The sequence below is a fragment of the Ovis aries genome, chromosome 11 (genome assembly GCF_016772045.2).
Source record: "Ovis aries strain OAR_USU_Benz2616 breed Rambouillet chromosome 11, ARS-UI_Ramb_v3.0, whole genome shotgun sequence".
In the NCBI taxonomy this organism is placed as follows: Eukaryota; Metazoa; Chordata; class Mammalia; order Artiodactyla; family Bovidae; genus Ovis; species Ovis aries.
Genome location: NC_056064.1, coordinates 33,735,869 through 33,805,593, shown reverse-complemented (window position 1 = coordinate 33,805,593; position 69,725 = coordinate 33,735,869). Strand labels below are relative to the sequence as shown.

At 48.3% G+C, this 69,725-nt stretch overlaps 2 protein-coding genes, 2 non-coding genes and 1 pseudogene across 9 annotated transcripts; 3 read left to right on the top strand and 2 right to left on the bottom strand.

Annotated features, from left to right (window-relative positions):
• Positions 1-11,011: 11,011 nt before the first annotated feature.
• On the bottom strand, positions 11,012-11,863 carry LOC101109285 (small integral membrane protein 15-like; annotated as a pseudogene).
• Positions 11,864-19,794: 7,931 nt separating this feature from the next.
• LOC101109027 (BCL2/adenovirus E1B 19 kDa protein-interacting protein 3-like) lies at positions 19,795-21,087 on the bottom strand. Its single transcript, XM_015098426.4, has one exon. The coding sequence runs from the start codon at positions 21,044-21,046 to the stop codon at positions 20,387-20,389; it is 660 nt and encodes a 219-aa protein (XP_014953912.2). The 5' UTR covers positions 21,047-21,087; the 3' UTR covers positions 19,795-20,386.
• A 3,979-nt stretch (positions 21,088-25,066) lies between these two features.
• On the top strand, positions 25,067-25,138 carry TRNAW-CCA (transfer RNA tryptophan (anticodon CCA)). Its single transcript has one exon. It is a non-coding gene; the product is annotated as a tRNA-Trp (tRNA).
• A 4,621-nt stretch (positions 25,139-29,759) lies between these two features.
• Positions 29,760-29,866, top strand: LOC114117140 (U6 spliceosomal RNA). Its single transcript, XR_003590924.1, has one exon. It is a non-coding gene; the product is annotated as a U6 spliceosomal RNA (small nuclear RNA).
• An 8,619-nt stretch (positions 29,867-38,485) lies between these two features.
• On the top strand, positions 38,486-67,835 carry SLC47A1 (solute carrier family 47 member 1). 6 transcript variants are annotated; one of them, XM_042255720.2, is made up of 18 exons: positions 38,486-39,034; positions 46,915-47,016; positions 48,554-48,622; positions 50,107-50,255; positions 51,450-51,492; positions 53,090-53,134; positions 56,003-56,100; positions 56,304-56,401; positions 56,508-56,621; positions 56,704-56,771; positions 57,611-57,719; positions 57,812-57,887; positions 61,278-61,344; positions 61,510-61,579; positions 61,804-61,936; positions 65,180-65,274; positions 66,276-66,354; positions 67,265-67,835. In XM_042255720.2, the coding sequence occupies exons 1-18, from the start codon at positions 38,501-38,503 to the stop codon at positions 67,272-67,274; spliced, it is 1,959 nt and encodes a 652-aa protein (XP_042111654.2). In that variant the 5' UTR covers positions 38,486-38,500; the 3' UTR covers positions 67,275-67,835. The 6 variants fall into 6 exon arrangements, 5 of the variants coding, with proteins under 5 accessions (XP_042111654.2, XP_042111655.2, XP_012041182.4 ...); XM_042255721.2 differs by having other exon boundaries at positions 67,220-67,332; XM_012185792.4 differs by lacking the exon at positions 61,278-61,344.
• Positions 67,836-69,725: the final 1,890 nt, after the last annotated feature.

The window sequence follows — 69,725 nt, the reverse complement described above, 5'->3', positions numbered from 1 at the left end:
CTTTGGCATAGTCAACAAAGCAGAAATAAATGTTTTTCTGGAACTCTCTTGCTTTTTCCATGATCCCGTGGATGTTGGCAATTTGATCTCTGGTTCCTCTGCCTTTTCTAAAACCACCTTGAACATCTGGAAGTTCACGGTTCACATATTGTTGAAGCCTGGCTTGGAGAATTTTAAGCATTACTTTACTAGCGTGTGAGAAGAGTGCAATTGTGAGGTAGTTTGAGCATTCTTTGGCATTGCCTTTCTTTGGGATTGGAATGAAAACTGACCTTTTCCAGTCCTGTGGCCACTGCTGAGTTTTCCAAAGTTGCTGGCATATTGAGTGCAGCACTTTCACAGCATCATCTTTCAGGATTTGAAATAGCTCAACTGGAATTCCATCACCTCCACTAGCTTTGTTTGTAGTGATGCTTTCTAAGGCCCACTTGACTTCACATTCCAGGATGTTTGGCTCTAGATGAGTGATCACACCATCATGATTATCCGGGTCATGAAGATCTTTTTTTGTACAGTTCTGTGTATTCTTGCCACCTCTTCTTAATATCTTCTGCTTCTGTTAGGTCCATACCATTTCTGTCCTTTATCGAGCCCATCTTCGCATGAAATGTTCCCTTGGTATCTCTAATTTTCTTGAAGAGATCTCTAGTCTTTCCCATTCTGTTCTTTTCCTCTATCTCTTTGCATTGATCGCTGAGGAAGGCTTTCTTCTCTCTTCTTGCTAGTCTCTGGAACTCTGCATTCAGATGCTTAAATCTTTCCTTTTCTCCTTTGCTTTTTGCTTCTCTTCTTTTCACAGCTATTTGTAAGGCCTCCCCAGACAGCCATTTTGCTTTTTTGCATTTCTTTTCCATGAGGATGGTCTTGATCCCTGTCTCCTGTACAATGTCACGAACCTCATTCCATAGTTCATCAGGCACTCTATCTATCAGATCTAGACCCTTAAATCTATTTCTCACTTCCACTGTATAATCATAAGGGATTTTATTTAGGTCATACCTGAATGGTCTAGCGGTTTTCCCTACTTTCTTCAATTTAAGTCTGAATTTGGCAATAAGGAGTTCATGATCTGAGCCACAGTCAGCTCCTGGTCTTGTTTTTGCTGACTGTATAGAGCTTCTTCATCTTTGGCTGCAAAGAATATAATCAGTCTGATTTCGGTGTTGACCATCTGGTGATGTCCATGTGTAGAGTCTTCTCTTGTGTTGTTGGAAGAGGGTGTTTGTTATGACCAGTGCATTTTCTTGGCAAAACTCTATATAGTTGCTGCGACGGCCAGCACACTAAGCGCAAGCGGCTGCAACGGCCGAGAGGAGCTACTCCACGTCCGAGGTCAGGGGCAGCGGCCGAGAGTGCCAGGTTGCGACGGCGCAGGAATGGCCGAGAGGAGCCACCCCGTGTCCGAGGCCAGGGGTGGCGGCCGGGAAGAGCAACCCACGTCCAAGGAGCGGTGGCTGCACTGGCGCAGGAGGGCCTAGAGGAGCTATCCCACGTTGAAGGTCAGGAAGGGAGGCGGTGAGGAGATATCCTTCGTCCAAGGTAAGGAGCAGCGGCTGCGCTTTGCTGGAGCAGCCGTGAAGAGATACCCCACGCCCAAGGTAAGAGAAACCCAAGGAAATTAATTATCTATTTTTCGCTGTGCTGGGTCTTCATTGCTGCGCTCGTTCTCTAGTTGCAGTCAGCAGCGGCTCCTCTTCGTTACAGTGCGCGGGCTTCTCATTGTGGCGGCTTCTCTTGCTGTGGCTACCCAGCTCTAGGAGCACAGGCTCAGAAGTTGTGGCCCACGGGCTTAGTTGCCCTGTGGCATGTGGGATCTTCCGAGACCAAGAATCTAACCCATGTCCCCTGCATTGGCAGGTGGATTCCTCACCACTGGACCACCAGAGAAGTCCCTAGTTATATTTCTAGATAACAATGAGCAACCCAAAAAGGAAATTAAGAGAACAACTGCACGTAAAATAGCATCCACATGAAAGAGATGGGGTCAATCTAGAAAGTGTAATACTCATATTGTAAAAAGTATGAACATTGTCGAAAGAATTTAAGTTCAGTTCAGTTGTTCAGTAGTGTCCGATTCTTTTGCAACCCCACGGACTGCAGCATGCCAGGCTTCCCTGTCCATCACCAACTACCGGAGCTTGCTCAGACTCATGTCCATCAAGTTGGTGATGCCATCTATCCATATCATCCTCTGTCATCCCCGTCTCCTTCTGCCTTCAATCTTTCCTAGCATCAGGGTCTTTTCAAATGAGTCAGTTCTTTGCATCAGGTGGCCAAAGGATTGGAGTTTCAGCTTCAGCATCAGTCCTTCCAATGAATATTCAGGGTTGATTTCCTTTAGGATTGACTGGTTTGGTCTCCTTGCAGTCCAAGAGACTTTCAAGAGTCTTCTCCAGCACCACAGTTCAAAAGCATCACTTCTTTGGCACTCAGCTTTCTTTATAGTGCAACTCTCATATCCATACACGACTACTGGAAAAACCATAGCCTCGACTAGATGGACCTTTGTCAGCAAAGTAATGTCTCTGCCTTTTTTTTTTTTTTTCCAGCATTTAATATATTTGACTTTATTGCTTTCCATTTTATGAAAATTAATTACAGTTCACATTCTGACACTGAAATTAAAGAGTAAGTACTAAATCTTGTACATAACAATAGGGAATTAAGAGAACATTCTTTACTATCAGAATAATGCGGGACTTGTTTTTCTTTTCTTTTTTTTTTTTGTATATAACAATTCCAGCTATCTATCTATTTATTTATTTTTAGTTTTTTAATTTTAAAATCTTTAATTCTTACATGCGTTCCCAAACATGAACCCCCTCCCACCTCCCTCCCCATAACATCTCTCTGGGTCATCCCCATGCACCAGCCCCAAGCATGCTGTATCCTGTGTCAGACATAGACTGGCGATTCAATTCTTACATGATAGTATACATGTTAGAATGCCATTCTCCCAAATCATCCCACCCTCTCCCTCTCCCTCTGAGTCCAAAAGTCCGTTATACACATCTGTGTCTTTTTTCCTGTCTTGCATACAGGGTCGTCATTGCCATCTTTCTTAATTCCATATATATGTGTTAGTATACTGTATTGGTGTTTTTTTTCTGGCTTACTTCACTCTGTATAATCGGCTCCAATTTCATCCATCTCATCAGAACTGATTCAAATGAATTCTTTTTAACGGCTGAGTAATACTCCATTGTGTATATGTACCACAGCTTTCTTATCCATTCATCTGCTGGTAGACATCTAGGTTGTTTCCATGTCCTGGCTATTATAAACAGTGCTGCGATGAACATTGGGGTACATGTGTCTCTTTCAATTCTGGTTTCCTCGGTGTGTATGCCCAGCAGTGGGATTGCTGGGTCATAAGGTAGTTCTATTTGCAATTTTTTAAGGAATCTCCACACCGTTCTCCATAGTGGCTGTACTAGTTTGCATTCCCACCAACAGTGTAGGAGGGTTCCCTTTTCTCCACACCCTCTCCAGCATTTATTGCTTGCAGATTTTTGGATCACAGCCATTCTGACTGGTGTGAAGTGGTACCTCATTGTGGTTTTGATTTGCATTTCTCTAATAATGAGTGATGTTGAGCATCTTTTCATGTGTTTGTTAGCCATCCATATGTCTTCTTTGGAGAAATGTCTATTTAGTTCTTTGGCCCATTTTTTGATTGGGTCGTTTATTTTTCTGGAATTGAGCTGCATATGTTGCTTGTATATTTTTGAGATTAGTTGTTTGTCAGTTGCTTCATTTGCTATTATTTTCTCCCATTCAGAAGGCTGTCTTTTCACCTTGCTTATATTTCCCTTTGTTGTGCAGAAGCTTTTAATTTTAATTAGATCCCATTTGTTTATTTTTGCTTTCATTTCCAGAATTGTCTCTGCTTTTTAATATACTGTCTAGGTTGGTCATAACTTCTCTTCCAAGGAGCAAGCGTCTTTTAATTTCATGGCTGCAGTCACCATCCGCAGTGATTTTGGAGCCCCCCAAAATAAAGTCTGTCACTGTTTCCATTATTCTCCCATCTATTTGCCATGAAGTGACGAGACCAGATACCATGTTCTTAGTTTTCTGAATGTTGAGTTTTAAGCCAACTTTTTCACTCTCCTCTTTCACTTTCATCAAGAGGCTCTTTAGTTTCTCTTCACTTTCTGCCATAAGGGTGGTGTCATCTGTGTATCTAAGGTTATCGATATTTCTCCTGGCAATCTTGATTCCACCTTGTGCTTCATCCAACCCAGCATTTCTCATGATGTACTCTGCATAGAAGTTAAATAAGCAGGGTGACAATATACAGCCTTGACGTACTCCTTTCCCGATTTGGAACCAGTCCATTTTTCCATGTCCAGTTCTAACTGTTGCTTCTTGACCTGCACACAGGTTTCTCAGGAGGCCAGTAGGTAGTCTGGTATTCTCATCTCTAAGAATTTTCCAGTTTGTTGTCATCCACACAGTCAGAGTCTTTGGTGTAGTCAATAAAGCAGAAGTAGATGTTTTTGGGGAACTCTTACTTTTTTGATGATCCAACGGATGTTGGCAATTTGATCTCTGGTTCCTCCACCTTTTCTAAATCCAGCTTGAACATCTGGAAGTTCATGGTTCACGTACTGTTGAAGCCTGGCTTGGAGAATTTTAAGCATTACTTTACTAGCGTGTGGGAAGAGTGCAATTGTGAGGTAGTTTGAGCATTCTTTGGCATTGCCTTTCTTTGCGATTGGAATGAAAACTGACCTTTTCCAGTCCTGTGGCCACTGCTGAGTTTTCCAAAGTTGCTGGCATATTGAGTGCAGCACTTTCACAGCATCATCTTTAGGATTGAAATAGCTCAACTGGAATTCCATCACCTCCACTAGCTTTGTTCATAGTGATGCTTCCTGAGGCCCACTTGACTTCGCATTCCAGGATGTCCGGCTCTAGGTGAGTGATCACACCATCATGGTTATCTGGGTCTTTAAGATCTTTTTTGTATAGTTCTTCTGTGTATTCTTGCCACCTCATCTTAATGTCTTCTGCTTCTGTTAGGTCCATACCATTTCTGTCCTTTATTATGCCCATCTTTGCTGAAATGTTCCCTTGGTATCTCTAATTTTCTTGAAGAGATCTCTAGTCTTTCCCATTCTATTGTTTTCCTCTATTTGCGTTGATCACTGAGGAAGATTTTCTTATCTCTCCTTGTTATTCTTCTGAGCTCTGCATTCAGATGGGTATATCTTTCCTTTTCTCCTTTGCCTTTTGCTTCTCTTCTTTTCTCAACTATTTGTAAGGCCTCCTCTGACAGCCATTTTGCCTTTGGCATTTCTTTTTCTTGGGGATGGTCTTGATCTTGCCTCCTGTACAATGTCAAGAATCTCCATCCATAGTTCTTCAGGCACTCTATCTATCGGATCTCATCCGTTGAATCTATTTGTCGCTTCCACTGTATAATTGTAAGGGATTTGATTTAGGTCATACCTGAATGGTCTAGTGATTTTCCCTGCTTTCTTCAATTTATGTCTGAATTTTGCAATAAGGAGTTCATGATCTGAGCCATAGTCAGCTCCCAGTCTTGTTTTTGCTGACTGTATAGAGCTTCTCCATCTTTGGCGGCAAGGAATATCATCAATCTGATTTCAGTATTGACTGTCTGGTGATGTCCATGTGTAGAGTCTTCTCTTGTGTTGTTGGAAGGGAGTGTTTGGTATGATCAGTGCATTCTCTTGGGAAAACTCTATCAGCCTTGAAGGAGTCTTTTGGGCCTAGAAAAGAAAACAACAGTTTCAAAGGCCCTTGCTGAATCATCTAACTTCAGAGAAAACAAAACAGAATTTTAGGTTGCGTCTATCTGGGACTTATCACCCCCTAGCCAGAAACCTTCCACCCCCTACACCTGCACAGAAGACTTATCACCCCCTGCCCAACTACAAATGCCATCTCAACTAAAGAATATCCAAAACATCCCACCTGATTAATGTTTCCCTTATTGCTTCCACAAACCTTCCTATAAATATGGAGCCTCCCTGATCCCTCTCCACACTCAGCCTGGTCGTTAGGCCAACTGTCGCCCCTCCTTGTCTGAATAAAGGCAACCTAAAAGCCTCTTGATGAAAGTGAAAGAGGAGAGTGAAAAAGTTGGCTTAAAGCTCAACATTCTGAAAACAAAGATCATGGCAGCTGGTCCCATCACTTCATGGGAAATAGATGGGGAAACAGTGGAAACAGTGTCAGACTTTATTTTGGGGGGCTCCAAAATCACTGCAGATGGTGACTGCAGCCATGAAATTAAAAGACGCTTACTCCTTGGAAGAAAAGCTATGACCAACCTAGATAGCATATTCAAAAGCAGAGACATTACTTTGCCGACTAAGGTCTGTTTGGTCAAGGCTATGGTTTTTCCAGTAGTCATGTATGGATATGAGAGTTGGACTGTGAAGAAGGCTGAGCGCCGAAGAATTGATGCTTTTGAGCTGTGGTGTTGGAGAAGACTCTTGAGAGTCCCTTGGACTGCAAGGAGATCCAACCAGTCCATTCTGAAGGAGATCAGCTTTGGGTATTCTTTGGAAGGAATGATGCTAAAGCTGAAAAGTCCAGTACTTAGGCCACCTCATGCGAAGAGTTGACTCATTGGAAAAGACTCTGATGCTGAGAGGGATTGGGGGCAGGAGCAGAAGGGGACGACAGAGGATGAGATGGCTGGATGGCATCACTGACTTGATGGACGTGAGTCTGAGTGAACTCCGGGAGTTGGTGATGGACAGGGAGGCCCGGCATGCTGAGATTCATGGGGTCACAAAGAGTCAGACACGACTGAGTGACTGAACTGAACTTCTATTGAGGTCATCTTTCCTCTTTCTGCCTCGCCCGAACTATACCTTACAAGCCTTTGCCTTGCTCCATTTTGTACTTAGGCCAAATTTGCTTGTTATTCCAGGTATCTCTTGACTTCCTACTTTTGCATTCCAGGCCCCTATAATGAAAATGACATCTTTATTGGGTGTTAGTTCTAGAAGGTCTCTACAAGACCTTCATACATACCTTCTACAAGGTCTTCATACAACTGTTCAACTTCAGTTTCTTTAGCATTACTGGTTGGGGCATAGACTTGGATTACTGTGATAGTGAATGGTTTGCCTTGGAAACGAACAGAGATCATTCTATTGTTTTTGAGATTGTATCCAAGTACTGCATTTCGGACTCTTTTGTTGACTATGAGGGCTACTCCATTTCTTCTAAGGGATTCTTGCCCACAATAGTAGATATAATGGCCATCTGAGTTAAATGCACCCATTCCAGTCCATTTAGTTCGCTGATTCCTAAAATGTCAATGTTCGCTCTTGCCATCTCCTATCTGACCACTTCCAATTTACCTTGATTCATGGACCTAACATTCCAGGTTCCTATGCAATATTGTTCTTTATAGCATCAGACTTTACTTCCATCACCAGTCACATCCACAACTGGGAATTTGAAGAATTTAAATTTAAAAGAATTTAAAGACCTAAATAAATGAAAAGACATCCTGTGTCCATGGATTGGAATGTTTAATATTGTTAAGATGATGTTATTCCCTGGGGACTTACTGATTCAAGACCATCTCTCTCAAAACCCTATCAGCATTTTCGTGCAAAAATGGAAAATCTGACCCTAAAATTTATACAGATTACTGTTTTCCAGAATTACAGGGCTCAGATTGTCCCTACTGCCAACATGTGCTCAACTGACACAGACACTCGGGGAGGGGGAGCTACTTGTGTAGGGTTATGAAAGCAAGGGGTATGCAGTATAAGATACTCCTCCATCTCGCCAAAAATAAAAAAAAGGAGAACATGTACAAGAAGAGCCAGGTGATGGATATGCAATGTGAGGGACAATGTGGATCTGCTTGCCGGCAAATCTGGTGAAAATTATAAAAGCACAATCGCTAAAGCCTCTAGATGGGGTTGCAGAGAGTTGGAAAACACTGAGACAACTCAGCACGCATTGGAGACGTTCAAGCCCGAGGGTGCTCTCGGGGGTGGAGGATGTGGTGAAAGGCAGTTGGAGGGAGGTTGGTGGGATCACTGGGCACACAAGCTAACTGCAGCCTGGTTGGTTTGCCCCAAAACTGGGAAGGGAGAGAGCTGGGAGGAGACCACTTGGGGTGATAACACGTCTCAAACCCTGAGCCCTACAGATATCTCTTCAAATGAGTGGGAACTTGATGGGTTCGGGCTGTGGGGCAAGTTACACCCCCAGGGGACTGCTGCAAACAATGGAGGGAACAGCATGTAATTAGTGAGGTTTAACAGCTGAATGTACTCAGGGAAAGAGACAGAGAGAGCCCTGCCAAAACCAGTGTCATTCCAAGGTGAGCACCACACATCCAAGGCTGTGCCCTCAAGGACCTTCCATGCTCAACACTGCAAGGATGCAAAGAGACTCTACTGAAATGATCCAACCAGTCACTAAACAAATAAAAAAGAAGTGATAACAGACCCCAGGGAGAGGACCAGTACCCGGAGTTGCTGTCATGTATTATCCAGAATGTCAGGGTCCAACAGAAGAATTATGAGACATGCAAAGAAGGTGGAAAGTATGACCCATTCACCAGGACAGAAGCGGGGTGGGGGGCGGGGGGGGGGGGCGGGGGTGGGGGCGAAGCAGGCACAAACTGACAGTGAGTGAGACCAGATGTTGGTTTTCACAGACCAAGCCTTCAGAGTAGCCATTATAAATACATTCAGTAAGTCAAGGAAGATGTGATGATGGTGCTGCATTCAACAGAGGATAAAAACAAAGAGACTGAAATTGTTTTCAAAAACGAATCAAATGGATATTCTGGAATTGAAAGGACAATAGCTGAAATAAAAGAAAAAATTAACTAGGGGAGCTTGGCAGTATATTTGAACTGACAGAAGAAAGAATCTGTGAACTTGAGGATAGGTCCATAGAGATTTCATGATTTGGTCCCTTCTGGTTTGAAATGTTTCTGCTGAGAAATCTGCTAATCATCTGATGGGAGCTCCCTTGAATAGGACAGGCCGCTTTTCTCTTACTGCTTACAGGATTCTCTCTTTTCCTTTTGACAGTTTGATTAAAATGTGTCTCAGTGTGGGCCCTTATCCTAGTTGGAGTCCTTTGAGCTTCTTAAATTTGGATGCTCCTTCTGTTCCTCAGAGCTTGGCCATCATATCTTCCATTAAGTTTTCTCTCCCTTTCTCTCTCTGTCTCCTCACTCTGGAAATCTCAATGTCTGTACTGTCAACTTGAAGTGTTCTATAGGTTCCTACGGCTTTCTTCACTTTTCCTCATTCTTTCTTCGTTTTGTTCCTCCAACTCAGTGGTTGCGAATGACTTGTCTTTGAGTTTCCTGGTTCTTTCTTTTGCTTGACCCAGGTGGCTAGTGAACCCCTCTAGTGAATTTTTAAATTCAGTTATTGTATTTACAATTCAGAATTTGTTCAGTTCTTTTTTTGTAATAGTTTCTTTCTTGATACTCATTTTGCTCATCATTTTCCTGATTTTGTTTAGTTGTCTATCTGTGTTCTCCTGTAGATCATTAAACTTCTTTAACACAATTATTTTGACTTATTTGACAAGTAATTCAGAGATCTCCCTTTTTTCTTTTTTTTGGTTTGGTTTCTGGACATTGATCTTGTTCCTTTGATTGGGGCATCTTTCCTTGTTTGTTCATGTGTCTTGTGATTGTTTGCTGAATTTTTAAAGTATCAAATTTATTTCAATATCTAGTTTCATTTTTAAATTAAAGCTATTGGACAATTTTTTGCAATTTAAAATTTATTAATAGAGGTGAAGAAAACATTAATAAGCTATTAATTATTGACAACAAATAAAATTATCAACCATGTATTTTAAAAAGCCATGTTAAAGAGTAAAAAGTTTCAATTACACTATTTAACTGAAGGAAATATCCTTTTACCTCTTTATTTCTAGTTATAACATTCTCATTTTGACATAATTTACCCCTTTTTCACCCAATTAATACAATGCAAACAAAATTTTTCCAAATGTTAAGAGTTTCTTTACCATTTACAACATATGACATAACTGTAACTCTTTAAAAGTTCCTTAAAAGAAAGTTGAAATTTTAATTTTTACTGTGAACCTGTCTGATCAAAAATTAAAGACATCACTACCACATGAATTAAAACAAAGAATGGAATAAAAACAAAAGTGGTTTCTATATAATCAGCAAATTATCTGATAAGACATTTTAACTACTTCACATTTCTACTTAGCACAAGTGAGAATAAACTGGTTCTAAGGTATATTACAATGTTTGGTATTTCCACTCTTAAGCTTTAAATCATAGTGTTACTCTACTCAAGTCATTGCTAAGAAAATGGCAGTGTTCATAAGTACAAAAATTATTATATCCAGTAGGTGGTATTCTACACAGTCAAGATAACAGGAAAATTCTTTATAAAATTAGATTTTTTAAAATGCAGAATATCTGGTAATTGTCAGTATCTCAAAAGCTAAAATGAGAAAAATACAGAAAATAGAGAAGTACTCATTGAATAATATTATTTTGCTTTGAGGAAACCAGAAATTATTCTATTCCAAGAAATAAGTAATAATGATAAGAGATGTAATTAATACACCATATATCTTTTAAGCCAAAGCACATTTTTATGCTCAGAACAACTTTGATTTCTACATTCTTAATCTCCTTTGTCCAGAACAGGACCCTATTTTCGGCCATTATTTGAATAGAGTTCATAAACTAAAGCCACTTTTCTTCACAGGATGTTTTCATTTTAGTATTCATATGTAAGCTGCAAAAAGGCAAATGAAAGTACTAAGAATTTGTAGCATAATAAATGCCAATTTACAGTCTGTCAACAGACTTCTATTCTGAACCTGAAAAGTTGCCACAGTACAGGTGAGAACTACATGATTCTTCCATAGACTCAGACTTCGTTTAGTAATACTGTCATAAGATCCGAAAGGAAACCTTAATGGGTCCTTTCAAGGATGCATAATTTTCCGAATAGTTTTTCTCTGGATGCACAGCCTGTTCATTCTTTCAATACTTTTTTAGTCATTCAGCTTTTGCGATATTTTCTTGATGTTTTTGTTTCTTCTTTTGCTCCTTCTCCCTGGCCTCAATCATCTTGGCCAATTTCGAAGACAGCACAGCGCTTGCTCAGAAAAGATGGAGTCAGAGCCAAAATAACTAAGGAAGCCATATGGGTCCTTTGCAGCCCATTCCACAGCATACTCAGCCCAAGCCTTTAAGTCAAACATCTTCGTGGAAGCCTTATGCTTGAGTAGTGATCTCTGATTTTGTCCAGGGATTATCAGCCAGTCACAATTTCAGATGACCTTTGGTTGGCTGTCTTCTTTAACTCTACCAATACACTTCTGAGAGAAGGCTTAAATTCTACATACTCCTGTGCACCTCAATTTTGGACCCCAAGTACAAGCACCCTACATAGTTTAAGGAATAAATATTATTCTTCTTCCTTCAGAAAAGGATCCACCAGGCTTGCTCTCCCGACCAGACCCACGTGGCTCCTGAAGCTAAGGACAGCTCAACAGCAACCCACACTTTCACTTCCTTATGTTTTCCTCTAGCTCACCCTTCCTCCCCCGCGGGCGCAGCGGGGTGCGAACAGCCTGTGGTCCCGGGAATCAGGGGTCGCCCCCACCACACCGTGGGCCACTGGCCCCGTGGCCACCTTCACTGAGCACTGCCGCCCGCCTCCCCTTCATCTCACAGGGGACACTGGGTTCGGACCCCCACTCCCGACGTATTTGCTGAATTTTATGCTTTGAGAAAAGTCACCTCTCCCAGGCTTTCTACAAGGGAATGCACTCACCAATCAGCACAGCTAGAGACTCTGGTGTCTCTGAAACCTTTTGTGGGCCTGCCTGCAACTTCTTCCACGTGACTTCCCAATTAGGTTTGCTGGGTTCTTCTCCAGGAGCACGTAGGCCTTTGCTCCCTCTAGTGTGCCTCTGTGGGACTGCATGTTCCCTGGCTCTCTGTTCCCCCGCAACCCTTAGGCATCTGAAGTATGCCAGCTGTCCATTAGCTCCCCAGAGCCTGGGAGATAGATACCAGTCCTCAGAATGCTGGCTGGATTCATGCTCTGCTCTTCTCTCTCCCTCCTGGGGGTGCTACTCAGTCAGGCATGTCCTCCTGATCGCACCAAGCTGCCCTGGCCTCCGTGTGCTGCACCATGGGCCCCGCTGGTGCTAGTGCTGCTGAAAACTGCCCTCATTCCTTCTAGCTTTCGGCAACCTCCAGACCCCCAAACTGCGTTAGTTCCGTTAGCCCTGGAGTCAGGAGAGACAGACACCAGTCCCTCGAGTAGCCCTCTAAAAGCCTGGAGTGTTGGTCCACGTCTTATGTTCTCTTCCCCAACACCCTGGGACAAGCCGCGCCAGCCAGTGGGTGGGCAGTCACAGAGGAAATGAAAGGCTCTTCTTACACTTCTCCGTGGAGCTGTTGTTGACTCTGCATTTGCCTGGGGGACTACAGCTTCTTGGAAATGGCACCCCCACTCCAGTCTCCTAGCCTGGAGAGTCCTGTGGATGAAGGAGCTTAGTGGGCTACAGTCCAAAGAGTCGTACAGAGTCAGACACATCAACTAAGCACAGCACTGCAACTTATTAGCTGGTTTCTGAGGTTCTCCTAAAGGTATTTTGGTGTTTCTAGGGTTAATTTGGTGTCTCTGTTGGGGATGAGGGCTGAGCCTTCCTATTCTGCCATCTTGCTGCCATCACCCTGAGTCTTCTGTTCATTACCAAGAGATCACATGAGGTGTCAAGACGTATAGAGCATGTCAGTCACTCAGTTGTGGCTGGCTTTTTGCGACTCCATGGACAGTAGTCCACCAAGCTCCTCTGTCTGTGTAATTCTCCAGGCAAGAATACTGGAGTGGGTAACCATTCCCTTCTCCAGGGGATCTTCCTGACCCAGGGATTGATCCCGCATCTCCTGCATTGCAGGCGGACATTTTACCATCACCACCAGGGAAGCCCAGGATGTATAGAGTCCAGTTGTCTAAAAGGTGCTTAACACAGACTTTGAATGAGTGACACAGACCAGACAAAGACCCCATCTCCTTTAACTAGTAAGGAAACTAAAGATCAGGAATGCCCAAAGTCCAAGGCCACCTGCAAGCAAGAGATGAGTCTGCAGTGGGTTGAATAGTGTCACCCAAAAAGGCACGCCCACCATAAACCTCAGTTGCGACCTTATTTGGAAATAATAGGGTCTTTGCAGACATAATCCAGTTAAGGGTCTCAAGATCGTCCTGGATTTAAAGTAGGTCACAGTTCCCTTGACTGAAGTCCTCCTAAGAGGAAGGAGGGGGAAACCGGAGACAGGGATACAGAATTGAAGATGTCTCATGAAGACAGAGGTAGCTACAGGCCAAGGACTGCCAGCAGCCCCAGCAGCCAGGAAAGAGGCATGAAACACATGCTCCCCCAGAGCTTCCTAGAGAACTAACCCTGCTGCCACCTTGGCTTCAGACCACTGGCCTCCAGGCCGGGAGAGAATAAATTTCTGGCGTTTTAAGCCCCCAGTTTGTAGTTCTTCATTCCAGCAGCCCTAGGGATCTAATATAGGATCTAACTTCCCACTCAGAGTTGTGACTTCTATTCCCGATCCCACCATAGATCTTGAGAAGGGAGTTGGGTCTGTTAAAACAAACAAACAAACAAACAAAAAAAACTACAGGTCCCAAAATGGAGTCACCTGCACACAAATACTTACTATCTAAACTAACTGCACTCGCAGTGTCTCCCATGAATGTGACCTTTAACCAGTCAGCTGGAATTAGGTATCTGCATGATGGAACCCCCCCCTCAAAAGAAGGTGACCCTGCTTAAAGCAATCCACTCTTAGAAACTGTCTTTTTTTCCTAGTCCCCTTTTGCCTGTAAAAGCCTTCATTCTGTACAGCTCCTTGAATCTTTTTCTCATGTGCTGGATGAAATGCTGCCTGATTCAAGAATCTCTGAATAGAGACTTTTCTGGTGGTTCCCTAAGACTGTGCTTCCACTGTAGGGGTCACGGGTTCAATTCCTGGTCAGGGAACTAAGATCCCACCTGCCTCGCAGTGTGGCCAACAAATAAATAATAAAAAAAGAATTGGATTAAATCATGAAAAAAACTGACAGAGCACAGGTATGTTCAGAGTACTTTATTGGTTCCTATGCTAACCTCACAGTAGCCCTGAGTGAGGCTCCCACTGTCGGTCCTCTTTATACCTAGAGGTGAGAGTGAGGGAGTTTAAGACACATCCTAGACCCACGCGAGGGCCAGTGACAGGTAGGGACTCCACCCAGGCAGCCCAGCTCGAAAGCCATTCGATTACACTCTCAGAATGTGGGCAGTAGCCGTCCTCCAGCTCAGTGACTTCAGATGGACTGTGGAGGGAAGGAGCAGCAGGTCAGTCCTGGGGCGTCAGGAAACCTTGCTGTGACTAGCATCTCTCCCAGCTCACTACTCAGACAGACCCCTTCGTGGACTTCCCGCTGGGAACACAGAGAAGGTTAGGGTCCTCAGGGACAACATTTGCAATTCTCATCCAGTCTTAATTACTCGGCGGGTACGGTGTTCACTCTCCTCTGGGAGCTGTGAGGGGCAGACTCCCAGAATCCACACTCGCAGCCAATTAGACCTGACCCGGACGCACAGCGCCTCATTTTCTGTGCCCTCAGATTCCCCTCCCAGCTTTCCTCTTAAGCCAGCTCATCTGCGTCGTCGGGCAACTGGCTTCGATATGGTCTACGATGAAGTGAACAATAAACTGGAGACATCGCCGTACAGGACACACGCGGACTCCTGGGGATCGAGCCGGGAGGGGGCAGGGAAGGTTGGCGGACTTCCGGGATGATCACTGGGTGCATGACGTCACCGCACCCCATCCAGGCGTTCGCGGAGCCGCCTCGGGATTGGCTGCCGGCAGGTGCGGCGGGCGCTAGAGGCCGAGCTCATCGCCTAAGTGCGCCCTCCTTGCGGTCGAGGGTCTTGCGCCTGGGGGTTGAGACCCGGCCTCGCCCACCTCCCACCGCCCGCCAGGCCTGGGCGTGGCCTGCGAGTCCTGCGGATCCACCTGCGCCTCGGAACCTTCTGCCGCCTCCCTCCCGGGGAGCGGGACGGGGGTGAGGCCCAGAGGAGCGTTGCCCTCGGCTGGGCTGGGCTGGGCGGCGTAGGCACAAAGAGGACACTGATGGCCCGCGGGACCGCGCTACAGCCTGGGGACAAATTGAGCCTGGAGCGCACTGAGCCTCTGGAAACACCCATAAAGAGACTGAGTTAAGAGTGTAGGAACTAGGTGGTCCAGTGGTTAAAAATCCACTTTCCAGTGCAGCGGGTGCGTGTTCCATCCCTAACCCTAACCCCTACCCCTAGCCCGGGGAACTAGATACCCCATACTGTGGGGCAGCTCACCCTGTGCGCTGCAACTCCTGGGCTGTGCCCCATAGTGGGGAGAAGCCGGAGTGCCACTACTGAGACCGGATGCCGCCAAAAATAAATATTTTAAAATATAGAGTTTAGAACTCTCAGCTCCCAAAGGTGTGGAGAGTGCAGTTCTTTTGCGAGGAACCCTGGGGTTGGGTTACTGGTGTTTTTTCTGGAGTAGGTTGAGGCCCTTGGTCCTGGGCTGGAATTTTTGGAAGCATTTTGGGAGCCTACAGTTATTCCTGTTTTATTCTTAGGAACATTTCCCTTCAGATAGAGAAGCTATAGATAGACTGAACAACAGATTAAACATTCAAAAATATCTCTGTAAAAATGGCAAAGTCCTTATACTGTGACAATATGAATGGAAGCCCAAAGCAGAAAAATATTTCTGGGAAAGTTAAAAAATAGCACAAGGCTCCTCCAGGGGAGTTATTTCACATGAGAAAGAATGGAAGAAAATGCAGAAAGACTTGCTAACCTGTATCCTTCAGTCCTGCAGTACTTGTAACTGCTCAGCAGTGAGATGGAAGAGCCTGTAGACAGTGACAGACAGAGGCATCAGTGTTTTTTGGATGGGCACCTTAACAGGTCAGAGGCAAAGGTCCGGGAGCAACACCCCACTGAGTACAGGGGAGGGCAAGCAGGTCGTGGCAGCGGTCTTCACTGGAGGGGGCTGCTCTCAGTTGTAGGGAGCATGATGTTAGAAGCCCCCTTGGTCAACAGGGGGACTTCCACACAGCTCTGGGTTAGCAACAGTCATGAAGGCTGATGTCTCCTGATGATGACCAAACATACTGGAGCCATTCTGGTCCTTTGGCTAGAACAAATTTTAGCTGGGGGTCAGGCTGATCACTGGAGAAGGCAATGGCAACCCACTCCAGTATTCTTGCCTGGAGAATCCCATGGACAGCAGAACCTGGCAAGCTACAGTCCAAGGGGTTGCAAAGAGTCAGACACGACTGAGAGACTAACACACACACAGCCTGATCATGCTGGCGATTCCTTATTAAACTTGCAGATTAAGACGGGGATGCAGGGACTTCCCTGGCAGTCCAGTTGTTAAGAATGCAGGGGACTCAGGTGCAATCTGTGGTCAGGGACCTAAGAGCCCACATGCCACGAAGCAGCTAAGCCCATGAGCCACAGCTAGAGTCCCTGTGTGAAATGAAGAGCCTGTATGCTGCAACTAAGACCTGAGCAGATAAATGAATAAATAGTAAAAAAAAAAAAAAAAAAAAAGGAAGCAATCTTTTGCATAGCATAAGGGTGAGGCAGGGCCAGTGGGGCATGGGATGTACCAAGAGCAAGAGAGCAGCCATTTATGGGGACCGACAGACCATACAATCATAGGAAAAGGCAGAGTTCCATGAAGAATTCAGGTTGTGAAGACTAAATGAGGTGACATATAAAATACCTACTGGGACCTCCCTGGTGCTCCAGGGGTTAAGATTTCACCTTTGAAACGCAGGGTATGAGGGTTGAATCTCTGGTCCCAAAACTAGGATCCACGTTGCCACAGGGCAGCTAAGTCCATGTTCCGCAAAGAGAGAAGCCGAGCAGCCACAATAAAGACCCAATGCAGCCAAAGAGTGAAATGTGTACCACGGTGCCAGGGACGTGGTAGGTCCTCAGAAAAGTGATAAAATTGCAAAGATCTGAGTTTCCAGATGACTCAGAGTAGGTTTATGAATCATTTTGTGATGATGATTCCCCGATTTACATATCCGTCAGATAATACAAGGTCACACTGGCTATCCTGGGGACCCAAACAGGGTGATTTGGTTGGACTCCACTAATCCCTAATCAGAGAAGAACAATACATTTTTGAGAGGGAGAGAAATAACACAAGAATGTAAGGTGGAATAGGGGCTGTGAGGTACCCATTTTCCAGCTTACATGACTCTGAGTAAGTACGGACAGCAGGCTTGCTTACTGCTTGTGCTTGGAGAGAGCCCAGCATTAGGTTAAATCACATCTCACTCCATAGCCCTGGGCAGTCCTGACAGCCCCATGGTTATGAACTCTGACATGTCCATGGAAGCCTAATAGACACTCTAAGAATCAGGAAACAGGGATGTCCTGGTGGTCCTGTAGGTTGACTCTGAGCTCCCAATACAGGGGGTGGGATGAACAGATTCGATCTCTGGTCAGGAAACTAGATACCCCCCTGCTGCAACTAAAAAAAATTTTTTTAGAAACATATTGTGCTCTTTGGAGCTCGTTTTCAAAGCATTACTTGGCTTACAATCCTCTTACTCCGGTTATATCACAGTTTAGATTGAGGCATGTTGCAACACATGGACTGTAGCCCGCCAGGCTCCTCTGTCCATGGGATTTTCCAGGGAAGAATACTGGGAGTGGGTTGCCATTTCCTCCTCCAGGGAATCTTCCAGACCCAGGGATGGAACGTGCATCTCCTCTGTTTCCTGCATTGGTAGGCAGGTTCTTTACCACTAAGCCCTCTGGGAAGCTCTTAGAATTGAGGAGTCCATGGCAAAGAAAAGTTGGGTGATTTGTCTGGTGTCACACAGATAGTGGCAAAGACAGGACTGGTACGCTTGCCACCTCCTTGGTAGAGGGAACCTTCCACAGTAATGTTCTTTGTCTAAGTTTAAACCCATATTTAAATCCTGATGAATAGGGACAGGCTCTTCCTTTTGTCATTCTTTCATGTTGGAAGACAGGGGTTTTAGTTCCCAGGGGATGGCACTGTCTCCATTTGACTGTTGATGGAATTTCAGTGCCCTGTCTATCATCAAGGCCTCTCTGTGTGTGCAGCACACAGCTGCATCTGGTGAGTGACAGCCGGAGGGTCTTTGATTTAGTAAAATGCCAAGGCTCTCTCTAGGCTGGGGACTTCTCTGGTAATCCAGTGGCTAAGACTCTGCCCTCCCAATGCAGGGGACCCTGTGTTTGATCCCTGGTTGGGGAACTAGATCCCACATTCCACAACCAAGACCGATGCAGCCAAATAAACAAACAAATATATATTTTTAAAAAGGAAAAGAAGGGCTTCCCTGGTGGCTCGGTGGCAAAGAATCCACCTTGCAAGGCAGGAGACACAGGTTCAGTCCCTGGTCCAGGATCCATAACTGCTGAGCCCTAGAGCGTGTAGTCCATGGCAAGAGAAACCCCTACAATGAGAAGCCCATGCACCACAACTAGAGAGCAGCCCCCACTTGCTTCAACTAGAGAAAAGTCCAGGCAGCAATGAAGACCCAGCACAGACAAAAATAAATAAATTAATTACTGAAAAAGTTTTTTTTAATAGTAATAGAAGATTGACGGTCCCAAGTGCCGCAACTAAGACCAAATAAATTTAAAAAAAAAAAATCTCCAGGCTGAAGAACATCTCCAGAAACAAGTACAGTCAACACTGTCACATGGGGCAAAGTTGAGAAAGTCACACTTATTGTCACATGGAGTAACTGGACAGTACCCTCATCCTCGCTAGCTGCACCCACAGCTGATGACCGTAGATGGAACTTTCTGCTTTCAGCTCTCCGTCTCCAAGGTAAAGGACATCCACACTGCCCCAGTCTCCCCTGACCACAAACAAGCATGGCAACCTTTCTCATTAGCTCAGTGAAGACATTCTAGCCCTGACAGATCAGCCAGACTTACTTGGGTTTATACCAAACCACATCCTCAGCAAAACCAAAACCTAAGAGGGTCACAGAAGCTTTAAAAGGAAAAGACAGGCAGGGAGGTGCAGACTGGTTTCAACTATAATCCTCTTGAATTTTCCTGTGTTGAAGGAGGGCTTTTTTTTTTTTTTTTTTTTTTTCCTAATCAAGGTTTTCAAGGCACAGAGCAAAGAAGGAAAACCTGGCATAATACAAAATTGTCATGAAAATAGAAATGCCTGAAATTCAAGACTCTGTCGACACAAATAATAACCAGAGTATAACAGGAATGACAAGAGTTTTATTTGAGTCAAACAGACTGTAGCCTGGAGACAGCCTCGGAGGAGCTGCTTCGGAGCAGCGTGGTTTTCAGCTCAGTTTTATATCTTGTCAGAACAAAGGACATCAAACAAGTCTGGGGTACATTCCTTCAAGGTTTCAAAAAGCAGATGAGCCAATATACAGCGAGTCAGAATGGCCTTGGTGCCTGGGAAGGGAGTCTTACCACGGAAGGAGAAACCAACACTGGCGTCGCAGGCGGGGAGTCTTTTAATATTTATATATTTTAAACATGGACATTCTTTGCTTCTGGTCTGTGAACGTGTTAATGATCAAAGCAGATGTACAATGTACATTTGATAGGCTCCAAACAGGCTGTTCTGGTTAGCATCAAATTCAAGTTAACTCCTGTATAAACCAGAATGACTTTCTCATACCTCAGTATGTGAAAACTTCTTCCATTATCCCCAAATCTGCATTTTTTTTTTTTTTGGTTTAAAATAACTTTTTATTGCCCAGGATATTTTTTTTTCCTTGTGTTATAGTTTGTCTGTTTTATTTGTTTTTGTTTTCTTTTTTCATAACTATAAATTCAAGCTTAGGGAAGCTTGCCTTTGTCTTGAAAAACAAAACAACAAAGCTTTCGTATCATTTGCAACCTGGTCTCATTTGAAGAGACAGGTGGGTTATCTTGTAAGAGTAAGATTTATACCACGAATGGTGCAGGTCTAGGTCTGGTGGTACTGAGAGAAGACAATGGCATTCTTGACAAAATTACAATCTGCTGGTGGCGTTTGCGGAAAAGAAGCCCTTGCAAATTTCTAAACAACAGTAAACTCTTATTAGGAAATTCTAAAGTGTTTTACAGGCCAAAAAGGGAATGAGGGTATTAGTAAAATGCCTCAACAGAGTTGGAATAAAATACTGGATTTGAGAGTTACTGGAACTTGGATACGTAAAAAGAGGGTGTAGGTTGGGTCATGCTTACAATGGTCTCAAGTTCAAATAAACTACTGTGACAAGACACCACTTCACAAGTCACACGCTGGCCCAGGGACTCTTCTCCTCCCTTAGTAGGTGCTGGCAGAAGGTGTGCTCAGTCGTTTTCCAATGTAGATGCCTAGCCCCAAAGCCAAAACATGGGAGAGGAAGAGAGATGGAATGAACACCTTGAGAAACTCTGCGGAGAAGATCCCCCCTTTCTTCATGGCGCCACTTTTCCTCATGCTTAAGGAAACGGAACGCTTAGGGTGCCTGAAGTGGAACTCCTTGGGTGGAATGTTTTCAGGTCTACTGGACCAGTCGGACACCCAGTCTACGCTTTTCTTCAGAGCGTCCACTTCTTTCTCTCCTTCTGCAACTTCTTCTTCTGACTGAGAGCTATGGTCCTTGCTGGTGTGCATTTCCACATCAAACATGATCTGCCCATCTTCTTGTGGGGAAGGGCTGTCGCAATGAGAACTGCCTCTTGAACTGCTCTGTCCGGATTCATGCTGTGCGTCCAAAAGAATCTTCTCCATGTCCCCATTGTGAATGGAGGATGAGGAGGGTACGTGCTCTAGCCCCCCATTCTTCCCATTGCCATTATCATTGCCATTGCTGCTGTTCATGGGGAGCTCCACCCAGGAACTGTTGAGGCCGGCAGGCGGTGGCAGAGACTGTTCGCCTTCCTCACAGTTATTGTTGTTGTTGTGCGGGGGCGGCGGCTGTTCTACTAAGTGAGACGACATTGTCTGGCGGCTGGAAGAGCTGCAGCCCCGCAGCAAAGACCGTCTCCCAAATCTGCATTTTTAAAACTTTAATTTTTCTTTTTTTTTTTTAACCTCTGTGCCACGGCCGGAGGCATCCCTCTCCCATCATGGGATGTAGTGGCTTTTCTTCTCAATTAATCAGGAGGCCACAGCTTGGAGGAGTCCTGTCCTTGGCCTGGGCCTCCAGATTACCCAACATTGGTTTCTAATATATCTAATGAAAAAATGCTTTAAGTTGTTGTTTTTTTTTTTTTTTTTTTACCATTGTAAAAGCCTTTCTTGAATTTGTTACAACATTGCTTCTGTTGTTTTATGTTTTGGTTTGTTTGGCTGCAAGGCATGTGGGATCTTATCTCCTGGACCAGGGATCGAAGCTGCACCGCTGTTAGGAGAATTAAGATTGAAGCCTTGTTCAGGTTTCAGAGACAAAGAAAGCAGAGCAGGCCTCTGACTTGTCCCTAATCTGCCTGGATGCCACCCTGGCTACGTGCCTGCCTGCACTTGCACCGACTTTTACCAGCCAGCTGGGCGGCATCATAGATAAGATAGGGAGTGAGTCTTGGAATTCTCCTGAGCCCTGGAGATCCAACCAGTCTCCTGGGCCTGGAGACTGTCAATGCTCATAAGATAAAACAGACAGCATTAACATGAAACCAGAGCTGAAGTTTGCTCACAGATTGATGGCTATATCAGTCTGTGGCCTGGGATTTTAAGCAGGAATCTCAGAACTGAAGTTTTGAAGTCTCACCCACAAAGTGGACTCACTGCCTGGGACATTTTCCCAGTTCAGACTCCGGACTTGCTGTGACACGGGATTTCCCAGTGCTGTTTAAGTCTGGATGTTGGTTACAACCCAGTCTAATGATGTATCCTCCGCTGTTTCTATTTCTCTTTTAATGTTAATATATTGAAAGTAAGCTAGATAATTCTCTAATAAATACTGGTATTGTTCATTTGTTTGCAACAAGTGATTAATTTTGTTAACAAATCCTTTGAACCTGAGATGAAAGTTAAAACTTTTGGCAGAACAACACTCTGCATTAGAAGGCAAAGTTTAACCACTGGGTTGCCAGAGAAGTCCTTGTAATGAACAATGAAATGTCCCATCCCTGCATTCTTCCTCCATAACAGTTACCCCTGGAGTCTCAATACAATGTCTCTTTATTCAGGGAGCTCATAAACACAAGCACTTGCCAAGGCCAGCCCCTGTGCTCACTCCCTTGGAAATTAGACTGAGCTGTGGATCTTGGGTTTCACTGTCACCAACACAGCTCTGATGAGAACAATCTGGACAGTGCATCTTTGCATACATCCTTAACTGGTTCTTTAGTATCTATTCCTATTCTCTAGAAGAGCAGATGTTTGGACAGAAGCATTTTTAAAACATGTGCCACATTACAACCCAAACAGCTATTTCATGTTCTTTTCCAGTCCTGAGTGAGAATATCTATTTCCCCACACACCTTTGTTACTGATGGTAGTTATCCTTTTTTTTTTATATTTTATTGGACATTGACTGTTTTGTCATTTTGAAAATTTCTATATTTTGCAGGAGTTTTTTGTTGTTCTCGTTCTCTTTTTTTTTTTTTTTTTGGCATAATGGAGTTTAGTTTTAAAACCGCACTGGCCTGTAGGGGCCTACGAACAGCGCAATCACACTTAAGGTTTGCGTCAACATCCCAGGAGGAGGGGCCCGGGCCTGAGTATCCAGAACTCTGAGCTGGGTTTCAAGAATGTATCTGACTTTTCCTTGTATTAAGGCATTCTTTCCAGGAGATTCTGGGCCCTCGACATCCGTGGGAAAGGCACTGGCTCCTCCTCACAGTGACCTTGCTGTTCGGCCAGGGCTGGAGGCTTGCGGGGAGGAGGGACGCGAGGGAGTGACCAGCCCGAAGCTGCGACCAGATCTCGTTCACTCCCTCCGCTCTCTTGGCTCCCCATTCCCCCACCACCCCCAGCAGGGTACACTTCACCCCTGGGCCATCAAAATTGATAAGGAGGTGACTCGGGGCTCTGGCTCCCTGGCATCTGGACATGGAACCAGCAATGGTGCTGCGGGCTGGCAGGCCCTTTTCCTGGAAGATCGGGGACAGAGGCTCCAATCTCTGATGCCCTGATGGCCTTGGGTCCACCCCAAATGCTCCCAATGTCATACGTGGCCACAAATACAAAGACTGCCGCAATCCCTTTCCATTGACAAGTAGAAGCTCCGGTGGTCTCACCTGCTCCCTCCAACCCACACTGCCCCCCCACCCCCCAGCCCCAGCTTTACCCGAGAGTACCAGACACAGTTTTCCTTCTTCCCACAAAGGCTTCCCTCTCTCCTTCTCTAAAGAATGCCAGGACCTTCGGATGTCCTAGTTATTGAATTAACTGATACCTCTTGTTCTTAATCAGGCCAGGAGAGCGCTCTTTCTTACTTCTACCTTTTTAACTTAGGAGCATGTTTACTCATTTATTAAATAGTTTTGCCTTTCTTATCCAATAAAAAGGAAAAAGTACTGTTCAAAAGCAGGGACTCAGGATTCCCATGAAGTGATCAGTGAGCCCTTTAAATTACGATACATCGTGTGCTAAGTCGCTTCAGTCATGTTCTACTTTGTGCAACTCTATGGGCTGTAGCCTGCCAGGCTCCTCTGTCCATCCGATTCTCCAGGCAAGAATATTGGAGTGGGTAGCCATTTCCTCCTGCAGCGGATCTTCCTGACCCAGGGATTGAACCCTCATTTCTGGCATCACCTGAATTGGCAGAGGATTCTTTACCATTAGTGCCACCTGGGAAGCCCTGCCCTAAAATTAGGCTAGGAAATGTATTAACATATGGGGACAATATAGTGACAAGTGAGAATATAAAAAAAAAACAACCCGTTATGTACAGTATAATCTCATCTCAAAAATGCACTGGAAGAAGGATGCTTAGGTCTTTCTCTGTCTGGGAGCCAGATACACATTATCACTTTGTGAAAATTCACGGTTGCTTTTCTGGGTGTGTGTTAGTTGCTCAGTCTTGTCGAACACTTTGCGACCCTTTCGACTGTAGCCTATCAGGCTCCTCTGTCCAAGGGATTTTTCAGGCGAGAATACTGGAGTGGGTTGCCATTTCCTTCTCCAGGGGATCTTCCGGATTGAACCTGTGTCTCTTGCATTGCAGGCGGATTCTTTACCCACTCCTCCAGCAGGGAAGCCCTTCTGGGTGTATACGACCCATTACTTGAAAGTTCAATAACGGATTTGGGAAGTAGAGGTAGCTGATAAAAAATCTGCAAAACAAAAAAACAACAACAACAACAAAAAACCAAACACAAACCCCAATCAATATCTCTGGGTGGTGGATGGTCAGAGATTCCAATTTTCTTCCAGGCACTGTTCTGATTTTCCTCAAAGACAAAGTTTACTTCTATGGTTTAGAAACAATAATTATATATCAACTATGTTGTTTAACTGTTAAGTCGTGTCCAACTCTTTCGTGACCCCATGGACTTGTATCCCGCCAGGCTCCTTTGGCCATGAGATTTCCCAGGCAAGAATACCGGAGCAGGTTGCCCCGTCCTCCTCCAGGGGATTTTCCCCAGCCAGGGATCGAACCTCGGTCTCCTGCGTTGGGAAGCGGGTTCTTGACCACTAAGCCACCAGGAAAACTCTAAAACCAATTGTACTTCAATTAAAAATTGACAAATGCAATGAACTAACTTGCAAAGTAAAAATAATAGTAAAGTCGTTGCGTTTTCAAGCTCGTTTATCAAGTTCTGACTCTTCAGGCTACCCACCCGCTTTCTTTCCTTGGAGTCGGGCGGGGGGCTTCTCTGAAAGGAGTCCCGCCCTCCAGAAATCCGCTCCGCCCCGCACTAGCTCGCGGCACCGCTTCCCTGGGACGCGCATGCGCATGGACTCGGCTCCGCCCTCCGAATCGGGGCGGGATGAATGAAGCGCCAGCGTTCTGCCGCGCGGCGGCGCAGCCTCGCCGAGGCCTTTAGCTCCCGGGCAGCTCCTGTTTTCTGTGACCTCGTGGCGCAATGGTAGCGCGTCTGACTCCAGATCAGAAGGTTGCGTGTTCAAGTCACGTCGGGGTCAGATCGGCTTTTTTCCTCCCAAAGTACAGGGGCAGCAGAAGGAGTGGAGTCGAGTCCCATCACAAGAGATTTGATCTTGCGCAGGTGTATTATCCCGCCCGCCCTGACGGCTCGTGGGGCCTTTTTCTTCTCGTCGCGAAGACAGAGCTGATGCTCACGGTCCCTCCCGGGACCTGCCATGGGCTGTGTGCCGGGCCTCTTGAGTCAGCCCCTCCCGCCCGACTCACGTCTCCCCTCCAGGTGTCCCCGCGGATTCCGCAGGTGTCTGACCCCTCGGCGGGCTCGGCTGGAAGGTCCAGTCAGCAGGTCTGATGGCCTTGGAACCCGCGGCGGGGGCTGCTCGTGCTCCCACCACGCCCCCCTCTTAATCCCCCCGCCCCGGACCTGGGGACTGACGGCCGAGCTCTGCGCAGCTCCGATGCCCGGAGATGCCCGGGCAGGTGGAGCCCGGCTTCCACGCAGGTGCTGGGACCCGCTAGCGGGTGGCAAGCACGATCCTGAGAGAGACCAGGACTGACCCTGCCCTGGAGTGGGCAGAAGGGCCAGCCATAAAGAGCCAGCGTTTCAAATCTCAAATGACGAATAAATCCCCAGGATTAGATCTGTGCCTGCAGACGGGTGGAGAGGTGCAGGGCCTGAGGAACTGTAGGCTCAGGCAGCTCAGGGTGGCTGTTCTCTTACTCTCTGTCCATCCGCTGCTGGACCAGGGCCCACTTCCCCTACACCCTGCGCTCAGGACTGACCTTCCTGCCTAGTGGTCCCAGGACCCAGTTTATCACAGGGGCAGTGAGGGGCTGCCCTCTGCTGGTCTCCCTGGTAACTCATGAGCCCACCTGAGGTCAGTTTCCCCTATAACTGCAGTCTCCCCTTCCGGGGGAGAAGGCAGCCGTCCTGTCCACCTCTCTGTCCACCTGTCCACCTCTCTGTCCACTGCACACGGTGTGCTGTAGCTCCAGGACTTTCTTCAGAGGCATAAGTTCCTCTATGTTCAATCATCCATGTCGCTGTTGCTGACTCTGGCTCTCTCTTCTGCCTTGAAACTAGGCAAGCACAAGGCTGGTAGTGCAGGCCACCAGGAGCACATCCGTACAAGCCCAGACATCACAAGTGGAAAGGAAAAACATGTCAAGGGGTTCTTCGCAGGAGACAATGAGGGACCAAGGGAGTACTGGGGAGATTTCCCTGTGCCTTTTGTGCACCTGGTTGGAAGAATTGAGAGATTAGATCCAAAGGGAGTAGCCCTTACTTTTGTGAATAACAATGTAAAAAGACTCCTCTGGGTTCCTGAAAACAGAATAAAACCCACAGGATCCATACTTCACCTACAGCTGTTTAGTTTCCCTTACTCTCATGACCAGAAAAGAAAGGAACGTGGAAAGACAGACACAGAATGACCTGGTCGCAGGAGCTAATAATCTATGGACATTACCAGAAAACACGGTGAAGGTGATTCTCAAAAATGGCTTTTTATACCACTTTGAATAACTCTTCTTGCGTATTGTCAGTGAAATTTATGTATGTTTTTACTGTACAGTTTGAGTACAGGAGATTTACATGAAACAAAAGGAATTAATAGATTTTAATTAACTTTAATAGAATTAGTATGACCTTCTAAATGTTAATATCAAATATATGCAGCGATATTGTATTTATTTTGTTTAAAATTTTTTCATAAATGAAAAACAACATCAGAAAATGAATTACTAAGTAAAAGAAAAAATTTTTTCTCTCTGGAAAAATAAAGCAAGTTGCACAAAAACTTTAAACACACAAAATATGTAGACACATACTCTGCATGTTAACATGTAGGACTGTGGGTGGGAGACACACCAACTCTGGGAGAGCTGTAACCACTGGCTTGTCCTGAGTTGGCAACAGGGACAATAGTTGGAAAAGCTGCCAGTTACTGATCAGAGGTGGGGTGTTTGAGACCCACTGTTACAGGGGTTGTTTAGCTTCCAGGTTTTTATAGGAGATGACAGGCTGCCTTCCTAGGCTGGTCACTGTCGATAAGGGTTTGGTTTCCTGGGCGTGCTGCTGCCCACTGTGAATTGGGCTCTATTTTTATACTGGTTTGGCTATCATCCATGTGTATATTCAGGCTCTCAGAGGTTGTTTATTCCCCAGCTGTCTCCCTGCAGGGTCCCTGGAAACCTTGGCCTGGACAAACGTCCATGGTTCCTGTGGAGTGACCCTGCCACGGGCCCTCTCTGTCCCCAAGTGCTGGGACCCACGCCTTCCCTCAGGTCTGCACGCCCAGGGTGGACAAGGCACCCCATCCCTCCCAACCTCAGGTGACTGTGCTGTTCAGGACTCTGGGGCTGGGGCTCCTGGGGAGGATGAGTCCCTGGAGGCTGCCGCTGCTGGACTCAGGAGACTGGCACTCTCTGAAGGACTCTGGATGCACCCTGGCATCCCTGGCTGCAGGAGATGCAATGGTGTTGGGCATCAGAACCTGCCTCCCAGTAAGTAGGCTGAGCATAAGTCGTGCGAGTCTGTGTGCCTGAGGCCAAACAAACTAAAATGGAGGCATTTGGAGCAGAGAAAGGTTTATTGCAGGATTGAGCAAGGGGGATGGGTGGCTTGTGTCATCCTCAAACGCCGAACTCCCTGAAGGGTTTCGGCAAACATCTTAAAAATATATTCATTTATTTAGCAGTACCACGTCTTAGTGGCAGCACGCAGGACCTGCAGAATCTGCTCTGCGGTATGCGTGATCTTAAGTTGCAGCTGTAGCATGGGGGATCTAGTTCTCTGACCAGGAAATGAACCAAGGCCCCCTGCATTGGGAGCATGGAGACTTAGCCACTGGACCACTAGGGAAGTCCCAGGAAAGCATTTAGAAAGGCCAGGGGAAGGAGGGCATTCCCAGGGTCTGTGGTCAGCTCGTTTGCAATTCTCTGATTGGTTGATGGTGAGGTCACAAGGTGGGGTCACTGGGGTTCACAGTATCAGTCCTTAGTCCCTGTAGGTCTGGGGCAATTAATCATGTGTGAGTTTCTCCCATTTGGTGGTGGTTTTTAACATCTGCAAACTCAGGAAGTATTCCTGAGATGTTGTAATCTGGGAACTTCACAGAGGAACTATAGCAGAGGAGGAGGGGATCTGTTCTGGGAAGGCCCCGCAAGGTCTCAGCAGCACAAACCAAGGTCTTCGACCTGCTTCCTCTTTCCTCCCCATGCCCACTTGAACTTGAAACTCATTACCCCAATCTTCAGGTGTCAGTGCCACTCCCCACCTTGTGAGGGGCAGCCTGGCTCAAGGGGTGACCTTAGTCCTGGGGGACATGACCAGGACAGAGGGCTTCCTGCGACCCAGCTCACTAGAGCTGCCCTTTGCGGAGACAACTCTAGAAAGCTGAAAGAAACAGCATGAGGTCTGCCGACTCTGTGCTCCAGGGAACACACATTCTCCAGGGGACACACTGAACTGACAGCGGTGGAGAAGGGAGATGAAAGCAGCCGAGGAAAACCTGGACATACCTTCAAGTGTTCTGAGCAGACGGCAGAAGGAGATCTCATTTGTACAAAACACATCCTGCTCCACAAGGCTGGAGAAGAACACACCAGATTGTCAGCATTGCTTCTCTAGGGTGGTGAGATATTTGTCTGCATTTTCTCACTTTTCATCAACAGTGAAGAATCTGGAATCCAGTATGCCCATCTGGAGCCTGGCCCTGCCTCAGTATGACCTGGACAATTACTGTCACCTCTCAGCACTTGGTACAGGCAGTAAAGAATCTGCCTGCAATGCAAAAGAAGTGAGACTCGGGTTCAATCCCTGGGTTGGGAAGATCCCTTGGAGGAGGAAACGGCTACCCAATCCAGTATTCTTGCCTGGAGAATTCCATGGGCAGAGGAGCCTGGCAGGCCACAGGCCATGGGGTCACAAAGAGTTGGACACCACTAAGCAACTAACACACACACACACTCAGTGCCTATGTCCTTGTCTGTAAAGTGGGAGCCACCAGGGTTCCTGGCTCAGAGGACAAACGAGAGAACTGAGGGGGTGGATTTACACAGGGCGCTTCAGACACTACAGACCCTCCTGCTGTGATCAGAATGACTTTTCTAAGGTTATTGCTATTTCCAAGGCCAAACCCCCTTCTCAGTAAAAGAGGATTGCATCAGCGGAACCACAGCGTGTCCTGCCTCCCCTCTGACCCAGACACTCTGTGCACTATGTGCTGGGACAAGGCTCTGCAAAACCCTACCAAGATCCCCTACTTGGGCCTGCCAACTGGCCCCCAGGTCGGGGTTCCGACCACAGGTGGGAACCAAGCAAGGAGGAAGCTGGACTGCAGCGGCCAGCAGAGGGCGCCAGAGGAGAACCCAGCCGAAGAGGGCCGTTAACCGCGAGCATCTTTTTCCCTCCAGCGAAGCGAATGCGGAGCCTTCTTGTTTGAGCGCCTCTGGGAGAATTTCTGGAAAGCGATGTGACCCTCGTCTGTTTTCAAGTAGTCATCTAACACTTTCACCATTATGTAATCGTTGCAGGGGTTGGCATATTGTAAATAGTAACGTGTTAAAATAAAGGGCTACATCATTATTTTAACTATAACCCAGGAAATATTAATACCGCCAGGATTTGATACTAGGATGAATTTAAAAATATAAGAACAAGTGCTCGCTTCGGCAGCACATATACTAAAGTTGGAACGATACAGAGAAGATTAGCATGGCCCCTGCGCAAGGATGACACGCAAATTCGTGAAGCGTTCCATATTTTTAAGACAGCCTTCTGAATGGGAGAAAATAATAGCAAATGAAGCAACTGACAAACAACTAATCTCAAAAATATACAAGCAACTTATGCAGCTCAACTCCAGAAAAATAAACGACCCTATCAAAAAATGGGCCAAAGAACTAAATAGACATTTCTCCAAAGAAGACATACGGATGGCTAACAAACACATGAAAAGATGCTCAACATCACTCATTATTAGAGAAATGCAAATCAAAACCACAATGAGGTACCACTTCACACCAGTCAGAATGGCTGCGATCCAAAAATCTGCAAGCAATAAATGCTGGAGAGGGTGTGGAGAAAAGGGAACCCTCCTACACTGTTGGTGGGAATGCAAACTAGTACAGCCACTATGGAGAACAGTGTGGAGATTCCTTAAAAATTGCAAATAGAACTACCTTATGACCCAGCAATCCCACTTCTGGGCATACACACCGAGGAAACCAGAATTGAAAGAGACACATGTACCCCAATGTTCATCGCAGCACTGTTTATAATAGCCAGGACATGGAAACAATCTAGATGTCCATCAGCAGATGAATGGATAAGAAAGCTGTGGTACATATACACAATGGAGTACTACTCAGCTGTTAAAAAGAATTCATTTGAATCAGTTCTGATGAGATGGATGAATCTGGAGCCGATTATACAGAGTGAAGTAAGCCAGAAAGAAAAACACCAATACAGTATACTAACACATATATATGGAATTTAGGAAGATGGCAATGACGACCCTGTATGCAAGACAGGGAAAGAGACACAGATGTGTATAACGGTCTTTTGGACTCAGAGGGAGAGGGAGAGGGTGGGATGATTTGGGAGAATGACATTCTAACATGTATACTATCATGTGAATTGAATTGCCAGTCTATGTCTGACGCAGGATGCAGCATGCTTGGGGCTGGTGCATGGGGATGACCCAGAAGGATGTTATGGGGAGGGAAGTGGGAGGGGGTGTCATGTTTGGGAATGCATGTAAGAATTAAAGTTTTTAAAATTTAAAAAATAAAAACTAAAAACTAAAAAAAAAAAAAAGAAATAATATCCAAAAAATATATATATATATAAGAACAAGCTCTTCTTTGTTAGACAGTTTGCATGTTTCCTCTTTCTCTTTGTATTTTCAGTCCCCTCCTGCCATAAATTTATAATAACATGATATACTTTAAAAAGTATGCTTCTCTCTACAAAGATGCAAATATAAATTATAAAACATAATTTCATAAAATTAAATGTGTTGGACTTCCCTGGTGGTCCATTGGTTAAGACTCCACACTTCCAATTCAGGGACTGTGCGTTTAATCCGTGGTTAGGGAATTAAGATCCTGTGGGCCGCACAGCAAGGCTGAAAAACAAAAAAAATAAAATATCTTATTTCCTGAGATCTTAGAGATCTGAAGTGTTCATTTTTCTTTGAAACTGAATCAACACTATAATAATGTTAGCATAGTACTGATACAAACTGTACAAGTATGAGTTTTGATAGTAAAATTTGAAATGATCAAATTGCCTCTTTAAACAAATCTTAAATTTTATACCAGAGTATAGCTGATTCACAAAGTTGTGTTAACGAATTGTCTCTTTGTTTGGCACTTCAGAAGTGTTTACACGCTGGGATGGCATCTCTAGGGAAGAGCTGGCTGGGTGAGAAGCGGCTTTTTCTTGACGAAAGACTCTGTCAGGGAGAAAAATGATTTCCTCTGCCCTTCTAGGTTCTTCTGGCTGGTCTAAGAGAGACAGAGTAACAGGAGAAAATCAAGTACAGTTTAATGTTGAAACCATTTCCCTCAGATAGGGACTTGAACTTGGCCAAAACCCAGTCTTCCAACCAAGATCACAGACCTGGTTTTAGGACCTAATGAAGCTCAGGTCCTTGATGTCTCATCGCAGAAAGCATTCAGTGAGAGACAAAATGATAGATAACAAGTGGATTTATTTAGAGAATCACACTCCACAGACAGAGTGTGGGCTGTGTCAGAGGGTGAGTACGGCCTGGAGATGTCATGTGGTGAGCTTTCAAGGCCTGGGTGGTTTCACAGGCTAAACCACAGGCTAATGAGGGGAAGATTATTCCAGTTGTTCTGGGGAAGGGGCAGAGATTTCCAGGGATTGGGCTACCACTCACTTTTTGTTTTTGTTTTTTTTCCCAAGTTCTTCACTATTCTGTTTTTAAAAAAAATACATTTATTTATTTTAATTGGAGGATACTTGGCAATATTGTGATTGTTTTTGCCATGCATCAACACGAACCGGCCATAGGTATATATGTGCCCCCCAATCCTGAATCCCCCTCCCGCCTTCCTTTCTACTCTATCCCTCTAGGTTGTCCCAGAGCTTTGGGTCCCCTGCTTCATACATAGTCTTTTTGATCTTTGATGGTTGACTTTAGAACTCTCATGGTGCCTCTGGGTGTGTCATTTAGCTTGCTGATGTGTTACAGTTAGCAAATACTGAGGATCAAGGTCTAGGCCTCTGAGTCACCTAGGTCATGCCCCGATCCTTCCCTCCTGTTTCAATATCAGGGACTTCCTGGGGGTCCAGTAGCTAGGACTTTGGGTTCCCAATGGAGGGGGCCTGGGTTCCATTCCTTGTCAGGGAACTAGATCCCACATGCCACAACTAAGACCCAGCACAACCAAATAAATAAATAGGACACAATGGACACTCATTAAGGCCCATCCAGCATTAACACTCTAGTCTTCTCTTCAGCCTTATTACTCTGCGTGTGGTCCTCAAACCTGCAGCAGAGACTGCCTGGGAGGAGAAATGCAAGACCCAGACCCCACCCCAGCGCCACTGACCCCTTGTTCATCATTCAGGTGTGTTTGACTCTGTGACTCCAGGGACTGCAACACGTCAGGCTTCCCTGTCCTTCACTGTCTCATGGAGTTTGTTGCTCAGACTCATGTCCATCGATTCGATGATGCCATCCAGTCATCTCATTCTGTCACCTACTTCTCCTCCTGCCCTCAGTCTTTCCCAGCGTCAGGGTCTTTTCCAATGCGCCAGCTCTTCGCATCAGGTAGCCAAAGTAGTAGAGCTTCAGCTTCAGTAACAGTCCTTCCAATGAATATTCGGGACCGATTTCCTTTAGGGTTGACTGGTTTGATCTCCTTGCTGTCCAAGGGACTCGCAGGAGCCTTCTTCAGCACCACAGTTTGAAAGCACTGATTCTTCAGCGCTCAGCCTTCTTTATGATCCAACTCTCACATCTGTACATGTGAGATGCTTTTAAAAACATCTCCGGGTGATCTGCAGATGCTCTCCTACATAAATTTGAGGCTCCTCAGAGGGAAGAATGAAACAACCCACATGAATATAAATACATACATTTTATAGTCTCGAGGGGCTAGGATGCTCCCTGGCAGTGGAGAAACGACGTCTTCATTTCTGAGCCATTTCTCCCATCTGACTCCATGGAATTTCTGCAAGTTCAGTGTTTTGTTCCTAGAAACAACAGATACCCACAACCCATTTTCTGGGTGACAGGTGAGCAGATGAGCAGAGTTGGATAGTCCTATCACCTCATCACCTGATGTAAAATTATGAGCTTTTATTCCACCTTCTCTGGAACCAGGCAGAAGTAACTTGCAGACTCCTCCTCTGCCACTCATTAGCCACTTAGCCCTGGGCAAGTTACTCAGCTGACAGACTCGGTGAACTAACCCCCTGAAGAAACAGATTAGTAACCCGTCCAGGGTGGTTTCGAGGATTATGAACTCCCAGAGGAAAGCACTTGCCAGAGTCCTGGATTAAGGTGGGGGTTGGTGATGTGATGGAAAGAGTGTTGTTACATAAGATCACAGGCAGTGATATAACGTGCTTATGGCCGTTGTATTAGTCAGCTTGGGCTGCCATTACAAAATACATCAAAGACAGAGTGTCTTAAACAACAGAAATTACCTTTGTCACAGTTCTGGAGGCTGGAATTCGCAGAGAAGGTGCCAGCTGACCCAGTTCCCGGTGAGGATTCTCTTCCTGGCGTGTGGACAGCCGCCATTTTGCTATGTCCTCGAAGGGCCTTTCTCGGTTGTGCGTGGGTCCGGAGATCTCTCTTCCCCTGTTAGAGCCACCACTCTCGTCAAGTTCCACCCTCGTGACCTCATGACATGTTAATTACCTCCAGATTACCTCCTCTCCTGGAGCTTCTCTGGTGGTTCAGATGGTAAAGAATCTGCCTGCAATGTGGGAGACTCGGGTTCAGTTCTTGCATTGGGAAGATCCCCTGGAGAAGGAAATGGCAACCCACTCCAGTATTGCCTTGAGAATCCCATGGACAGAGGAGCCTGGTGGGCTACAGTCCACGGGGTCACAAAGAGTCGGATACAACTGAAGCAACTTGGCACGGCATATTTCATGTTAAGATTCTTGTTATGAATTTTTTTAATGTATGTATTTATTTTTAGCTGCACTGCATCCTTGTTGCTGCATGCGGGCTTTCTCTAGTTTCAGTGAGCAGGGGCTGCTCTCTAGTTGCAGTGCATGGGATTCTCATCGCAGCGGCTTCTCTTGTTGTAGAGCACAGCTTTCAGTGGGTGTGGCTCGAGGGCTCTGTGGCACAGGGGTTCAGTTGCTTCTCGGGCACATGGAAGCTTCCCAGACCAGGGACTGAACCTGTGTCCCATGCATTGGCTGGCAGATTCTTAACCTCTGGACCAGCAGGGAAGCCTTCAGGCATTGTTTCTGAAGCTCTGCCACAGAACAACTGAAGCGACTTAGCACGCATGAGCACACAGCACGGAAATGCCTGTGCTCTGGCCAGAGAGCCTTTCACTTTGATTCTTTTAATCCCAGTGGATGAAAAATGGAAGACACCAAGACAGAGACAGGTAAACAGTTTTGTAGGCATGTTATTCCCTATGAAATGTAACCCACAGAAGACGGGTGAAAGCTACAAGGGTAGCTTCGCAAGTAGACAACTTCAAAGTGTTCCCCAAATCCCCCACCACTACTCAGTGGTTTTACCTGCTGTCAGAGGTGAATCTTTGGAGGGTGTTTTCTAGCTATTGGCTCTAGCAGTGGTCAGGGGGTGCTATGGGTCTGTGTAAACAATAACTTCCGGGAGCTGAATTGCTATGGATATATTATTACTAACCAAAGTCCATACTTAACTCAGATTCCTTAGTTCTTGCTTAAGGTCCCTTTTCTGTCCCAGGGTCCCACTCAAGCACCATGGCACGTTCTGCCCTCATTTACCTTAGGCTCCTCTTGACTGTGACAGTTTATCAGAATGTTCTTGTTTGGGTTGATGTTGACAGATTTGAAGAGTGCTTATCAGTTATTTTCGTAGAATATTTCTCCATTGGGATTTGCCTGATGTTTTTCAGATGATTAGACTGGAGGGTTATGGTTTTGGGGAGGAAGACCACAGAGATAAAGTGCCATTTTCATTACATCCTATTAAGATGCCCTCCTCCCCCAAAATCCCTGTCCCCCGGAACCTCAGGATGTGACCTGATTTGGAAATAGGGTCTTTGCAGATGTGATGAGGTTAAGATGAGGTCACATGGGTTAGGGTGGGCTCTGATCCAGGGACTGGTGTCCTTTAAGGAGAGAAAACAGACACAGAGGCAGAGGTTGGAATTATGCTGCCAGGGGCCAAGAGATGCCAACAACTCCCAGAAGCCAGGAGAGAGCCCTGGAGCAGATGCTCCCTGAGCCCCAGAGAAGGAACCAGTCCTGTCAGCTCCTGCATTTTAGACTTCTGGCCTTCAGCACTATGAGAGAAAATACTGCTGTTGGTTTAAGCCACCAGTTACAGCACCCCTAGGTACATACTTAAGTACATACTATGAGCCTGATTTATCACTGTTGATGTTAACCTTGGTCATGGGGCTGAGGTCATTTTTGCCAGGTTTCTCTGCTATAAAGTCACTATCTCCCCCTCCACACACACACCCTTCCATGGTGTGCTCTTTGGAAGGAAGTCCCTGTACACAGTACCATTGTACTTTATTTAAAAAAATTAACTGATTAATTAATTTTGGGCTGCCCCGGGTCTTTGTTGCTGCGTGTGGACTACTCTCTAGTTGTGGCTCCCTAGCTCGGTAGCTGTGGTGAGTGGGCTCGGTTGCTCCACTGCATGTGGAAACGTCCCAGACAAGGGATTGAACCTGTGTCTCCTGCGTTGGCAGGAGGATTCTTAACCAATGGACCACCAGGGAATTCCCCACAGCCCTTTAAAGAGTTGGGAATGCTCCATGTCATAGGAGGGTTTATTTGAAGGCTCTTGAGAGTCCTTTGGACAGCAAGGAGATCAAACCAGTCCATCCTAAAGGAAATCAACTCTGAATATTCATTGGAAGGACTGATGCTGAAGCTGAAGCTCCAATACTTTGACCACCTGATGTGAAGAACTGAGTCATTGGAAAAGACCCTGATGCTGGGAAAGATTGAAGGCAGGAGGTGAAGGGGATGACAGAGGATGAGATGGTTGGATGGTATCACCGACTCAATGGACATGAGTTTGAGCAAGGTCCAGGAGATGGTGACGGTCTGGGAAGCCTGGCGTGCTGCAGTCCATGGGGTCACAAAGAGTCGGACACAACTGAGCAACTAAACAACAACAATCATGAAAGAGCCGTTTCTCCGTCCAGTATTCTCATATATGTTATTACCAACCTAAAGGACTGATCATATCTGTTGAAGGACTTAAGTGTAGCAACCTTTAAAATTCCTTTAATTAATCCTATTAGCTTTATCCCCATGTAATTCCTTTGGACCATCTGGAATTATAACCATGAACGATGCTTTGATCTCTTCTCAATAGTTATACATCACATTTCTGTTTCATGACTTCTAACGTTGACCGGGATACCAGAAGACTATTAAAGAGCTGGGCTTGGAGATCTAGCATACATCCTAGCATTTTTGTCTGGTGGGACCCTCCATGTAACTCTGGTGGGACTCTTGCCAGTGACAGACAGCACCCAACCTTTCTGGTGCAGAGTTGAGCCGAAGGTTTTGGGTCCAGCCAAACAAGACCCTATTTCCCTGGCCAGGGTGGCAAAGGCGGGCAGGAAACCTAAACAGGGCCAACCAATTTTCTCCGTTTTTAGTTTGTTTGGTACCGAAGAGAGGTGGGGAGGGTCTTATTATCTGGATCACAAGGTAGGAAAGATGGGAATGAGGATTGGGGGAGGCTACCCTCCTGAACAAGCAAAAAGGGGCTGCCTACAGAGAAAGATGAGGCTGAGTAGTGAAGAGCAAATAGTAGGGAGGGGACTTCCATAGTGGTCCAGGTTAAGAATCTGCCTTCCAGTGCAAGGGACTTAGGTTTGATCCCTGGTGGGGGAACTAAGATACCGCATGCCACTGCCGGGCAACTAAGCCGAGCGCTGCAACTAGAGAGAAGCCTGCACACCGCGATGAAAGACTCATGGAACTAAGATCCCACATGCCTCAATGAAGGCAAGACTCCACGCACCCAATAAAATAAAATAAAATAAATTAATTTTTTAAATGGTTAAGATAAGAGGGCGGGAAGACAGATGCGGAGGCAGAACACTCATGACCTTGTAAATCCCTGAAGCCAGACTTCCAACTGTGTGACCCTCTCAGGATTTATGTTTTCCTTTTTGTAAAGTTGGGCCTATTAAAACAGAATGAACTTTGACTGTTACTGAAATCACTCTTGTTTTGGTGGCTAACTTTTCTTAGGCCATTACCCTGTACCAACCAGGCTGAGAGCACTTAGTCCATCTCATTTTTTTAAAAAAAGATACTTTTGGCCACCTGACTTGAGGGATGTTAGTTCCGCAGGGGAGGACTAAACCCTTGTCACTGGCAGTGAAAGTGCAGAGTTCCAACCACTGGACCATACCATCTCATTTAATCCTCACCACAAAGGGCGGTTGTAGATATGGTTTCGAGTTCACAGATGGGAAAACTGAGGCTCTGAGGGACCAGCAAGTTGCTGGTGCTCTCCCCATAGACCCTGGTGGTGTCTCCGGAGCCCAGGTTTGCTGACACACAGCCTCTTGGTCCCCTTGCCAACAAACACTCGGCACTGGCCGTTTGCCTCTACCAGGATGCAGTCACTGGCCACTGCAGCCCCAACCTTCATCACACCCTGAAAGGATTTCAGAGTGGAGATCAGGAATGAGGCTGTCTGCTCTGGGAAAATCCTGGCAGAACAAGCCTTCAGAAGATATTCTCAGGAGAAGATTTTATGAGCCTAATTTTTGCATCTCCTCATGTCTAGAAAAACACTAAAATCATGAAGGGGGACATCTGCTCCTGACCAGCAGCAAACCTTTGCCAAAGAGTGTGTTTGACTGCACACTGGCCCGTTCACTAAAATAGTGCATAGTACTGACGCCCCTCTACCCCCACCTCCCATTTTTGGAGGAGTTCCTCAGAGCGCTCTGAAATGTCACCTTCCAGGCTATAATCCTCATTTTGCCCACAATAAAACTTAACTCACAACTCTCTTACGGAGCATTTAAAAAACCAATACCCTTACCCAGCTGTTGGATAAACATCCAAGACCAGAGAACCTGAGTCCTGGAGCTTGAAAATGTGGCCTTGTGCGCTATCCTGGCAGAGTCTAAGTTAACGAACGGGCGCGCGCGGGCGGGGTGGGGAGGGAAGAAGAGCGTCCGCACAGTCAAGTCCTATGCGGTCTCCCAGCCCTGTGCGCAGAGAAGGCGCTCCGGAGCCGGAGGTGTCTGGTTGCGGGTGCGGACCCTCAGCGGCCAACCTGCCAGCGCTTCCACGAGGCTTTCACCCCAAGCCCTGGGAGGCGCGGAGCCGGCAAGCCTGGCTCCTGAGGGCCCGAGGACCCAGCCCCCGCCGCGCTTTCCACTTTCTGTTTCTTTCCGGAGCTTCCTTCAACTTTGTATTCGGAGTCCCGGAGTTGGCAGGCCTTTGCCAGCGAAGCGGGCGACCTGGGCCGGGCGGCGGGGGCGCGCCCAAGGTGGGCGGCGGGCGGCCCAGGGCGGGGACTGGAGCGCGGCTGGCCCGGCCCGTCCTCCCCTCGGCCTCCTGCGCGCTCCCCGTGGCCGGCGCCCGGCACATGGAGGCGGCCGAGGAGCTTACACCCGGGCCGGGAGCCCGGGCGCTCAGCCCGGAGCGCCGCGCGCCGCGCTGTCTGCGGCTGGCCGACCTCCGGCGGGAGCTGGGGGCGCTCCTGTTCCTGGCGGGCCCCGCGGTGAGTAGGGGGCCTCACCGGGGGCTGGTCCCGGGGGCGGGGGTCCCGGGGCGCAGAGCTAGCAGGAGGCGGTGGGCGGGCGCGCGCGGGGCCACGGTCCCGGGAGCCTGGAGGCGGGCAGGTCCGGGCGCCTTCGCGTGCGCCCGGGCCGCGCTGGCCGCCCTGTGCGGCTGGACAGCTAGGGAGTGGGACCGGCCGCGTCCAGTCTCCCGCTCCGGAGCCTTCTCTGGAGGAGGGCTGCCGAGGAGCAGGCGGAAGCCACCAGAACCGCAAAACACTGCGGAGAACACCGAAAACTAGCCGTCGATTCCGGCCGTGAACGTGCGTCTCTGGAGTAACTCCAGGCGGGGAGCGGTGTCTTTTAGACCCACATCTTCAGGCCTCTGCCCAAGGAAACTAGCGGCATCCTGCCTCACACGCCCTTCCCCAAGTCTTGTGTTTAAAACGTTTTTGATGTGGTTCTCTTTGGGGCTGAGGGTTTTTTTTGGTTTTTTTTTTGTGTGTGTGTTTTTTTTTTCCTCCATTATCATTGTCAGTTTAGGACTCTTTCTGTGTTTTCTATTTAAAGGTAATTAGAATTCTGAAACCACAACACCCACAAACCAGAATCTCATCATTGTTCTCCTGCCAGTTTGGGTGATTTTCAAATCAACAGGGTAAGGGAGCCCTTTCTTCAGACAAGAAGAACCTGAGATGGTTCTCAGGGGAGAATAAGCTTTTGGACTGGAGAAGGGAATGGTTCTCCACTCCAGTATTCTTGCCTGGAGAATCCCATGGACAGAGGAGCCTGGTGGGCTACAGTCCACAGGGTCACAAAGAGTCAGACGCAACTGAGCGACTAACGCACAAGCTGTTGGGCTCTGGGGTGATGAGACGTTCTGCACCTGCAGAGGCTGAGGCAGACAGGAGTGACATGATGGTGACCCCACTGTTCGTGGGATCCTGGGATGCCCATTGTATTGTATCAGGTGGCATGGATGAGGCCGGGAGAAAGCCATGGCTTGAAAATCCATGTAGCGGGGAGCTGTTGCAGCCAGAGGGAAAAGAACACCTGGTTAGGAATCTTACTTGTGGGTCCAGTTCTCTGCTTTGACCTCAGAAGGGAGGTTAGGAAATGGCTATGTGAACCTGAGTCAGCTGGTAACCTCTTCCGGCTTCAGTTAATCCATCCATAAAATTCGGATAATAATACCATGCTTGGCCCCACAGTATCGCACAGGTTACTGTGAGAAAGGTCTCTGTAAGGCTTCCCAAGTGGCTCAGCAGTAAACAATCTGCCTGCCAGTGCAGGAGATGCGGGTTCCATCCCTGGGTTGAGAAGATCCCCTGGAAGGAAGGGGAGCCTGGGTCCATGAGGTCGCAGAGTCAGACACGACTTGAGCAACTAAACACGCAAAGCTGCTATTGCTCTGCTAAGTTGCTTCCGTTGTGTCTTGCGACCCCATAGACCATAGGCCGCCAGGCTCCTCTGTCCCCGGGATTTCCCAGGCAAGAACACTGGAGTGGGTTGCCATTTCCTTCCCCCAGAGGATCTTCCTGACCAGGGATCGAAAACTTATCTCTTATGTCTCCTACATTGGCAGGTGAGTTCTTTATCACTAAAACCACCCCGAAAATGAATAATTAAACAAGGTAGCCTCTGAGATGCAGCCACTCCCAGGGCAGGCCCCTGTCTCTGCTAGCCCCCAGAGTCACCCAGTCCCCTTGTCGGTCTGCAGGGATGGTGAGCACATGGCTGACATGCAGCCCCCTTCCCTTTCTCTCTGTACACTTGTGTGTGTGTGCCTGTGACGATGTTAATGGTAAGCATAATCTATGTTCCTTGTAGAAAAAACAGAAAACCGAGACAAAGGAAAAGTCTCTGAAATGATCTGAAATAACCGGAGAGTTGGGAAATGTTCCTTGCAGCCGTTTGTGGGACTGTTTCTGTCTGACTGCTTTATGCAGTCGGGTCGTAGAGTTCTGACACCGGTTTAATTGGGTTGTATATGGGCTCCTCTTGGTCCCTCTCTGTCTCTGTTCCCCTCTTCTCTGGGTTTTCTGTTTCCTGGGGGCACAAGGGAGGGGAGAGGTGCCCCTCATTGCCTGCTCAGGGTCCCCCTCTTCACTTTCTGAGGGTCCCCCATCCATTAGGTAGGACCCTGGTCTGGGGCTCCTCTCTCTGATTTTCTGTCTCCGGTTCACCCTGTCCCTTCCAGGCCTCTCATGTCAACAGTGACCCACGAGGATCCAATGTAGGAATCGGGTTGAGGGACTAGGACTTACCACACCTGCAGTGAGCTTTAAATGAGGGCTGTAAAGAGAGAATAATGCAGAACACAAAGGCAAGCATGTGAGATGAGCCGTGCACATCTGAACAGAGGCTGGGCCACATTTTCCTTTAAAGATTTAGGTAAACTGTGCGTTTGTTGGGGCAGGAAGGCAGTTGTTGAAGTTACCTGGCCTCAGGTGTTTCAGCTGAGCTTTCTCCTCGTCATTAGCTTCTCTTCGCCAGACTGAACTGTCAGTCCTGAAGAATAATCTCAAAGAGGGACTGCGTGCTCCTCAGGGACACAGGCTGTGCAGTGCATTGGTGAGGACAGAAAAGATCTGGGGTAGCCAGGCCCAGACAGAGGGCCCTGGTTTCCATCTCCATGGAAACAGGCTCACCTGGGAGAGAGTTGAGGGGGTCTAGGGCTGAAGGACAAAGACTAGTGACAATGCCCTCCAAGCAGAAGGGCATCTGAGAGACTGGCTTCCTGCCCACGGACCTGCAGGCTGGTCTCTGACTGTTACCCTGTCGGTGGGGAATGAGGAGCTGGGGGTGTTCAGTGACCTTAGGTAAGATGTCGCAGGAGCAGACTTGCTGGGGGCAGAAAATGACCTTGGCCGAAGGTGGGAGCTCCTTGGCAGTCCAGTGGTTAGGACTTGGAGCTTTCACTGCCAAGGGCCCAGTTTCAGTCCCTGATCAGGGAATTAACAGCCCACAAATCCAACTGCCCCCTGCCCTCACCTTTTCCCAGCCCCAGCCATCCCTCACATCCCACCCCCTCCTGCCTGGAACGGTCTCCCAGACAGACAGGGCCCTTTCAATTGCCTGCTCACCATCCAGGTTTCGGCAGAAACTTCTGTGACTCCTGAGCTCCTGTGTTATCTGCAGTGCCCGTCTTGTGTGATCCACTGTGTTGTTCCGTGTTGAACATCTTTCCCTGTGATGCCCTGGGTTCCCTGGGGTGGGGCTGGAGCCATGGTGTTCACCTTACTCAGATCTATGCTTCCGTGCTTGGCCTGTACTCGGTGCTCCAAAGGAGTGGACGAGAGTCGACCTTCTTTTTTTTTTTTCAATTTCAAATTTATTTAATATAAATTTATTTATTTTAATTGGAGGCTAATTACTTTACAATGTTGTATTGGTTTTGCCATACATTGACATGAATCAGCCATGGGTATACATGTGTTCCCCATCCTGAACACCTCCCCACCTCCCTCCCCATCCCATCCCTCTGGGTCATTCCAGTGCTCCAGCCCCGAGCACCCTGTATCATGCATTGAACCTGGACTGGCGATTCGTTTCACATATGATAATATACATGTTTCAATGCCATTCTCCCAAATCATCCCACCCTCTCCCTCTCCCACAGAGTCCAAAAGACTGTTCTATACATCTGTGTCTCTTTTGCTGTCTCGCATACAGGGTTATTGTTACCATCTTTCTGAATTCCATATATATGTATTATACTGTATTGGTGTTTTTCTTTCTGGCTTACTTCACTCTGTATAGTAGGCTCCAGTTTCATCCACCTCATTAGAACTGATTCAAATGTATTCTTTTTAATGGCTGAGTAGTACTCCATTGTGTATATGTACCACAGCTTTCTTATCCATTCATCTGCTGATGGACATCTAGGTTGCTTCCACGTCCTGGCTATTATAAACAGTGCTGCAATGAACATTGGGGTACATGTGTCTCTTTCAATTCTGGTTTCCTCAGTGTGTATGCCCAGCAGGGGGATTGCTGGGTCGTATGGCAGTTCTATTTCCAGTTTTTTAAGGAATCTTCACACTGTTCTCCATAGTGGCTGTACTAGTTTGCATTCCCTCCAACAGTGTAAGAGGGTTCCCTTTTCTCCACACCCTCTCCAGCATTTATTGCTTGTAGAGTTTTGGATAGCAGCCATTCTGACTGGCATGAGATGGTACCTCGTTATAGTTTTGATTTGCATTTCTCTGATAATGAGTGATGCTGAGCATCTTTTCATGTGTTTGTTAGCAATCTGTATGTCTTCTTTGGACTTTGGTCCATTTTTTGACTGGGCACACCAGGCAGGCTCACACCCTCTGTCCTTCTGGCAGCCAGCCCCAGGGGTCACTCTCCCAAAGCCTCCTGGCCAGAAAATGAGGGTCTCCATGACAGGAGGCAGAGACATGCACAGACAGCCCGGCCATCTCTCTTGTCCACTTAGCCCTGTCTGAACCCCAGGCAGGAGTCTGAGGTGCTGGGGGAACAACCTGTGGGCCCAGCAGCAAGCCCTGTAGGTTCTGTAGGTCTGGTCCTTGACGGCCCCCTCTTGATTGGATGAGTATAGTGGGGTGGGGGGTGGAGAATGCTGAAAGACAGATCCCTCAGCCCCATGGACATCTGGACTCTGTCTCTTGAAGTGGGACTGGGCATGGGTCTTCTGACCAACATCCTCAGGTGATCTCAGGTGTGTGGTTAGCAAACGTGAACTCTGGAGCTGGGACCCCCGCCGCCCCTGAGGCTGGGGTGTGGGAAGTCTGGCCATCCAAGGACTGTACCACTGGGATGACCCACCTTCAACTCAACAGTTGAGTGGATTAGCTCTGCATGAGAAGTGGGTTTGATTCCTAGGTCAGGAAGATCCCCCAGAGGAGGAAATGGCAACTCATTCCAGTATTCTTGCCTGGGAAATCCCATGGACAGAGGAGCCTGGAGGGCTACAGCCTATAGGGTCACAAAGAGTCAGACATGACTGAGCACACACACACACACTCATGCACGCACAGACACACACACAGGCACTCATGGATTAGCTCAGCTAGATTTCCCAGCCTCTGCTCTGAGAGGGTCAGCTGATCCCACCCGTGCACTGGGCATTCACCCTAAGAAAATGTCTGGCCCCACCCAAGTAAGAAAGACATTCTGTGCAGTGTGCTTTGTATCAGCAAAACCTGGGAAGCAGCCCAGAGACCTGACCATGCATTTTCCTGTGAAGCCGCAGAAACAGCTTACATGTGGCCTGTGGAGTTGACCAGACACGGTTCTGGAAATATTGAAGTCCGATGAAAAAGGGGAAAACAGACCTATGACTATCGTTTGCAACAGTTTATGACAGTTCAGTTCAGTTCAGTCGTGTCCGACTCTTTGCTACCCCATGAACTGCAGCATGCCAGGCTTCCCTGTCCATCACCAACTCCCAGAGCTTGCTCAAACTCCTGTCCATTGTTGAGTCAGTGATGCCAAACAACCATCTCATCCTCTGTTGTCCCCTTCTACTCCCGCCTTCAATCTTTCCCAGCATCAGGGTATTTTCCAATGAGTCAGTTCTTCGCATCAGGTGGCCAAAGGATTGGAGTGTCAGCTTCAGCATCAGTCCTTCCGATGAATATTCAGGACTGATCTCCTTTAGGATGGACTGGTTTGATCTCCTTGCAGTCCAAGGGATTCTCAAGAGTCTTCTCCAACACCACAGTTCAAAAGCATCAATTCTTCAGCTTTCTTTATGGTCCAACTCTCACATCCATGCATGACTACTGAAAAAACCATAGCTTTGACTAAATGGACCTTTGTTGGCAAAGTAATGTGTCTGCTTTTTAATATGCTGTTTAGGTTGGTCATAGCTTTTCTTCCAAGGAGCAAGTCTCTTTTAATTTCATGGCTGCAGTCACCATCTGCAGTGATTTTGGAGCCCCCAAAATAAAGTCTCTCACTGTTTCCATTGTTTCCCCATCTATTTGCCATGAAGTGATGGGACCAGATGCCATGATCTTAGTTTTCTGAATGTTGAGCTTTAAGCCTACTTTTTCACTCTCCTCTTTCACTTTCATCAAGAGGCTTTTAGTTCCTCTTCACTTTCTGCCATAGGGTGGTGTCATCTGCATATCTGAGGTTATTGATATTTCTCCTGGCAATCTTGATTCCAGCTTGTGCTTCATCCAGTCCAGCATTTCTCATGATGTACTCTGCATATAAGTGAAATAATAAGCAGGTGACTGTATACAGCCTTGACGTACTCCTTTCCCGATTTGGAACCAGTCCAGTTTTCCATGTCTGGTTCTAACTGTTGCTTCTTGACCTGCATACAGGTTTCTCAGGAGGCAGGTAAGGTGGTCTAGTATTCCCGTCTCTTGAAGAATTTTCCAGTTTGTGGTGAACCACACAGACAAAGGCTTTGGCATAGTCAATAAAGCAGAAGTAGACGTAGTTTACGCACAAAAAGGCTTAAAAAAAAAACTGAAAAGACTGATAGTGATGCTGAATTTACCCAAATAAGGGCCCTGTGCCCTTTACAGTTAATATAAATTCACAATCAAAGAGACACCAACTCTGTGAATGAAACCACAGAATATCTGTGGGGTGGGGACAGCACTTAGTCATGGCCAGTTCCTGGGAACAGGCCTACGGGGGCCCCTGGTTCTGACTTTAGGGTCTACAGAATTGGGTTTTTCATATCAACCTTTTTCAAAATTTCTATATTTTTGGCTGTGCTGGCTCTTCATTGCTGTGTGGGCCTTTCTCTAGCATGCTGGGCGGGGGCTTCTCTCTAGTTGCAGTGCGCAACTTTGGTCTCTGCAGTGGGGGAAGCAGGAGCTGGGTTGAGGTTTGGAATTCGATGTGGAGATGTTTGCACCCTCGCCCCCGCACACGCACATGCACGCAGGCCTCTCATGGTCTGTCGATGTGGGTCCACCTGTGGAGATGCACCTGTCTGTCCCCAGGTGCAGGGAGGGAAAGCAGGCAGTCACCTGTACCGTCACCAGCAGGGCCAGGTCCAGTGCCCACGTGGCAATCTTGGGTGGTTGCGGCACTGGCCGATGGCAGTATGGGTCGACAGAGGTGAGGACGAGGGTCACTGGGAGCCTCGCCTGAGCTCACCAGAGGAGCTTTCGCCCTCAAAGGACTGAACGGCAGCAGTGCTGGCTGGACCTGCACAAGCTCCCTGAACCCAGGGTGTGCACTTTGAGAGGGGCGTGTGGGGCCGATGGGCTTCCCGGGAAGTCCTGCACCTCCAGGGTCTGGCAGGTCACAGAAGGTGGTTTTAAATTAACCTGAGGAGATAAGTCAGTGTCCAGAGGTGAGGCAGGAAGTTCTGGAATGGTGAGGGAGAATGAGTCCATGTTCCCCAAGCTGCATTTGCCCTCATATTGGAGGCTTTGTGGAATCTGAGATGCTCGGCAGGCTGGTAACGATTTGCCCCATCGTTCCAGACCCCACTGGCCTTCCACTGAGGCAGCCTCAGGTCTGCCTCGGGAGTTCCTCTCCATGGACTGTTCTGTTGGCAGTTGAAAGCTGTTCTCTTCAGCCCTCAGGAGGAATCTGAAATAACAATGGGGTCATCCCAGGAGGCAGCCTCTAGAAATTTCAGGGAAAATAGGCATGCCATCTACAGTATGAGAATCTACAGTGAAAAATAATTTTAAAAGTTGGAAGTTCTCAGAAACATGATACTGGTGGTAGCAAATGAACTTGCATATTTTTCAAGAAGTCCACCTGAGGCTGCTCGTTTGCCTGTGAGAGCTGGCGGAGGCTCCGTGCAAGCCAGACCTCCTTACCTCTGGTCGGAGCCCACCCGGGAGGGTGGGGTCACCTGGGAGGCCTGCCCCTTCCTTCCACTGCCATGGTGGCCCTCGCCTGCAGCCTCGTGTTTTCCGTCTCTTCCCAGTTCCTGGCCCAGCTGATGGTGTTCCTCATTGGTTTTGTGAGCTCTGTGTTCTGCGGGCACCTGGGGAAGCTGGAGCTGGACGCTGTCACACTGGCAATTGCTGTACGTACGGGGCTGGCCAGCTCCGAGCTAGGAAGCCGTCTGTGTTCATTTGCTCCTGCGGCTCTTACAGATGATCAGAGTTTAGGGTTTTCAGGGAAGACACGTATGTGTCTGAATCTCTCACTGTTGGAGGCCACTGGTCTGAAAGGGGTTTCACTGAACTAATCTCCAGGTGTGGGCAGGGCTGTGACCATGTTTCCATCCTCAGCCTGCCTCTCCTTCCCCAGGGAGCTGCCCCAGGTATGTGTCTCCTCAGGTGCCAGGCTCCGCATGGGGCGTCTCTAGAGGGCCAGAATTCTATCTGCCACGCCAACTAGTCTGCCATCACTGGAGCTCTGGCTCCCACCCTGACCCCACATCTGGGAGAAGAGAATTGTTCACCAGTAGAAACCCTCCCCCTTCCCCCAGCTCTTGATTTGTCTCTTATCCCGAGATGCCAGAATATGAAACCCTGGGTGCCCAGGTCCAAACCTGAAACCGGGAGGAGGGACTTCCCTGGTAGTCCAGTGGTTAAGAATCTGCCTTTGAGGGCAGGGGACATGAGCTGGATCCCTGGTGGGGATCCCTTGTTGCTCCACAACAAAGACCCAGCTTAGCCCACCCCCCCAAATAATAATAAAACTTTAAAAAATTAAATAATAAAAATTTAAAAAACCAGTCCTCTCTGTACCCCAGATGTGAGCCCCACAGCCACAGAGAGGCGTCATTGGCCTCAGCCGTGGTTGCTGGCCTGGGGGCCCTGCCGGCCTGCTCACTTGGGCCAGCAGATGTTTCGCTGAAGTTCTTGCTGCAGGTGTGTGCTCTGAAAGGCACGCATCGGCCTCCCACACCTGGTCCATCGGGCATTTGAACTTGCCACCTCTGAGCCTGCAAGGTGCTCTGAACCATCCCCAGGGGCTCGTGGCTTGCTTTGCTTTCAGGGAGCAGCATGGACAACCCTGGTTTAATTATCCTTTTTGGTCTCTGATGTTTGGATATTTGGGGAGCTCAGCAAGCTTCCCACAGATCCTTCTTGGCCACGGAAGTGCAGGAAAGCTGGTGCTTCTGGGCTGGGCCTGGCGGGGACTGCTGTCCCTGGTGCCTCCTGTAGACTCGAGGGGTAGCAGGTGGAGGCAGGCAGGGCCTCAGACTTCCTGGGTTTGGGGGTGCTGTGGATGCTGGAAGGCCTGAGTCTTGGCTCTGAGACTTGCTCCTGCTCTCACAGAGTCCTTCAGGGCGTTGTTTGGGTCATCCTTGGTCACTAGCAAGTGGGCTCACCCAGGACTGCTCTGTGCCATGCCGCAGGCCCCTTAAAAGAGTTCATGGTCCTCAGAACCTGGGAAAAAGATGCCCAAGACCTGGGGAACAAATGCCTAAGAAAGACTAATGCAGTGTGGTCACCACGGCCTTGACTGTCCTTTCCTCCCAGCACTGTGTCTGTCTAATTCAGGGCACGGGGAGGTCTGCACACAGGCTCCGGGCAGAGTGCTGAGGGCCCCGGGGCTCTGATGGGCAGACGGGGAACCTGCCCCCAGCCTCCTCCCTGGTTTGTTCCCAGGTGGTCAACGTTACTGGTGTCTCGGTGGGGTTCGGCTTGTCTTCTGCTTGTGACACGCTCATCTCCCAGGTGAGTGGCAGCCCCAGGTCAGGTTACTCCCCCTGCCCCACCCCAGTTGGAGGGCAGAGACCCCCAGGGCAAACCCTTGCCACATTTCTCAGCTCTCCTGCTGCCTCCAAAGTGTGGCCGCAGGTCTCTCTGGTCTGGGAAGTGGTGTTTTTCTGCGTGACAGCCCTACTGCTACGTCTTGACAGATAGGGGATGTTTTGTAAAAGTCCCTTTTATCACTTCCAACATTGTGGAGCTCGGTATGTCCAGGGGTCCTCAAACGTGCATGTGTGTCAGAGTCACTTGGGGGCCCCCCACCAGCCATAAGCCTGAAGAACCAGGTCTCGGGGGTGGATGGGGAGTGTCCTGACTGGTTGTGTATGCTGGTCCCAGTGGCTAATTTTAAGCTGCCCAAGATGTCACTGAGCTGGCTGGGGAGGGATGTGCATGGTGGGTTTTGTAAGCAATGGGAGCTGGCTCCAGTGCCTCCCCGATCCCCAAGTTTCTGCATCAGTAGGTCTGGGGAGGGGGAGGCCCAGGACATCATATTTCTAATAGGTTTCCAGGTGAGGCCACCCTGACTGCACATTAGGATTACATGGACATGGGGAAATTTTACAAATTGTTGGTGTCTGGGACCTACTCTGGACCGGTTAAGTCCAGACTTATCTTTATCAAGCCTCTGTAATCAATGATTTAAAAATGTTCCCCAAATTAAACATCCATTTATGATAAAAAACTCTTCAGAAAATAGGCACAGAAGGAACGTACCTCAATATAATAAAGACCATACAGAAAAAGACCTTGGTGCTGGGAAAGATTGAAGTCAAGAGAAGGGGGCAGCAGAGGATGAGATGGTTAGATAACACCACTGACTCAATGGCATGAGTTTGCACAAACTCCAGGAGATGGTGAAGGACAGGGAAGCCTGGTGTGCTGCAGTCCACGGGGTTGCAAAGAGTCAGACATGACCGAGCGACCAAACAATGATAAGGTCACAGCTAACATACTCAGTGGTGAAAAGCTGAAACCTTTTCCTCTAAGATCAGAATCAGACAAGGATGCCCTCTTGCTCCACTTTTATTCAACATAGTATTGGAAGTCCCAGCCATAGCAATCAGAGAAGAAAAAGAAATACAAGAAATCCCAATTGGAAAGGAAGAAGTAAAACTGTCACTGTTTACAGATGACATGATGCTATGGAAAATCCTAAAGATGCCACCAGAAAGCACCTGGAGCTCATTAATGAATTTGGTAAAGTTCTAGGACACAAAATTAATATGCAGAAACCTGTTGTGTTTCTATACCCTAACAATGAAATATCAGAGATATAGGAAATGTTCCTTAGGTGATTCTGATGAGCAGCTGCGTTTGAGAACCACTGATACCTAAAATGTAGCAGTCTCTGCGGCCATCTGTCTCCCATGGGGCGTGATTGGAGGCCTCTGGGGGACAGCGAGGGTGCCGTTTCTGTGTTAATATGTTGGTTTTGACTGTGCATGCAGACGTTTGGGAGCCAGAACAAGAAGCATGTGGGCGTCATCCTGCAGCGGGGCGTGCTGGTGCTGCTGCTCTGCTGTCTTCCCTGCTGGGCGCTCTTCCTCAACACCCAGCTCATCCTGCTGCTCTGCAGGCAGGACCCAGCCGTGTCCAGGTGAGATGGGCCACCCCCCAGCAGGATAGGTCCATCCCGGCAGAAAGATGGTGCCGGCCAGGTTCAGGCTCGGGGGGTTCCCAAGGCCAGGGACAGGCCACGCACCAGGAGTGAGTTAAGCTGTCCTCAGCCGATTCTCCATACCTGGCCCGTGGGATAACATACCCGCTCCTTATTTGGGTAACTTTCAGGTAAATAGTTTTGGGTGAAATATGATCTGCAAAAACCCTCCACGTGAAATGGTGGTTCATGGTGTTGGTTCCCGGTTTTGTGATTTTTGGCCCTAGTCAATATTAAAATCACCTGAATGCTTTTAAAGCCCACCGCTGGGGAATTCCCTGGTGGTGCAGCAGTTAGGACTCTGTGCTTTTACTGCCAAGGGCTAGGTTCGATTCCTGGTTGGGGAACTAAGATCCTGAAAGCTGCATGGTGTGGCAGAAAAACAACAACAACAACAACACCCCCCCGACCTGGTGCCCTCCTCCAGCATTTTGTTCTTTTCATTTGTTTGTTAAAATATTTATTTATTTGGCTGCATATGAGATCTTTGATCTTGGTTGCCACCTGTGGGATCTTTAGTTGCAGGATCTAGTTCCCTGACCAGGGATCGAACCTGGGCCCCCTGAGTTGGGAGCATAGAGTCTTAGCTACTGGATCACCAGGGAAGTCCCTAGCATTCTGGTTTAATTGGCCTGGGGTGCAGCCTGGGTGTCCATGTCTTTCAAAGCTCTTTTAGATGATTCTAAAATGTGACACAAGGTTTGAGAGCCGCTGGTTTAGTTGATAAAGACCTTTTGTGACTTTCTGCTCAACCAGTGGCTCTGAACCCAGGGGACATTTGAAATGTTAGGAGACGTTTCTGGACGTCAGAACTGGTATGGGGGTGTCGCTGCTGGTGGAAACCAGATGCTCCAGAACATCTTGGGATGCACAGGACTGCCTCCACGGCAAGAATTACCCAGCCAGGGTGCCCAGTTTGAACCCCCTGTCCTGGACCTGGAGAGACTTGGGAGAACCAAGAATGATCACTCGGGTCATAGGATGACATGTTCTGTGTAGATTCCGACGGTGCTCCAGCAGCTTCAGCCTGTACGTTTAGGAAGAGCCAAGCATGTGAAGGTAGTGTTGCTGTGTCCTGCCTACCTTTCCCTGGAAACGGAGCACTCTGTCACTTTTTCCCTCTTCCTTGTACAGGCTTACCCAGACCTATGTCATGATCTTCATTCCAGCTCTTCCTGTAAGTGTCCACGGGGTAAGGGGGTCCCTCCTTGAGGTTCATGGGTAAAAAGGCAGCAGAGATGCCTTGAGCTCAGGGATCTGGTTCAGCCCTGCGATGATGCCCACATGAGGAGTTGGCTCCTTCAAGGAAGTGTAGTTTTCATCATACTCAGGAAAGACACAAACCTTTGTCCCTCAAGAAACACCAGGGTCAAGAGGGCTGCAGAGGCCGGGGTCCCCGCTCCCGTAGCAGAAGGGGCCTCTGCTCACCCGCGGGGAGGAGCTCAGATTTCTTCTGTAGATGGTGAATCCTTGCCACCACGGACCCCCGGGGGCCTCACCTGGAACTTTGAGGCTCTTGCTTGCTAAGCCTGAGGCACAGAACCCACCTGTGTGTTAGTGTTCAGGGGGTCCCTACCTGGTTGGTGAATAAGCACAGCTATTTCATTTAGTTAAACACGTGGCCGGATTAGTCTGCTGAGCTGCTGTAACAAAATATCACAGGCTTAGATAACAGAAACCTACTTCTCACAGTCTTGGGGGTTGGCAGTCCAAGATCAAGGTGTCGGGGCTGGTTTCCTCCGAGGCCTCTCTCCTTGGCATGGAGGCCCACCCCCAGTGTCGCTTGTCTGCCCAGAAGGGCACCAGTCCTGCTGGATCAGGGCCCCCCCAGTGACCTCATTTAAACTTAATTGACTTTGGGCTTCCCTGGTGGCTCAGATAGTTAAGAATCTGCCTCCAGTGCAGATTGGAGGATCAAATCCAGGTTCGATCCCTGGGTTGGGACTATCTCCTGGAGAAGGAAATGGCAACCCACTCCAGTATTCTTGCCTGGAGAATTCCATGGATAGAGGAGCCTGGCAGGCTACAGTCCATGGAGTTGCAAAGAGTCAGAAACAACTAACATTTTCACTTTTAAAGATTTTATCGAATATGGTCATGTTGGGCATGAGGGCTTCAGCATACGAACTGGGAGGGGATGTAATTCAGACCTCAGAAGCAGTCATTTGCCCTCGTAATTGAGATTGTGGTCTTTACTTTTTCATTTTAAATTGAATATTCTTTTCTAAGATTTTTTTTGGATGTGGACCATTCATTTAACATCTTTATTGAATTTGTTATAGTATTGCTTCTGTTTTATGTTTTGGGTTTTTTTTGGGGGGGCGGCCCTGAGACATGTGGGATTGTAGCACTCCGACCAGGGACCAAGCTGGCACCCTGTACGTTGGAGGATGAGGTCTTAACCACTGGACTACCAGGGAAGTCCCTGAACCGAATATTCTTGAGTTTATTCCACCAAATAGGACTGCAGCCTAATCTATAGAAGGGGGCGCCCATCCAGAGTTTTCACGGGCCTCTTGCACAGCCCAGTGCCCCCAGGAGAATCCCAACCAAGCACCCAAGGAAACCACTCTCCCAGCTCCCCTGGGGGTGCTTAGATAGTGTTCGCCCATAAGAGAGATATCCGGACTTGGGGTTCCTGTCCTGCCCCCGAGCCTCCTGAGAGGGCTCCCACCTGGGCCTCCTGTGGGAGTGGAGGGCAGGCTGGCTGAGGTCTCAGCTCTCCACTGTGAGGCTGGCCAGGATGCTGACCTCTGTCCCCTGTTGTCTTGCAGGCAACCTTCCTCTACACGTTACAAGTGAAGTACCTGCTCAACCAGGTAACTCGACTCTCCTGTCCTGTGGGGGTGAGTGCATCTGTCCTTTCAGGGGTCAGGGAGACCCGGTGGAGAGGCTCGCCTATCCGGAGCCCCTGTGGGGTGTTTCCCTGAGGGGTGCACGCAGAGCTGAGGAGTCAAGGAAAGGACAGGTTGTTATTGGCACTGGAAAAGTCGGATCCAGTTCCCATTTGGAAATATTGTTATTGGTGGGCCGGCAGGGTGGATTCTTGGCCCTGCACCATTGCCTGGCTCCGGAGGGGTTGGGGGTCGACCTTTCAGCTCCGACCATCTGAGGATGTGAAAGCACCCCCTTCCCCACGATGGAAGGTGCCTCATGTCACCAGGACTCTTAGTGGGTGGCTAACAGCAGTGGCCAGAGCCCCGCTCTGTGGGTGTGGAGTCATGTGTGGGACCGTCTACTTCCTTCCAGAAGGACCAGATAGATAGGGTGCCTGGTGGTGGTAGGGTACCAGCCCATGAGGGCAGGCTCTCCCGGGCTTGTGTGACAGGGACAGGATGGTGGAGAAGAAAGCTTTCTACCTATTTAACATCCTTAAAGTTAAGGTGTTATCCTCGTAATGGAACAAGGTTTCTACTAGTTCCACATTTTTATTAGTATCAGAATTGTATACTTGAAATGCCTGTAAAGAGGCAGAAACCAGCATGTGCCCTGGATTCTGGGCTGGCCCCTCATAGTTTGTTACCCCGTTTGAGGGCCTTTGGCCTGTCAGCCCCCCAACAAACGTGGGGCTCCTGAGTGGTTGAGTGAGGAGTGGGTGTGAGGACCTCTCCCTGAAGGCCCTGAGGCAGGAGAGACAACCTAGAAGAAGGAGTCTTGAGCTGAGGGGTCAGGAAGGTGACTCAAGTGGTGGAGGATGCATGGGTTTCTCGAGGTGGGAAGGAGAGGGGGTGCAACCTAGACTGAGTGGGTGCAGTGGGAGCCTGGACATGGAAAGGGGTCATGCCCAGGCTGACTAGATGCAGGAGAGAAGGAAAGGATGGAGCCGCCGCCTATGGGACACTTGAAGGACAGGTTACTGGGGTCACTAAAGGACGGAGGATGCGGAAAGGTGAGAGGCAGGCTTGTGGGGACTCAGAGGGGGCTGTGCAAGGGGCCGGGGCCTGGGGGCCTTAGCCTCAGGCCCTCCTTGGTGCCTCTGCTGTTTCTCCTCTTTTCCCTCAGTGGGCTCCCACCCAGACCCCCTCTGCCAGGGGGTCCCACAGCGTCTATCTGAAATGCACATTGGGTCACCTGCCTCTCCTGCTGAAACAGACCAGGGCTCCTGATAAACAATGCTTGGCAAGGTCCTGGTCTGGCCTCTGAGCCCGCGGCCATGAGCCCACAGGATGCAGAGCAGCCAGGGGAATGTGGGTCTCAGGGAACAGAGCGGGGGTGGAGGTGGGGTGGGAGATCTGAAGGACGGTGTGAAGGGAGGGCGGAGCAGAGGAAGCGCAAATAAGCGGCCAGTGTCTGCCTGCCCTGCAGAGCGACCAAGCCCTCTCTCCCCGATTGCTCTGGCTTCCGTGGGAAATCCAGACTGCTTTTTAAAATTAATTAATGAATGACGGCTGCACTGGGTCTTCATTGCTGCTCGAGGGCCTCCTCTAGTTGTGGGGAGGGGGCCCTAGCACCCAGGCTCAGCAGCTGTGGTACCCGGGCTCAGTTAACCTGCAGCATGTGGGATCTTCTGAAACCAGGGACTGAGGCTGTGTGCCCTGCATTGGCAGGCGAATTCTTAACCACTGGACCACCAGGGGGAGTCCCGAGATGTTTGATTTATACTGTGGTTTCAAAGAGCAGAATTTCAAACACCCTATGATTTGGGGCATGATGCTTTACAAAGAGGTAGCACTTTTTAAAAATTGGGGTATAGTTGATGTACAGTAGTCTATAAGTTACAGATGTACAGTATAGTGATTCACAATTTTTAATTCCCATGTATCATTATTATAAAATACTGGCTGCATTCCCTGTGTTGTGCAGTATGTCCTTGTAGATTATTTAACTCACACATATTAATAGTGGGTTCTACCTCCTAATTCCCTCCTCCTATATTGCCCCTCCCCCTCCCTCTTCCCACTGGTAACCACTGGTTTGGTCTCTGTGCTTGTGAGTCTGTTTCTGTTTTGTTAGATTCACTAGTCTGTTTTATTTTTAAAATTCCATACATAAGCGAAAGCATACAGTATTTGTCTTTCTCTGACTTAGTTCACTGAGCATAATGCCTTCCACGTCCACCCATGTTGTTGCAAATGGCAAAATGTCATTCTTTTCCATGGCCGAGTCATCGTCCATTGTGTATACACGCCACATCTTCTCTCTCTGCTCCTCTGAAAGGTGATGTTGTACAGTGAGGTGACCCCGTGCGGTGGGCGGCCCCTTCCAGTCGGGGGAAGCAGTGCTTCCTGCCTTCGTCACAGCCGACTTTCTCTGCGTCCATTTTCTGTCCTGACGCTGTGAGGAGAGACGTCAGCCCTGGTCCCGTGTCGCTTCACTCTCATGCCTTCAGTCGGTCAGAGACGTGGGAGGCCTGGAGCTGCTCGGCTCCGTCCCCCACCCCAGGGTCATAGCGTCCCCTTAGTTCCCGACCTTCAGCGTTGGTCCAGGTGCCCGGGGAAGGTGACGTGTTCACGCTGCTCCTGTGCACGAGCCGGCTCTTGTCCTCCCTCTCCGCTGCTTCCCTCTCTCCTGCTGCGTGTCCGTGGCCAAAAAGATGCCCTTCCGGCCAACCCAGAGGAGGGAGTGCCCGGTGGATGGGAGCAGCAGCGTGGGCACGCCTGTGACAGCTGCCCTACTGGCCATGAGGGCGCCTGTTTGGGTGGCAGTCGGTGGTCCCCATGGGTCTCCAGCACGGCCCCTCGTTTCAGGGAATCGTCCTGCCCCAGATGGTGACTGGCGTGGCTGCCAACCTGGTCAACGCCCTCGCCAACTATCTGTTCCTCTATCAGATGCATCTTGGGGTTATGTGAGTCCTAGGGAGTCCTGGGTCAGGGAGCGGGGCGGCCTCCTGTGGATTTCCAGGGCAGGGTGGGGTGTCCATGCCGACCCTCCTCCTTGGGCCGCTCTGGACCCTGCGGGGGGATGCTGCTCTGGGAGGAGGTGACCCGGGGCTGCTGTATCACAAGCAGGGCAGGAGGGGCACCCCTCAGCGTGTTCTCTTCTGCCCAGGGGCTCGGCACTGGCAAACACGGTCTCCCAGTTCACCTTGGCTCTCCTCCTCTTCCTGTACATCCTCGCCAAGAGGCTGCACCAGGACACCTGGGGAGGTAAAGGCTGCCTATCTCCTGCCTGGACACGACTCCTGTCTCGGCTCGAGCCCTTGCCCGGTGGCCGTTTGTGTCGCAACCGACTGCATCTGTGTCCTGCCTGCAGGCTGGTCCTGGGAGTGCCTGCAGGACTGGGGCCCCTTCTTCCGCCTGGCCATCCCCAGCATGCTGATGCTGTGCATCGAGTGGTGGGCCTACGAGATCGGGAGCTTCCTGAGCGGTCAGCATGGGGCCGGCCGGTGGTGGCTTGGGGACAGCCAGGGCCCATGGGAAGCACGCGGTCACGCATCCCTCTCCCGCAGGTGTCCTCGGCATGGTGGAGCTGGGAGCCCAGTCCATCGCATATGAGCTGGCCGTCATCGTGTACATGGTGAGCATATGAGCCCGTCCTGGGGCGGGGCTGTGTGCTTCCCTCTAAAGAGTGCTGAGCACAGGCGTTCAGCGCATACAGGTTGTGAAATGATTCCTGAAGGGCACATTTCACCCTGAAGCCTGGGAGGGTCCTTCTGGTGTGGCAGGGGGTGTTCCCTGTGAGCTGGAGGGCCTTGGGGAGATGGTCCAGAGGACTGGGTCGCTGCCGGTCCTCCGACTCCTAACGCAGTCCCAATCCAAAGGACTCAGTTTGATGGCACGCTTGTCAAACATGCCGACTCTTTTCCTGTTTCATAACACAGATGCGGGGGGACAGGTGGGGGATAAAGGTGACGGTGCTGCAGGAAGGAGGGGCTGAGCTCCATTCCCGCCTGCCTCTGTTGCCTCTGGATACTTGGTGACACTTGTAGGTTAGACCCCCAAGGAATGAAAACAGATGTTTGTACTGAAGTTCCTGGAAGTTCCTAGCAGTTCATGATTGCCAAGAGATGGCAGTGTCCCACATGCCCAGGCATGTGCCCAGGGATGGCTGAGTGGACTCCATGCGTGGGCAGGATGTTGTTCAGCCAGAAGAAGGAAGAGGGTGCTGATGCTCTGGAGAACCCTGGTCATCAAAGGCTTCCCTTTGACTCTCTTTTACTGAAAGCATCAGCTGGACATTCTGAAGGGCTTTGTCCTCCCCAAGTGTCACCTTAGAAATGCAGCTGGGAGGTGGGAACAGAGCGCCCGTGGTGTGGGAAGGACCAAGGTGTGCACAGGTGTGCGTGTGCGTGTGCGTGTAGGACTGACTGGAGGACTGATTCTCAGCATCACCGTCAGGTCCCCTCCTCATTTCAGGTCCCCACAGGCTTCAGCGTGGCCGCCAGCGTCCGGGTGGGGAATGCATTGGGGGCTGGGGACATCGAGCAGGCCAAGACGTCCTCCGCCGTCGCCCTGCTGGTCACAGGTGCCTAGACTCGGGGACACGCCCACAGCCCCCACGCCTTCCCTGCAGACTCCCTTTCTCACCGAGTGCTTCTCCTGCCATCTGACCTCCAGGGCTCTTTGCTGTCATCTTTTGTGTCCTGTTGTTAGGCTGCAAGGATGTCGTGGGTTACGTTTTCACCAAGGACCGGTGAGTGTGGAGGTTTCCCTGGGATGTAAATCTGCAGCAGAGATGGTCAGTGGGAGCTGCTTTCACACTGGGCCTCCTGGGTGGTTGCATCTTGGCGGGGAGCCTGAGTCACCTCCAAGATCAGACACGCAGTTGTTACCTGGCAAGAACGGATAGGATGTAGGAACTAATTAATAAGCTAGAAGCCGAGTCAGTGGGCATGGGTGGCGGTGTACATTTCTGCTAGTGGAGTACTCACATCTTTTAAAGATGGTAACTCTTTTTGGGTACCACTGCCTCCATCTTCACTGAAATACTTCCTTCCCAACAACACGAGTCATCTCGGTGGCCCAGAAGCTGCCCAAGTGCTTGGCTGGCAATAGTCTTGTTTGTCCATCTGAACTGAAGTGGAACTCTCACCCCTGAGCTGTCTCCACACATCACATTATCAATCACTGAAGAACTCTTGCACCAGCAAAGTCCCCCGTGCTCTGCAGATCCCATTAAGTTGGTTTGATAGCTTTCGTCCATGAGGCCACAGTGCATGCTGACTTGGTGGCTATATTGTTCTGTTACCCCTTCCTTGGGCTTCTTTTTACTTATTTTTGCTGAACCATGTGACATGTGGGATCTTAGTTCCCCAACCTGGGATCGAACCCACACCCCCTGCATTGGTAGTGCAGAGTCTTAACCACTGGACCACCAGGGAGTCCATAACCTGGGGTTCTTTTGTCAGCAGTTACAAAATGCAGAATTGACCCCTCCCTCCTAGATTCACAAAGCAGGTGGTGTGGACGGAACTGACCCTCAGGCTATTCCTCAGGAATCTGTCTTTTGACTTCTGGTGGTGGGTTGTCACCTTTCAGCCTTTGCTGTTTTGCTGTGAAATGTTTGAATATCCCTCACATCAGCGTGAGTCAGATGCAGCCAGAGATCATGCTCAGCTTTTTCACTTGATCAGAAGTCTGTCTTGCAGGATGGCTTCAGCAGGACCTGGTAGGAAGTTTGATTCTCAATCTGTGCACTTTTGGAAACTTAAATAGAGCAGGGAATAGAGTGAAAAACAAGAGGCCCACCAGTGGGATTTTTGATGGAATTAGGAGACATAGAAAACTCACAAAATCAAATTATTTGTGATATGGCCAAGCTCAGCTGAAACTGGGAGAACTAATGACACATTCTGAGGTTGACACAGATGCCTGACCCAAACAAAGGGCAGAAAGGCAGTGTGCACCTCTATGCAGTCAGAAACGGGGAAATTACTGAAAAGCCATGGTTTTCTTAAAGCGGAAGAGACTAGTTTGCACAACTTTTGCAAGCATATATAAAATCTGGGGAAATAATTTCTCAAAACTTATGCTACCAACAAGGACCTACTGTATAGCACAGAATTATACTCAATATTTTGTAATACCCTATAAGGGAAAATAATCTGAAAAAGTATATACATATGTATGTGTATAACTGAATCCCTGTGCTAACACCTGAAACTGACACAACATTGTAAATCAACTGTGCTTCAATACAAATTACAAAAAATTCTAGTTAAGAAATTATTCTAGAAAACATAGGTCTAAATAGATCAATTTGTTTAGAAATAAGAAATCGTTATTTTTAAAGTACCAGGGGACTTCCCTGGTAGTCCAGTGGCTAAGACTCCAAGCTCCCAATGCAGGGGGCCTGGGTTCTATCCCTGGTCAGGGAACTAGATCTCACATGCTGTGACTAAGAGATCCTGAATGCCACAACTAAGACCCAGTGCAGCCAAATAAATAAATAAATAAAATATATACATATATATTTAAAAAGCACCAACTCCAGGGACTTCCCTGGTGGTCCAGTGGTTAAGACTGTGCTTCCACTGAAGGGGTCCTGGGTTCAGTCCCTGGTTGGGGAGCTAGATCCCACATGCCTCGCAGTATGGCCAAAAATTTTAAAAATGAAAATAAAAGCACCAGCTCCAGAGGGTTTCAAAGGAGAATTCTATGAAATCTTTAAGACGTAGGTAATCCCAATGCTGCCTTAACTGTTCCAGAAAAAGGAAAATTTCCTCATTCTGTTTAGGAAGCGAGTGTGTCGGTACCGAAGCTGACGAAGTTTTCACATGAAAAAAGAAAGCAATCCACAGGCCAATCTTCCTAATTAATGTCGATTTTAAAATCCAGAATAAAATATGAGTAGATAGGATTCAGCAGCATATTAAAAATAATATATGCTGATGGAATATGAATATAGGGGCTTCCCTAGTGGCTCAGTGGTGGAAAGTCCATCTGCCACGTCAGGAGACACAAGTTTGATCCCTGGTCCGAGAAGATCCCACTTGCCGTGGAGCAAGTAAGTCCGTGCACCGCGATTACTGAGCCTGTGCTCTGGAGCCTGGGAGCCACGACCACCAAGCCCATGAGACCTAGAGCCCGTGCTCTGCAACAGAAGCCACTGCAGTGAGAAGCTCCGCCACCGTAAGGAAGGGTGGCCCCTGCTCACCGCAACTAGAGCGAAGCCCACACAGCAACAAGGACCCAGCACAGCCAAAATAAATATTTGGATTTTAAAAAGTGAATGTAACACACGAGGCAGAAAAATCAAGGCACAGAACACCACAGAGAGAATGTCAGAACATGAAACCATACATCAAGTCCATAAGGGGAAAGAAGAATATATATTTGTCCTTGCTTTTACTTTCATGAGCACTGGACAAATACAGTACCCAGAACTGTTCCTTGGTTTGGGGACAGGTCACGGGAGGACTGGGCAAGGAATGGAAATAAGATTTTCCTCCATATGTTTTTCATGTTGTTTAATTTCTTTTAACCATTGGCATATGTTACCTATTCAAAAAGCAAAATAACATTCGAATAAGAGAACTGTACTTCTGTCCTTGTTTGGCAGGGAGGGGTGGCCATCCTGTTCTGTGCTGGATTTCTTAATTATTTATTCATTCAACCAACATTTACTGCCAGACAACATTGTATGTTTCTTCGTTAACCACCTGAAGGAATTGGGAATACTCGGCCATTCCGGCCCCTGGCAGTGTCTCTCTGTCTCTAGCTGTAGAGGTGAGGGTCAAGGCCAGCTCTGTAAACTCTATCTGTGGCCTTTAGGACTTGCCAGCCTGGTTCCCTGGAGGGAGCCTGACCCTTATCCTGTTGTGCGTCACTCAGACACTTGGAGGGGACATGGAATTTTGTGAAAAGGAGGATGGCTCTATAACCCCCATTTTATTTTGGGGGGTGCAGGAGAGGAGTACAGAATCATTTGATTGACTTTCATTTTAGTTTTATTGGGAGTCTAGCTGATTTATAGTGGTGTGTTAGATTTCAGGTGTACAGCTAAGTGAATCAGCTACGTGTGTACATATATGCACTCTTTTTTAGTGAAATCATTTGGTTGAACTGTTTGTGTTGACCACAGGGACTATGTGTTTTCTAAAAGTCTTGAGATACTGCATACAGTAGTTTCCACTGCAGACCAAAACAAGGTAAGACTCCCTGAAAAGGATGTTGGTGGGACACCTGAGCCTGTTAGCCACACACAGAGGCGGAGCCCTGCCTGGTGGTCAGAATCACGGTCACCAGGAACCACACTGCCCTCCTCTCTGCCTCCGTCTGCCTCCCAGTCATGCTCTGCTTTGTTCTCCTAACAGAGAGATCATCTCGCTGGTGGCCCAGGTGGTCCCGATTTACGCGGTTTCACATCTCTTCGAAGGGCTGGCTGTGAGTACTGTGCGGTACCTCCTCAGCCGCCTTTACGATCCACGAGTTTCTGCTGACGATGGTAGATTTTAATGGAGAAGAGAGGCCGGGGAGGTGGGATATTCCTCTCACGTCCACTTCACGAGGTCCTGGACTTGAGGCAGAGTCCCCTGAGGTGGGGGGTGCTGGGGTGGGCGTCGTGGGGCAGCATGAGCCGTGTTCATACGACTGGCGTCCACCCGCAGTGCACCTGTGGAGGCATCCTGCGAGGCACTGGGAACCAGAAGGCAGGCGCCATCATCAACGCCGTCGGGTACTACGTGCTCGGTCTTCCCATCGGGATCTCCCTCATGTTTGCTGCTGGGCTTGGACTGCTGGGTAAGCCTCCCCCCAGAGCAGGAAGAGCCGGGATCACGGCCTGGGAGGTGGCTGTCAGAGCTCGGAGCCAGATTTTGAGACGCGGCTTTAAAAGAACAGAGAAACGGGTGACTGCCCAGTTTTGATTTCTAAAATAATACTAGGGCGTACATCAGCGTTAATACGTGATTACATTAAAACCTGAGCACACTAGCTGGGTGCAGTGGAGACAATGCTCATCGGTATCCCTCAGCTCTTGGCCAGCTCAGAGGCGGAGGCGTCATCTGATACAGGCTCAGCTTTCAGATCAACGTGTCTCCTATGTTGCACATTTTTCTCATTCAATAATATTTTAATGAAAAGTATGGGAGATGTTCAAAGAATGGAGTTGCCAAGGCAAACTTCATTGGTGTAGAAAATTATTTATTCTGAGTTTCTGGCCTTATTCATATTTTTGAAAGTCATTTTAAATCTTATTTTCTGGCAGTTTGTGAGATCTTAGTTCCCCGACCAGGGATTGAACCTGGGCTGTTGGCAGTGAAAGTGCCAAATGCTAATCACTGAACCTCCAGAGAATTCCTGGCATTATTCATATTTGGGGGTTTGCCAGTGACATAGCTAAGGAAAATATTAATATTATAGGAATTCACTTTGAAGTATAGATCTACATCCCAAGAGCTGTACTAGGCCCACTCTGCCATTTAACAAAAGCTCACCTACAGAGTGTACAGCAGAGAGAGAGGTGAGAATCACCCTAAAAAAATGTTAGGGTGCAAACTTGCAGTTGGAAAATAAGTCCTGGGGGTGTGGGGGTGTGACTACAGCATGGTGACAGTCGCTCCATCACTCTGTCTTGTCCAATTCTCTGCAACCCCATGGACTGCAGCCCACCAGGCTCCTCTGTCCATAGGATTTCCCAGGCAAGAATACTGGGGTGGGTTGCTATTTCCTCCTCCAGGGGATCTTCCCAACCCAGGGAGGGATTAAACCTGCGTCTCCTGCTTTGCTGGTGGATTCTTTACCGCTGTGCCACCTGGGAAGCCTGTAGTTAATAATACCATATTGTATATTTGAAAATTGCTGAGAGCAGATCTTAAAAGTTCTCATCATAAGCAAAAAAAAAAAATGGTGTAGCTATGTAAGGTGATGGATGTTAATTGAATTTATGGAGGTGGTCATTTCACAATACATACAAATATTGAATCATGATGTCATACACTGGAAATAATATAATGTTATATATTGATCCATATATAAAAAACAGGGGGAACTTCCCTGGGGGTCCAGTGGATAGGACTCCTTGCTCCCAATGCAGGGGGCCTGGATTTGATTTCTGGTTGGGGAACTAGATCCCACCTGCTGCAATTAAGACCCAGTGTAGCCAAATAAATAAAAATCAATAATTTTTTTTTAAAAGCTGGGGACTCTGAGGAAGTGAGGGCTCTGTGAGAAGACAGTGGACACTTTCTGTGCCAACTGGTGTTGAAACTCGCATCCCCTCTGGCAGGACGTGCTGTCCACCTACACCAGGAGCCCTGAGAAGTGTCAGGAGCTACAGGTTCTCACGGGCAAGGCCAGAAAATCACAATGGCCATCCTAAGTCCCTGAGGCTTTCCCAACATCACTTTCCCGGGTCCTGCCCAGAGAATCCTGATAACCATCCCGTTTCAGCATTCCTCCTTGAGTCAAACAGGAATCTTTTCAATAGTATAGTGAAATCCTTGGAAATTTAACTCCTAGCTTTCAAAATACAGCTGGAGGTAGCTGGTTATGGGCTTCCCAGCTAGTGTTAATGGTAAAGAACCCACCTGCCAATGCAGGAGATACAAGAGAGACAAGTTCAATCCCTGGGTCAGGAAGATCCCCTTTAGGAGGACATGGCAACCCACTCCAGTATTCTTGCCTGAAGAATCTCATGGACAGAGGAGCCTGGTGGGCTAGAGTCCATGGAGTCACACAGTCAGAAGCGACTTAGCATGCACACACACATGTAGGTGGTTATCTAATGTTTAAGATGGTCAGAGGAGCTTGTGGTTTCTGTGGAGTGGGAATTTTCAGAAGAGGAAGGCTTTGCTTTCACTGGGTCCACTGTAGGAGTGACAGGTTGACTGTTCTAAAGATCAGGCTGATCACACCTGTAAAGTGCCGTGTGGGGTGATGGATGCCACGGAGCAGAGTTGAAAAACATGCACGAGCTCTGGCCACCCAAGCCTTAAATCATGAGTCCCATCCTGCCCCCTTCACCTTACCCAGATCTAGCCGGCTACAGACATAAACGCAGACCACCCACCAGGGACCAGCAAAGATTCTTCATGCCCGGCTGTGGCACAGTTTGATGGAGACGCCATGGCAGGTGGCATGGGAGGGGGAGGGAGCCATGGTGGGGCAAAGGGGAGGCCCAGAAGTGGGGTATCCTTTGTGCCTGGTCAGGGGGCACATTTGCTTTTCTCTGGGTGGTCTTAAGCGGGAAACCGGGACAGAAGTTAAGGAGGCTGTTAGTTACAGGTCAAAACTTGGATATTCTGTGTCAGTTATTGCAGAAACTATTTAGCTTATCCCTAAAGAATGATCTGGCCTCTCAGGAGTCTGACGTGAAGCAGACTGGCTTCTCCGCTGTCAGTTATGGGTAAGGGGTTGGCTTCCTAGACAGGTTGCTTTAGATTGTGGGTCAGAGATCTATTTTTGTATAAGGTCTGACTACTGAGACCACCGTCAGCTTGGATATTTAGTCTCTCACAGCTTGGAGTTTCTGACTCTGCTGTGGGTTCACTCTTGGCCAGAACCCTCGTCACTCAGGTTCCCCTCTGGGTTCTGTGTGAGTGTCTGGGGCAGGGTTTTTGGGTGAAAGCGCGGAGTCTTAGCACCTGAACTGCCAGGGAATTCCTGACGTCTGCAGTTGTAGAGTGGCAGAGTTTGTAGAGTCCGCTTGGTTGAGGAAGATGGTACAAGGTATTGGGAGTTTGGAGGTGCTGTTAGAAAGCACTTTGTCCTGAAATATTCACTTTTCCTAATAGCCAAGCATTATGGTCACAAAGGCCAAAAACAGCCTCCAGATATTTGTTCAGAGATCCACAGACCCAGGAGTGGCCTCAGGGTTCTGGGCTTCCTGGAAATCAAGAGTGAGCAGGGTGGAGGTTTCTGGCTCTCTGTGGGCCCCTCCTCTGCTGTAAGAACAGAGTCTCAGAAGTGATTTAGGAGAAACACGCTCCCCAGGGCAGCTGGCTTTCCACCGAGTTAACTTCTGTTAATGATCCCCACCTCCAGGTCTGTGGTCAGGAATCACCATCTGTACCATCTCTCAGGCTGCATGTTTTCTCGGCTTCATTGCCCGGCTAAACTGGAAAGAAGCCTGCCAGCAGGTAACCATAGACGCTGCTGTCCTGCCCTGGAAAACACACAGAACAAGCTTCGCCTTTCTTTGCCTTATTTTGGAAGGTTTTATTATTATTATAAATGCTACCTTTTTATCATTGTTTTATTTTATTGAAGTGTAGTTGATTTACAAGGTCATGTGAGTTTCAGGTGTACAGCACAGTGACACATTTATACACACGCAGACAGATATATATATATATACTCTTTCAGTCTGAAAAGTATTTTTATTTTTTGTCCACACCACATGGCATGTGGTATCTTCGTTCCCTGACCAGGGATTGAACCCATACCCTGTGCAGTGGAAGTGCAACATCCTAACCATGACCGCCAAGGAAGCCCCTTTTGTTTTTCAGATTCTTTTCCCTAATACAAAATATTGAGTATATATCATTGCTGTTTTAACGGGGCTTATTAACTCAGGTGTGAAGGACATCTGTTCCCCTTTGTTTATTCATTCAGTAGAAGAACAGAGGGTCTTTTCCTCCCTGGGTCCTATGTTAGACTTCTGCCTTGCTCCTGAACAGCCCATTTCAGGACAAGATTTAGAAGTGGAGAGAAAGGTGGGGGTGCCAGCAACTATATCCTGTTTGTCTGGCTGCAACAGGACAACGGGGTTGCAAAGTCAGACATGACACCCACTGAACAACAAAGTTTCATTAAGATACCCATGGGCATCTTTCTCTATGAACTTTCTAGGATCAGGGCAGCATGTTAAGTAGGTGATAGAGAAAACGAATGAAGGAAGGGGAAGGGAGAATCCTACAGTTGGTCCCCGACTTGCCTCGTCTTTTTTCCAGCCAACCTTCCCCATGCACTGGCCCCACGTCAATCATTAGAAGAGAGGATTCCATGCTTGTTAACTGGAGAGGCTCCTGTGTTACCTGTCAGTGAGAGAAAATGGCTGGGTTTTTCTTCAACGAGGGTCAGGCCAGGCGTGTGGCCGCACTGTGATGGAGCCTGTGGACTAACGCGTCTCCTCTCCTAGGCTCAGGAACACGCCAATCTGAAGCGAAGAATGGCCGGGAACGGCACGGCCATGCTCCCTCAGGACCCGCTTTGCCCAGGTATGAGACATCTGCCTCTGCTCTTGGAAAGGGCCCTCTAGGTGTTCACAACTAGATTTGCTGTGCTGAGCTCCCATTTAAATAGGGAAATACATCCAGTTTCAGGTCAACAGTTGACGTTTGTTTGCTGTAATTGCTGACTCACAGGCTGCCATAGATGATTAAGAGTTGCAGGTGACCAGTTCGATACTGGTGCAAGCATTTAGGGTATTTTCCTTACTGTTCCTCTTCTGAAGTGTCATGAGACCAAATCTAGGTCTGGGTCACTATCCTGCCTGGTTCTTTGAGGGTCCTCTGATGGGAAGGCTTGCATCTCCCCCGCCAACGTGCTGTGAACACTCTTGAATCACCTCTGAGGTCATCCTTTCCTTCAATGACCTTATTTTCTTTCTGAGATGCTAGTTTGATGGGTGCTGGCCCCTTGAACATTTCCCCTAAAGCCTGTTAAACTAGGGCTTCCCTGGTGGCCCAGTGGTAAAGAATCCACCTGCCAGTGCAGGAGGTTTGATCCCTGGGTCGGGAAGATCCCCTGGAGGTGGAAATGGCAACCCACTCCAGTATTCTTGCCTGGAAAATCCCATGGACAGAGGAGCCTGGCAGGCTATAGTCCATGGGGTTGCAAAGAGCCAGACATGACTTAGCAGCTAAACAACAACAAAAACTCTTAACCTAAAGAGCTACCTTACTTGGCTTTGTACGCAATGGGGCAGAGCCCCTGCTGACCCCAGCAGGATCTAGTCAGTGTCTGTGGGTTCGTGGACAACACCTGAGTCAGGATTTTCTTTATTCTCCATGGTCAGGAAGCAACTGCTTCCCGAATTATTCTCCCAGCTGGTACTGCATCCGTGCTTTTCCTTTTATACAGATGAAAAATATCCTTTTAAGGTGCTGAGTTCATTTTCCCCTCCAGTGGGCCCTGAAAATCGTGGAGGAATGTTGATAAGAGATGTTGGACAGAAAGAGGAGACTCAGTCGGATCAGCAGATGCGCCAAGAAGAGTATCTCGAAGTTCATCCCAGGGCCGCGTGGAGGTTGTCCGGGAGACAGCTGGTGCTGCGGCGGGGGCTCCTGCTCCTGGCTGTCCTTGTCATCTTACTGGTGGGGATTTTAGTGAAAGTCTATGTCCGAGTTCCGTGATATGGCAAGAGAGAGAGAAAGGCCAAGGGATGCTTCTGAGCTTAAACAAATTCATTGGCCCAAATGTTACTAAGCTGTGCTCATGGATGCCAAGAACTGACAGTTCCAAGATACATTTCTGATGAAGAAAACGAACGAAGGTAAAGAGTATGCGTGAGTCCAAGACAACATTGGGGAGATTACACCCACCATCCTTCCACCAAGGACCACTGTGTACTGGCCGCATCATGTAGGACTTTGATGTTTCTTCTGCTTACTGTTTCTTAAGCTACAAACCTATATACTGAGCACTTAAAGATTCTTACTATTTGAATTATTTAAAATATATTTTACAATATATCTTCCTCATGCCTTAGATTATTATTCAGTGGGAAACGATCTTTGTTAATATTCCTTTGGACTTCAGATCTCAGGTACCAAGGGTGGTGGATGTGCTTAAGAAACTAATAGGGGAGAAGACAGATTACCTAGAAGAAAGGAGTCAGGTGGCATCAGTTAGCTTGCCTCGTATTCAGGGCCTGTCTGAGCATTGGTTTGGACCCATATGTTGTGGCGGGGGTGGGGGGAGGCAGCGGGGAGGGAAATGAGGGACCTGCACTTTGTTTTTTTATTTCTTTATTAGCTGTGCTGGGTCTTTGTTGCTGCTCAGGCTTAGCTGCGGTGAGTGGGGTCTACTCTGGTTGCGGGGCTACTCTCATTGCGGCAGTTTCTCTTGTTGTGGAGCACGGGCTCCAGGGCACACAGACTTCAGTAGCTGAGGTACTCGGGGTTAGTTGCCCCAAGACATGTGGGATCCTCTCAGACCAAGGATTGAACCCGTGTCCCCTGCATTGGCAGGTAGATTCTGAACCACTGGACCACCAGGGTAGTCCCAGCACTTGGTTTTTCTAAAGTGGTGGACAACCGACAGAAATACAGGGTTCAAAAAGCTAATTCAGGCAAACTGGAAGGAGAAATCAGACCCTTTCCTATGTTGACAGAAAGAAGGGCTTAAAAAGCTGAAAAGCAGCAAAAATGAAGAGTGTTCTAGGAGAGGGGAAGGTTACATCCCAGAACGGCTTCCTTTGTGGCTCAGACAGTAAAGACTCTGCCCGAAATGCAGGAGACCTGGTTCGATCCCTGGCTGGGATCCCAAGGGTGGGATTCCTTGGAGAAGGAAATGGCAGTCCACTCCAGTATTCTTGCCTAAAGAATTCCATGGACAGAGGAGCATGGCAGGCTACAGCCCATGGGGTCTCAAAGAGTTGGACAGGACTAAGTGACTACACCACATCCTGGACAGGCCCTATTGTTTGGGTGGTTCTCATCTTAGAAAAGGTACAGGCTTTTATTGGCTGGCTTCCCTTGTAGCTCAGTTGGTAAAGAATCTGCCTGCAGTGCAGGAAACCTGGGTTCGATCCCTGGGTCGGGAAGATCATCTGGAGAAGGAAATGGTAACCCACTCCAGTACTCTTGCCTGGAAAATCTCATTGACAGAAGAGTCTGGTGGGCTGCAGTCCATGGGGTAGCAAAGAGTCAGGGATGACTGGGAGACTAACACTTACTTACTTGCGTATATCCAGAAGATTCTGGGTGGACCCATCTCAAAAAGATGAGATTCTAATGAACATGCCCTTCTCCTTGACTTTGGGGATCGTTTGGAAAGTCTTGGAGTCATGAAAACCCCATCACTCCTAACTGTTAACTGGCAGGAGGATGGTCCACAGAGGCCGTGGATTAAGGGGTGAAGCTTGGATGCAGCCTGGGGTTGGGGGTGGGGGAAGATGCGATGCCAGCCAAGTGAGCCTCAGGACCTACTAAGTTCCCTGCCTGCGGGATGGGGACCAACAGCCAGACCTGGCGTTTGCTGGGAAAGACCAGGTAACCAGGAAAGGAGAAAAGTGAGCGCCTCTTGAGTGAAGACACCGCGCGGCAGGTTTTCGGTGTGTGTTGATGAGGGGTGGGGGAGTTCTCTTAAGGCCCTCATTCCTCTTGGGTCAGTAAGTGGAAGGCCACCTTCCAGACGAAGGCTGCACCCAAGGGGGCCCTCGCGATGGGGCCCCATCGATGTCCTCGTCCCGGTTCGTCGTGCCCTCCCCACCTCGCGCCCTAGATTTCTCACCAGCCGCCGAGTCCAGTGAGCTGCAAACTGCTGGCACCTGGGGAGGGCAAGCCCAGGAGAAAATGCTTTGACTCGGTGGGGGGTGGGGGAATGCTGACTCCAGGCCTCCTCTCTTCCAGTACTTTCCCCACGC

Coding starts and splice junctions, on each gene's coding strand:
- LOC101109027 (XM_015098426.4), bottom strand. CDS start 21,046: ATGTCGTCTCACTTAGTAGAACAGCCGCCGCCCCCGCACAACAACAAC.
- SLC47A1 (XM_042255718.2), top strand. CDS start 38,501: ATGCGGTCTCCCAGCCCTGTGCGCAGAGAAGGCGCTCCGGAGCCGGAG. Junction 61,580..61,803: donor ATCTCTTCGAAGGGCTGGCT/GTGAGTACTGTG, acceptor GTCCACCCGCAG/TGCACCTGTGGAGGCATCCT. Junction 61,937..65,179: donor TGCTGGGCTTGGACTGCTGG/GTAAGCCTCCCC, acceptor CCCCACCTCCAG/GTCTGTGGTCAGGAATCACC.